Below are 53,208 nucleotides of genomic sequence, written 5' to 3'. Positions count from 1 at the left end.
GAGAAAGTTATGCGTACAATGTATTGAATAGAACTTTTTGTGCCGTCCTATACATAGCGAAATCATATGGACTGAAAAGACCTTTTTAAACTCACAGGAGACTGATAACAGGAAACATATAATGGGGTGAAGAGTTTCTCACATGTCCCCCATTCATGCTGTATGGCACAATAAAAATCGTCACAAATATGGTTGCAGATATTTAGAGAATCGTGCAGGCTGGGAATCAACAACAACTGGAGAGCCACAGTTTTCTTTGGGACAGAGGTTAAAGATGTGATAGGAAGTTGTCAGGCTGTATTTGGGGCTTTGCTGAGTCACGTTGATGTAGTGGAATTCAGCTAGTTACTGATTACAATTTGAGTGGTCAGTTTTCATTCGCCTTTCCTCCAGTTACTCCTAATGTAATGAGGATCTTTCAAGTATTAACAATAAGAAATACATAGAATCATCATGTCTAGCAAAAATGTCTAATTACAAGTATGTATTGCACACTTTATTCATAATTGCCAACTTTAAAACATTGGTCCTTTGTACATGTGTAAGGGGGGCATGGTGACACCATTGCATCACCATAGTTCCACACCTACTGTTAAAAGAAGCCAAACTTTACGGCATTGAAAGGCGGGGAATGGGCTTAGTGGTGCAATTGCCTCCTCAAATGTCCGGGAGGTTTTCGGATCATCTGGGAGTTAGGGAGGGCTCCCCAAAATTTAGAAGCCTCCTGGAAATTCCAGGAGAGTAGGCAAGTATGAATTTATTTCAATTAGTTCCACATTTAACACATTTGTCATATGACACAGAGATTATCTGCACTGCTGGTAATATGCTCACAGTCTAAACACAGATTCTTTCCTCCAAATGAGCATATTAATACTTACCCACCCACATTTCAATAATTTCACCCATATTACACATACTTGCCAACTCTCCCGGAATGTCCGGGTGGGTCTCCCGGACTCCCGGGAGTGTATGGCAGTCTCCTGCATCTGCCCACTTCCTAGTGAAGCAAAATTAGGCCCAAAATTTGACCCCCCCGGCTGTAAAATGACGCAAAGGCGTCTAAACGTCACGGAGGGCGGGTCCAAAATGACACAATTTTCCGAGCCATGCCCCACGCACACCCACCTCCCCCCGGCAGCTCCCGTCCGCCAACTAGAAGAAGTTGGCAAGTATGATATTACAAAAAGCAATTTAGCCCACATTATAATTAAAAATGATTTTGAAAGTCAACAATGAGTTCTGTTCTCTATATAAAAGAACCTATGCCTTGTATGAAACGCCATCTAATTTTATTCTAGTGATTATTCTTTTATTATAGATACATTTGGATTTTATAGACACGTATATTGGATATACAAAACCCCATGAGATAGTTTGTACTTCTTACTTACAATATATGTTCTTTCTGATGTCTATCAGTGTGGCTGTTCCACAGCCAGATTGCCCTATTTTTTTCAATCTTCCAATATTTGTTAGCAAAACTAAGGAAGCAATATTGTGTTTACAAAAGGAAATGGCAAATACAAATTTTGTTAACTTTAGTTTTGTTAACTTTAGTATTGCAGTAAAACAACTATTATGAGGATTGTAAGTTAGACCAACTATTCACAGTATGTACAACATTTTGCAATACACAATTCTACATATAGGCCAGTAAACTTAAGGATTACACAACGGCTGTGGGTGTGTTTGTAGTTCATTACATTTGATATGAAAAATGTGAATTTCACATTTTTTTATAACACTGTCAAGACACTATTCTCTCTTATGTATGTGATACTTCATTACATTATTATATTCCGTACAGGGTAATGTGACTTGCACATTTACTACTAACACTGTAAAGCCACATGTCTACACTATGGTTAGGATGGTAGAAGAGTCCGTGCAGGGAGACAGGCAGGGCACTGGAATGAAGGGAGCACCACCAGTGTTGCCTGCTGCTTGGGCCTAGCACACAGTGATGCTCGAAGTCCAGGAGGGATAGGGAGCGAGCAGACTTATTAGGCATACCTCCCAAGGACATTGAAGTGTGATGGGTCGAGATAGGCCTTCCATCATCTTTTTTTCCCCCCGAGATCTCCTCCCAATCAGGCTGAGCACCAGTCACAGACCCTAGCCCTCAGCTGAGGCACCATGATGGAGAAGATAGATCACTTCCAGGTGCCCACTGTGCACTCACCTGAAATAACACAACACCTGTTTCCTCTCATCCTGAGGAGTCGTCATCTCCTGTTCATTTGATCAGGTGTAGCATTCAGGGCTAGTGAGGTAGAAACATAAATATGGGTTTCATGGTCTGTGAGATTGGGTGCAGGAACATAAAAGTAAGATTCTGTGAAGTTGAGATGGGGTTCATGGTTAGTCAGATAAGGGTGGATATGTACATAAAGGGAAGATTCAGGGATGTAGATATGGGGTTTATAGTGAACAAGATGGTGGTGCAAGGACATAAATGGGGGATTCAGTGGTATAAAGATGGGGTTCATTGTGAGTAAGATAAGGGTGCAAGGATACAGGGATGTAGAGATTGGGAATCATGGTTAAATGGAGGTGCAGCAACATAAGGAGTATTTATGGATGAGGAATGGGATATATAATGAGACACAAAGACAGACTGACAGTCTGACAGAGTAGCAGAAGATGCTCCTCCCTCCCCTACACTCCACACAAGGCAACAAGCAATGCAGCACCTGAGGGAGGGCGTAGTAGGAGGGTCCAGAGCATGGGAGGGCTGGCAAATTTTGCCCGGGGGGCAAGCACATAGCACTGGCCCATATGTAGCGGCCTATATATATATATATATATATATATATATATATATATATATATATACTAGTAGACCATCATGCAAATAACACTACACTATTTGTATGATTATCTATTCGCACACATATACAAAAAAAATCTCTTTTTTAACAGTAACAATTAAAAAGTAATATTAAAAAACTGAACATACACTTACCTGAATACAAGTGATTGCAATTTCTTTCTTTCTTTCTCTTTTTCTTTCTTCTTGCTGTGCCTTGTTCTTCTCTTCAATAATGGCTGCAGGGGTGGGTGTCTGTCCTGTCCTGCCTAAATGGGAGCCTCCTACTGTATTGGAAGCTCCCATTGTATTGGTGGGCAAGCCACCGGTATTTAATAAAAAAAAAAAAGAATATGTATGTGTGTGTGTATATGTATATATATATTGTGGCAAGAGCCAGCTACTGCTGAAGTACACGCGAACAACTTCTTTCTTTTTATGTTGTTTTATTGTCAGGATGATAAATGTTTTGACACCGTACAGATTTCACAGCAGTTCTTGGAGACCCTAAACGCTAGCTAGACATAGACTAGCTCTCTCAAGACCAGCCAGCTTCCCCAGCGTTGATCTCACTGAACAAATGATACAAACAAGCTTTTATACCTGATACTCCTCCCCCAGCCTTAGCTTGATGGACAGGTGACACACCCACCTTCTCTTTAAAAGGAAACACCCATCACTGGCTCTGTTTGCACTAACAGACACACCCTGTCTGTTTGCTGAGAGGAAGGAGCTTTCAAATCATGTAAGTTAACCAAACTTTAAACCAGGCCTGTCCAACCTGCGGCCCTCCAGATGTTGTGAAACTACAAGTCCCAGCATGCCCTTCCAGCTATCAACTGGTTGTCTACCAGCAAAGCATGCTGGGGCTTGTAGTTTCACAACACCTGGAGGGCCGCAGGTTGGACAGGCCTGCTTTAAACTATACATAAGTCTTTACTTAATTAACCTCAATCTGGGTGCATAACTGCGCCAATGTTTTATTCTGCTTGTATGTTTTCTCTGCATCTTGTCAGATAAATGCCTCCCTTTGTTACATATCCCTCCCCCTAGCGTCTCCAAGTAGGGGGGCGTGGACTTCGCTAAGAGCGCATATTTTCGTGACAATGCATCTGCATTCTTGTGCAGAATCCCAGGTCTATGTTCTACTGAGAACTTGAAAGGTTGCAGTGCTGAGAACCAGCGGGTTACCTTGGCATTTACCTCCCGGTTGTTCTGCATCCATCTCAATGGTGCATGATCTGTTATTAAGGTGAACTCTCTGCCTAGGAGAAAATCGCGCAGAGCTTCTGTAGCCCATTTTATGGCGAGACATTCTTTCTCCACAGTGGCATATTTTTGTTCCCTTGGAAGCAACTTACGACTTAGGTACAAGACAGGATTTTCTACTCCATCCTGTGACAAGACTGCACCTAAGCCAACACCAGAAGCATCAGTTTGGAGGAAGAACCTCCGGGTAAAAACTGGAGAGGAACAAAGAGCTAACCGAAGATCAGACCAGGCGGTTTCTGCAGAGTCAGACCAGGTTAATCTATCTGGACAACTTTTTTTTAACATGTTCGTAAGTGGAGCAGCTCTAGTGGCGAAGTGGCTTACAAACCGCCTGTAGTAACCTACTAAGCCTAAAAAGGTTCTTAACTGCGACTTTTTTTCTGGTCTTGCCCAATTTTTGACTGCCTCCACTTTGTCTAGCTGGGGTTTTACATGCCCTCGACCAACAATGTACCCCAAATATTTGGCTTCTCTCATGGCTATGGCACATTTCTCTGGGTTAGCTGTTAACCCTGCGGACCTTAATGAAGCTAAGACCGCCTCAACTTTGGCTAAATGTGATCCCCAGTCTGGGGTATAAATCACTATATCGTCCAAGTAAGCGGCTGCATAAGCTGTGTGAGGTCGTAGCAATTTATTTATGGCCCTTTGGAAGGTGGCAGGTGCCCCATGCAACCCAAAGGGTAGGACTTTATATTGATAGAGACCATCAGGGGTGGAAAATGCAGTCTTTGGCTTGGCTGTGGAAGTCAGGGGAACTTGCCAATAACACTTTGTTAGATCAAGGGTTGTCAAATAGTTGCTACCAGCAAGATTTTCCACTAGTTCATCCACACGTGGCATAGGATAGGCATCAAACTGCGGCATACTGTTTAGGCGCCTAAAGTCATTGCAGAACCTAATTGTCCCATTGGGTTTCGGGACAAGCACAATGGGACTATTCCATTCACTAGTGGACTCTTCAATTATGTCTAACTGGAGCATCTTCTCGATCTCCTTTCTCACATCCACCCATCTGGCTTCTGGAATACGATACGGCTTCTACTTTATAATGAGTCCTAGTGGAGTGACAATGTCGTGCTCGATTAAGGTAGTGCACCCAGGGAGGGAAGAGAAGACATCCCTGTTCCGGCGAATCATTTCTTCAGTCTGTTGTCTCTGCTTAACAGACAATGCTGGCTCTATAGGCACTTCAGACTTTTCAATGGCAGTACTCACTACCTGAGGAGAGGTTTCCTCATCATGCCAGGGTTTAAGGAGGTTAACATGATATATTTGCTCCTCCCTTCTCCTACCTAACTGGTGGACTTTGTAATTGACCGGACCAACAGCCTCTAGAACTTCATATGGCCCCTGCCAATGGGCGAAAAGTTTGCTTTCCTGGGTAGGAACCAGGACTAGGACCTTGTCCCCAGGCTTAAAAGATCGAACAACAGCACTTTTGTCATAACTTTTCTTCTGTCGTTCCTGAGTCTCTTTTACATGTTGCTGCACAATGGGCCCTATCTTTCATCATCATCATCATCATCATCATTTATTATTTATATAGCGCCACTAATTGCGCAGCACTGTACAGAGAACTCATTCACATTAGTCCCTGCCCCATTGTAGCTTACAGTCTAAATTCCCTAATATAGACACACACTCACAGACAGCCTCTCATACATTTGGGACACAAATTGTACCAGATTTGACTCCCTGGGACCTTGCTGCTCCCACCCTTCTTTTAACATATACAGGATACCCCTGGGCTATCTCCCAAACAATAACTCAAAGGGACTAAACCCTGTTGAAGCTTGAGGTACCTCACGGATGGCAAACATCAAATAGGGAATAAGAGTGTCCCAATCTTTTTTCTCTTGAGCCACTGCTTTCCTGAGCATGTGCTTTAATGTGCGGTTAAAGCGTTCCACCAAGCCATCTGTTTGTGGATGGTACACGGAGGTATGAATCGCCGTAACCCCTAGCAACTGGCACATGTCCTTCATCAGTTTAGACATGAATGGAGTACCCTGATCTATGAGAATTTCTTTGGGTATTCCCAAGCGTGTAAACATCAATACAAGTTCTCTAGCTATGGTGCTGGACTTTATGTTTTGTAGGGGAATTGCCTCTGGATACCTGGTTGCATAGTCAAGCACCACTAGTATATATTGGTGCCCACGTGCAGATTTTTACAGTGGCCCCACAAGGTCCATGGCTATCCGTTCAAAGGGAACTTGTACTATTGGTATTGGAATGAGAGGTGCCCTGTACATGGGTTTGGGACAGGTTCTCTGACAAATGGGACAGGATCGGCAATACTTTTTCACTGCCATGTGTACACCGGGCCAGTAAAACCTAAGCAGAACTCGTTCCCGTGTTTTTTCCTCCCCTAGGTGTCCCCCACAGACATGTGTGTGTGCTGCTTTTAACACTAGGGGTACATGGACCTGAGGAACCATTAATTGTTCTACTTTTTCCCCCTGTACAATAGCAACTCTATACAGGAAATTATTTTTGACAATAAAATATGGTATACCTTCTGCAGGCTGGGAGGCTTTCGCTACCCCATTTACCTCAGTCACACTTTTAAAGTCATGTTCCAAAGTGGCATCATTAAATTAGTCCCGAGCAAAATCCTGCAGAGGAAACAAAATTGGTATTGCGGACCAGTCCGTATCCTCACTGACAGGCGGGGTGGGCTCATCTGCGACATCACCGACCAATGTTAGTTTGGACTGTCCAAGTTTCCCCGCAGGTGGATGCTTTAGTGGAACCTTGGACCGGTCTCTCTTTAAGAAGGCTTCTAAACAGGTGGTCAGGTTCCCTCCCTCAGCAGAGCTGAGAGATATTGCAGAGGCCTCTTGGAAGCATCCGGACAAGAGGTTCACTGTGCCTAGAAAATTTGGTTCATTATATCCTTTACAAGAGGAGGACATGACCAGATGGGAACAGGTGGCGAGAGTAGATGCGCCTGTGGCGAGACTGGTTCACCAGACCACGCTACCCGTACCAGGAACGGCAGCCCTACAGGATTCGACCGATCGTAAGTTGGAAACTTTTTGAAATTGGTCTTTACGGCTGCTGGTACAAACTTCAGACCGGCATTATCTTCGGCCTGGGTAGCAAGGGCTATGAAAGCCTGGGCTGGGCAGTTAGAGTCCGCATTACAGGATTCGGAACTGCTCCCCCTTGCCATGCACCTTAAGGAGGCGGCAGAAGATGATATGGAGGCTGAATTCTGGGCAGCCTCATATATATATATTCTATTTCTGCTACAGCAGTAGCAGCAAGAAGAACATTATGGTTATGAGCCTGGGATGCGGATTTGGATTTAAAAAAGATCAATAGAATCCATTCCGTATACTAGTGGGATGCTATTTGGTCCAGAGTTGGACTCCTGGATCTCACAAGCCTCGGGGGTAGAAGTGCGTCCTTGCCTGTGAATGCTCCTAGACCCAGAGTTCCAAGGTTAAGTTCTTTTAGACAGCTTTTTCGCGGTGGCGCGTCTGGCAGAGGCCAGACAGTCAGGTCAAGGGCTGCTGGAGGTAGGAGACAGTCGCTTAGAGGAAGGTCATCCTTGTCCTCCACGGCAGCAAGGTCCTCTTCCGCCAAGCTGCCGGATAGACCGACAGCATGATTACCACCCTCCTCTGATAACAGAGGGTGGGGTAGGAGTGGGAGGACGGCTGCTGGGGTCTGCCCAGCAGTGGACAGAGTCCTCAGCGGACAGGTGGGTTCAGGGGATCATGAAAAGAGGTTACATGATAGAGTTGGTGGAGCCTGCTCCACACAGGTTTTTTATAACCAGTTTACCCCGCTGTCCTCAAAAAAGACAGGCAATGCTCTCTTCTGTCGATTTTCTTCTTTTAAAGAAGGTTATTGTACAGGTTCCGGAGTACCAAAGAAGGGAGGGGTTTTACTCAAACCTATTCTTGGTACAGAAACTGGACGGTTCATTCAGACCAGTGCTGAACCTCAAGCAGCTAAATCTGTATCTGAGAGTAGATTCTTTCAGGATGGAATCCCTAAAATCTGTCATAGATGGCCTGGAGGCAGGCCAGTTCATGGCATCAATAGACATCAAGGATGCCTATCTTCATCTGCCGATCTGGGAGGGGCATTAGCCGCTTCTCAGATTCACGGTAGGCTCAGCTCACTATTAGTTCAGAGCTCTTCCATTCGGGCTTGCCACAGCCCCAAGAGTATTCACAAAGATTATGGCGATTATGGCAGCACTCCTTCACTCCAAAGGGGTGCAGATTGTACCTTATTTGGACGATCTTCTAATCAAGGCGTCAATGGTTCAGTTGTTGGAACAACATCTTCGCCTTACGGTGAGGGTGCTGGAACAGCATGGTTGGCTCCTGAATGTAACAAAGTCACAAATGATCCCTTGTCAGAGAATGACATTTTTGGGACTAATAATGGACGCTGCAGACAGCAAAGTTTTTCTTCCAGAGGACAAGATAAGGTCCTTGATGAAGTGGACAGACAGGGTTCTGTCACACAGGAGGCTGTCAGTACTCATGTGTATGAAGCCGCTAGGAAAGATGGTGGCATCTTTCGAGACGCTGCCATACGGAAGGATCCACTCCAGATGTCTTCAATGGGACATTCTGAGGAAGTGGTCGGGGTCCTTCCTCTGTTTGGATCGCCAGTGGATGAGGTTATCTCTAGAGACGAGAAAATCCCTCAGCTGGTGGTTATTAAAGGACAACCTAATAAAGGGCAGATCCTTTGCCCCGTGGGCCCGGATCTTAGTATCCACAGACGCCAGTCTGAGTGGTTGGGGGGCAGTGGTCCTTCACCTAAGGATGCAGGCTCTGTGGTCAGAGAGACAGTCGGTTCTTCCCATAAATGTGCTGGAACTTATGGCCATCCTGAAAGCACTGCAGAGGGCTCAGGGTGTGTTACAGGGAAGGCCGGTTCGCATCCAGTCCGACAATGCCATGGCAGTGTCATACATAAACAGACAAGGGGGCACCAGGAGTGCAAGAGCGATGAGGGTCACGTTTCAGATTTTTGCCTGGGCAGAAACGTGCCTGCCCTGTCAGCAGTGTTTGTCCCAGGGAAACAGAACGTACAAGCAGACTATCTAAGTCAGCACAAAGTTCTACCAGGGGAGTGGGCTCTGCATCCGGAAGTATTCCAGTTGCTGGTGGACAAATGGGGACTTCCGGATCGAGACCTGATGGCATCAAGAGTCAACAGGAAAGTCCCAGAGTTTTGCACAAGAACAAGGGACCCACTGGCTGTGGCAGTGGACGTCCTAACAATGCCTTGGGACTTCAGGTTAGGATACCTGTTCCCCCCCATATCAATGATTCCCAGGGTCCTCCGAAGGGTCAGGCAGGGAGATCGACCAGTCATTCTGGTAGCTCCAGCCTGGCCACGAAGGGTATGGTTCCCAGAGATTCTTCTGGTAGCAGTAGGTCAAGGGGTTCGGTTGCCACTAGAAGAGATCTGCTGACCCAGGGACCGTTCTTACATCAGGGTCTAGTCTGGCTAATTTAATGGCATGGCTTTTGAATCCAGTCTGGGGAGAGCCAGAGGGTTCTCTGTGAGTGTAGTAGACACTCTCCTAAGAGCCAGGAAGCCAGTTTCGGCTAGGATTTATCACCGCATCTGGCATGTGTATATAACGTGGTGTAAAAAGAAATCTTACAATTCAAAATCCTTTTGTCTGGCTAGATGTCTAGCTTTTTTGCAGGGTGGCTTGAATGCAGGTCACTGGTTGGGAACCTTAAAGGTTCAGGTGTCAGCATTGTCAGTGTATTTTCACAGACGCTGGCGGAGATTCCGGATGTTAGAACTTTCTTGCAGGGAGTGCTTCACATCCAGCCACCCTACGTGCATCCTACGGATCCTTAGGATCTTAATTTGGTCCTGAACATGTTGCAGGAGCCTCCATTCGAACCACTTTGCTCAGCGGAATTGCGGTTCTTGACTTGGAAGGCAGTTTTCCTGCTGGCTATTGCCTCAGCTAGGAGGGTCTATGAGCTGGGGGCCTTATCTTATAAAGAACCTTATTTGGTCTTTCATGAGGATAGGGCAGTTTTAAGGACTATTCCATCCTTCCTCCATAAGGTGGTGTCGGGTTTCCATATTAATCAGGAAATAGTAGCTCCGGTATTCAGAGAGGATCCTCAGATAACGGAAACAAAAGGAAGTAAATGTTTAGATGTCCTTAGGGCGTTGTGGATATATGTTAAGTATATGTTAAGAGAACTGCAAATATACGTAAGACAGATTCTCTATTTGTGTTATTGATTTCGCTAGGCGAGGATGGCCTGCGTCTAAGCAATCAATTGCTAGGCGGCTTACCCTAACAATTAGGGAGGCTTATGTCCATACTAAGCATCCTGTGCCGAAGCGTATTGTTGCCCATTCTACCCGTTCGGTTGGGGCGTCTTGGGCAGCGCAAAACGGGGCCTCAACGGACCAGCTATGCAGGGCAGCTACCTGGTCCTCGGTCCATACTTTCACAAAATTCTACCAATTTAATGTTTTTGCGTCTGAGGACGCCTCATTTGGCCGTAGTGCTCTACTTGCGGGGCGATCAGAGTGGTCCCACCCATCAGAGGGACTGCATAAGTCCCCATGGTGAACAGTGTCCCCCAGATGGATGAAAGAGAAAAGAGGATTTATACTTACGATAAATCGGTTTCTCTGATTCCATCTGGGGGACACTGCGTTCCCCCCCTCTTTTCTTTGTTTTTGTATATCTTGGTTGATTGGCCTGTCCTCCTAGGGCTTTGTTAATCAAACTGAGTTCTGTGGGGAAGGGGCGGGGGTATATGTCTGTCAGCAGCAAAAGATTAACTATTTGGGTTAAATAGTAGACTCCTCCCCACCCTACTCTACCCCATGGTTAACAGTGTGCCCCAGATGGAATCAAAGAAACCGATTTATCGTAAGTATAAATCCTCTTTTCGCTACATGTGTACCAGACCCTGGCTTTGAACCTTAACACTGAGCAGATTTCTAAACCATTAATAGAAGCCTCAGGAAACAAACCAGGGAAAATGGTAAGTACCAACATTGTTCTAATAACTTGCCACAGTGATCTATGTTAAAAAAACACATCCCATTCTTTCCTGGGAACAATGCTTTCAAATTATGTGTTCATTCTCACCTAAACTTGTAAAGATTGCACACTATGATTACATGATTTATAACCCTAATATTTCAGAATGATGTTGCTTATTGAAGAAATGTTACTTTTAAAAAATAGATATGTGTCAGAAGAATTAAAATAGAGGCTAAACTCTAGCCATAGACCAAATTCCCAGTATTTAAGAGACATTACAGTAGCCCAAGTACAATGATAATCCATACACAAATAGTTGAGGAAAAACATTAAATGTTGCAACATGGTGTATATTTGGCTCACGCCACTTCTGATGACTAAACAGAGTATGATGTTAATCATCTACCATACGGCAGACTTGTTCATCTTCTTACCTATTTCTATGGATTCAGATGAATAAATCAGCAAATACCAAATTATTAATGGTCTGCAGTAATACAGCATTATTTGATATATTGATATTAAGTGGTCTTCGGACTAGTTAATCAAATCCGTTCTAAATTTTGACAATTTGCGATAAGTCCTTGAATTTTAGACTAAAAATGTAGCTAAAATTGAGCATGGCAAACAGGTTCAATCATATTAAAGCCTATAAAATGTGACCATTTAAACTTGGACAGGCAGGAATGACAATATTTTATAAGGTCATTATTTTAACTGCAAGCTGAAAACTTTGAACCAGCTATAATTTACACACTATTGTAGTAATACTAAAAATACATTGCAATATTAGTGCAACCAAAGATTTATATAGGGGAACTAAAATGTTTCAATGTAATTTGAAACTGGTATAAATAATTTAAGAATTTCTAATATAGACTTTTAACAGTTGTGGGAAGAATTCAGAATAGAATTTGATATATCCCACACGAGCAGTAAGTAAATATTGTTGTCTTCTGTTTAATCTTGGACAGCGGATTTAAGTTTCCGCATTGTTGTACTTGCTTTGTACAGTTGTGGTTCACTGATCACCTGACAATTTTTATGTAATAGCCGTTAATGTTTTGTCACACACTAAGCCCCTCTCCCTCTCCTTGCCATGTGGTCAGTAGTTGCATAAAACCATGTCTTTGGCCTGCGCCCACCAGTCATAGCATATAGTATCCTAGTAGCTGGGCTGCACTTCACCACTTAAGTGTTCATTATTAACTTCAAACTATCATTGGTGAGAATAAACCAGACTGTCTCTGGAGAGAAAAGTTTTGGAAACAGCAAAGGCAATGTCTAGTATATCTTCAGAACTGGTGAGTAATCTTCTTCATACTGCCTACATTTTCATTTCAGGCCAGGGGGAATATTTACTAAACTGCAGGTTTGAAAAAGTGAAGAAGTTGCCTATAGCAACCAATCAGATTCTAGCTGTCTTTTTGTAGAATGTACTAAATAAATGAAAACTAGAATCTGATTGGTTACTATAAGCAGCATCTCCAATTTTTCAAACACACAGTTTAGTAAATATCCCCCCATGTATTTAAATCCATGTTGTAATTTTGTCTAGTAGATTTTTCTCTCTCACTACTCCAAATAATGATGAGTCAGATCTCTGACTTTGCTGTATCTTGGGGTGGTAGCAGATTTTTTTTCTTTAATTCTTGAAACTGTATTTATTAACCTCTAGATCTATACCCATAGTTACGCTTTGTAATGCTAATTTGCATATTTGTAACATATATATATATATATATATATATATATATATATATATATATATATATATATATATATATATATATATATAGATATATACGTAAAATTGCTTTTTTCCCAGTTAGTATTGGTATACATACTCCACAGAGTATCACATATTACTATTATTAATTATTATTAATAACAATTATTCAATGGATTCAATAAATTACATTTTGGGGCTACCCTAGTTTTTAATAGGAACTTAATCCACCATGATATATTACTCTGGATGCATTAGAGCTGTGGAACTGTGACTCATTTTATCATGCTTCTAGTGCTACACTTTCCTTTATACCATTGTTTTAGGTGCACTACCGGGGACTATTTTTGATGACCTTTGTCTTGGGCATTGGTGGCACATTTCAGTATGGTTACCACTTGTCTGTGCTGAATTCTCCCTCTCCGGTGAGTGTGACACCCACATTCCTAGATCAGTACATATTTCCACATTCTGTTCACTAGTATCCACTGTAAGTTTGTACCCCATTAGTACAGCGAACGCATTCTAAATTAATAAAATCACCCTATTCTTTAACTATACACCCATCAACACTGCAAGCAGACAATTAAAATTTATCTTTACTGGTACTGTCTGGCAATTCAACAAATACTGACCCAATATATTTTGGTTACTTCCATTTTAGTTTATCAAACTGTTCATCAATGACACGTGGGTGAAGAGGTACAAGACTACAATAGATGACGGAACACTTACCTTGATATGGTCTTTGGTGGTTTCTATATTCAGCATCGGGGGACTAATAGGCTCAACTGTATCTGGTTACCTAATTGGGAGGTTTGGGAAGTAAGTGTAAGAAGGAAAATATGTTGTTGAAATGTGATTTAAATTAATTTTTCAAATAATAATGCCAGCTCCCCACAATCTCTCACTTTTCATGTTTTTCAAATTCATATTCCCAAGTTGATGGTGACTTCTAAACGTTGTTATTCTTTTTTTGTGTTGTGCCAAAGTTTAAAAAGCTTCTTTACAGAACTAAAAGTTAATTGTTTTGTAGAGTGCAGCAAAATTGTTGTAAAACAATAATAACAAACAAAAACTACATTTGGGGATTCATTGGCCAATACTGTTGTTTGTCTGAATGTCAAGGTCAGAATTTATTTCCAGTCTGGCCACAGTGGATATGTCTAGTTATTCAGTTCTCTGGTTGTGCATCTTTTAGTGCCCAAAATTGATCAGATGGATCTCATACAGGCCCGGCGCTCCCATTAGGCAAGGTTAGGCAGTTGCCTAGGGCGCCGGGCTCTGGAGGGCGCCACAGAAATAAAATTACTTTAAAACTGCGACCGCTGACCATACCTTCCACGGCCGCCGCACAGCTCCCGATAAATCCACGGGGAGGGGGAAGGGGCTATGGATCACCACCACCGCCGCCTCTCTGCTCCGTCTCCTCCCCTCCACACACTGACTGTCGGGCGTGACATCATCATCAGTGTCAGTGAGTGGAGGGGAGGAGACGGAGCAGAGAGGAGCAGCTTTATGGAGGCAAGTTAAGGTAAGGAACGATTGGGGAGGGGGCGGCCCTGATCTCATATAAATATTTATTGGGTATTACACTTGATTTGATGGCACACTCTCTGCCATATGAGGCTAATTTGCCCATATCGCCTGGCTCTATTGTAGTGAATAGGGAAGGAAGGGGAAGGGCCCAGACCGTTATCCTTTTAAACTCACTTTAGTTTGGCTGAAATCTCAATTTCACAAGTAGTTAGGTTAGATCAGTGTTGGCTAACCTGTGACACTCCAGGGGTTGTGAAACTACAAGTCCCAACATACCCTTCCAGCAATAAGCTGCTATATATTGGCAAAGCATGCTGGGACTTGTAGTTCCACAACACCTGGAGTGTTATAGGTTAGCCAACACTGGGTTAGATAGAGTTTTAATATACTTTTATCTTTCTACAAACAGACAGCATAACGATTAATAACAATAATCGTATTTTAATTGGCAATATGTGTTATTTGCGGAATTCACAAATATAAATCTAGTAGGTGATTGTAGGTTCAGTGGACCTCTTGTGAACTTGGATGCCTCTAAGGCTGTCTCTTGAGGATTCTTTAATGATGCTATTCAACTTTATTCGAAATGGAGTAAAACATTTTGAGTACACCACTGTGTAAAATTGCATGTGCTATATAAAAGTAATAACTAAATAAATAAAAAAAAGGCTGCACAATCTCTCTGGCTTCTTGTGCTCTTTTGACAATTAGGAATTTAGTTTGGATTAGTTCCATGTTAATTAAACAACAATTTCCATATATGTTGTAGAAAATGCATCTCTCTACTATACGATCACTCTACCGCTTCTTACCTAATATTGGTGCTACAAAGGCGTCTTCTCTTGCTGTAAAATGATAATGTATCTATTACAGGAAGAAGTGTCAACTATGTATTTCAATACTGCCAATAATCAGCACACTGCTCATGAGTCTCAGCCAGACAGCTGGTTATTTCGAAATGGTTATGGCTGGACGTTTCCTTTCTGGTTTTTACACAGGTTTGTGTTAAACTACTGCAAGTTCAGATGCTTAATATAACATTTGCTGCACAATATATTGGGAATCTAGTGGCTGAAGTGCTGGTATACTGTGTTATGACATATCACCTTTTCTCCTACTGCTTTAATTGCAAAGCTATGAAATTACATTCACTTACATTTCCATACCTCCTAACTTTGCACTTTGACCATTGAATCTAGCTAATAAATTAGTTAAATGATATAATATTATACTACTATCAGAATACATTGTTTACTGTAATGAAACCAAACAGATACTTTGGCAAGCTGGTAAAAGGCTATATCCATAATCATTTAAACTGACTTCAGAAGTTGGATATGTGATGGGTTTTTTATTCAGTACAATCACAAAAAGAAAGTATGCCAGTCTGGCTGGGGACAGGAAAGACAAGACTGCATGGAGCGAATTCAATTAATTGCAATGAGCTGCCTACCAGACATAACCACAATGTCCGGTTGAGTCAATTATCGGTACCCGAACATTACAAATTTTCCTACGAAGCTCTAAGGGGAGCAAGAGAAAGTCTGTGTTGTTGCATCACCAGAGTGGCTTTTAGGACTGTTCGGAAGGCACTTCACTGTACATCCCATAAAATTGAATTCCCCCCTATAAATCCAGTTATACAGTGCTTGTGCAAAGTGAATGCATTACAGAAGAGTTTTCAGACCTGCCCAATCACATTTTGATCAGTCAGAACCAGTAAATTAGTGTGTTGGGCCAATTTGGTTAAAAAACAGTTGGTTGACCACAATAAGAGAGAGCTAGTTGGACAATCTCAGTGTGAGATACCATCTTATTTTGATGGTTGACTATCACACATTTAAGTATTACCACAGCTAAATAGTGCAGGTTTTGGTGTGGCTGCATTTTGTAAATATCTAAAGTGACATGTGTCTCCTTTTAGTGAATAACACCACTGACAACATGTGATACACAAAAAAACGGTATTAACAATCATTGTTTTGAAAAACTTCACAACCATTGACATCATCCAAGGTTTTAAATGATCTAGAACTACAGTAATAGTAATACAGTAAAACTTTATAAATACAATTTTTATGTGATCGCATGCAGTTTTGCCTGTACTATCATTTATTGTCTACTTTATGTTGCCCTTAGGTTTGGGAGTTAGTATTCATGCACAATATGTTGGAGAAATTGCACCCCAAAAACTACGTGGATTCATCAATGTCTCTGGGCCCATAGCTGTTTCTCTGGGCAAACTGTGTGGTCAAATTGTGGGACTCAGGTAACACACCATTAGGGTTATTGGTGTAACTGGTATGAAACCTGGTAATATAAACTTTTGCAAGCTGTTTTAAATGTCACATGATAACAGGAATTATTACATTTAAACTTTACATGTTTTATTACAAATATGATCTTGTTCTGGGGTAAATATGTTGTGTTCTGTCTTCTTCACAGAGAGATATTTGGTTCAGAATCTCTGTGGCCTCAGGTTATGCTCCTGAGTGGCATCATATCTTTTGTACAGCTGATTGCACTGCCCTTCTTCCCAGAATCCCCAGGCTACCTTCTTCTGGAAAAGGGTGACAAGGAAGGCTGTCTGAAAGGTAACTTGTATGCAGCAGTCACTGAATGGGCAAACTTAAAGCCTGTGATTAATTATAGATGACAGAATAGGCAGATTCCGGGGAGCAGAGATGTGCTGGTCATATAACGATTTTTTTTAAGGAATTCCATGGTCTTTAATTAACTTTGTTTGGCTGACATACAAAGTGGCCACATACACAGGCTGATAACACAATAGCTCAATACTTTATACAGGCTGATAAATAGTGGTCACATATATAGAATGATAATAAAGTCGCAACATATATAGACTGATAACATAGTGGGCACAGACATTGACTGGTAACATAATGGCCACATACTCTAATTGATTACATAGTGGCCAAATATACAGACTGATTACATAGTGGACAATTATACAGGATGATAATGTAATAGCCACATATATTGGGTAATTAAATAGTTGCCACACCTACTGTTTATTACTTAGTGCCCACATCTACTGGCTAATTACATGATCACATCTACTTGAAAGGCAAATCAATACAAATCTTCATAAAATCTTCTCATTTCAGCCACTTTCTCCCTCACTCCCAAATCTACCTTCAATTCATTCTCTCCAATAACCGAGGATCTCTGCACTCATCTCGACATCTAACCCTGTGACCTTCTGCCCTATTCCCTCTCAACCCCTCTGCGCTCTCTCTCTCTCTCTCTCTCTCTCTCTATCTTTCCTCCACTGCATGCCCACCTCTAGAACACCTCTCTTTCCAACTACCACCCTATATCTCTTGGGGGTCAATGAATATTCTGTTTTTGGTCCTCTGTTTTTCTCACTGTACACTTCTTCTCTTTGTGAACCGTCCAGTACCACCTCTGGCAGCAGTCAAATACATCTCTCCTCCCCAGACCTCTGCCATTCCTAACTATGTCGTGTGACCTACTGTTTATTTGCTATTTCCACATGAATGTTCCAAAGCTAGCAAAAGCTCATCATGTCCAGAGCAGAGTTTACCAACTTTCCTCCTATCAGAATCAGTACTTCGCCTCAAATTGCTCTTGTCTCCTAAACTCACTGCCTTGATGTAGACCTTAAATCTAACCTTTGCTTCCAATCTCTCCTTTCACCTCCACCCTAAAAATATTTCTAGAAAATGCCCTTTACTTACCCAAGATGTAGCCACAATTCTTATCTATTCTATTCTCCTCTCTCACCTCAACAGCAACCTTCTCCATCTGGCATCTATTCATGCTTCAATCTGTCTGAAATGCTACTGTGTCTCTACATCCATACTACTCCATAGATGCCATACTACTATGCAAATTCTTACAATGGCTCCACACCTTTTACAGAATCCAATTGAATTTACTCACCTACAAAGTCCATCTCAAAATACTTTCCTAAAGCCCACTTAGATCCCCTTCTGTAGTGTGCCCGATCTTTGCCTTGCTTTGTCTCTGATAAGCTACTCTCATTCTAGCCTGTAAGCCTTCTCTATTGCCTCTATTGCCCTAGCACTCTGATCAGGTTCTACCCCAGACTTTCTATCTAAAACTTTCCCGAAAGCCAACCTCTGTATTTCTGGCTAAAGTTTATACTAGATCCACACTATATCCAAGGATTATCTTCCATGCTTATTGTTCTGGACCTCTCTCTGGCTTTTGACCCAGTGGACAACCCTCTTCTACTGCGCACCCTTCACTCCATTGGCCTTTGCAACACTGTCCTCTCTTGGTTCACCTCCTATCTTTTGAACCAATCATTCTATGTCTGTACTTCCACCTCTTCCCCCCTCCCACTTCTCGCTTCCTATTGGGGTCTCTCAAGGGTCAATCCTCAGCACTCATTTGTTCTCAATTTGAACCTCCTCACTGAGACATCTGATCAATTTCTTCAGTCTACAGTATCATCTCTATGCCGATAATAACTCTACTTGCCCTTCCCCTCTTACCTGCAGTTTTTTAATTGTCTCTCTGCCGGCTCCTCCTGGAAATCACAATGCTCTCTTAAGCTAAATATAGCCAAAGCCCCTGCCTCAAGGACTTTTCCTGTGCTGTTCCCCATATCTGGAATACACTCCCTCACTTCATCAGACTCTTCCACAGTCTCCAGTGCTTTAAATGCTCCCTCAAAACTTACCTGTTCAACTTTGCTTATGTGGTCTATGTCTACCTGTAATAACTGCTAAGAAAAAATAATAGAGCCTACCATACTCACATCTACACTACTCACACTGTACACCGCCACTTCTGTCCCAATCTATATTCTGAGCTGCACTCACTCCTCTTTCTTATCTCTACCCTTTTCCCACTGCCAATGCTCTGTTTTGACTTCTGCATTTATTTTGTATAACTTGTATGTACCCTCTTGCTCGTGTATGTTCTGTTTTCACCACTGTCACCTTACAATAATAATACAGACTGATAACATAGTTGCCACATTTATAAGCTTAATATAGTGGCCACCAACTGTGTATAGGGTAATAACATATATTCACATATACAGGCTGATAACATAGTGGCCACACTTGTACACAGACACTATGGGTCTTTATTAGAGACAGCATACAGTTACAACCACAAAATTGCTTTGTATTTTGAGTTGCACATCTCTTTAGACATTTGCAACTTAAAATACTGTGTAAGTATGTGGCTGCTTGAAGTGTGTTCTAATATGGGCGCAGTAAAAATATACCAGTAACCATCATCAGCTTGATGATGACAACTGCCATTTAAAAAAGATTAAATGAATAAAAATATGTAACCCCCTGACCATAAAATAGTAACTAGCAGACGTGCTTATAACTTGGGCTGGTTACCACGAATGCTGGGAGACACAGAGCATGAGAGACATAGGCTGGTCACACTATAACAGGGACACGCACAGCGTGTGGTTCCTCTGTTATAATGTGACAGATTGGTTCTATTTCTTGGGAAACAATTATGTCAAACTTTTATCCACTTGATTTCTCTTGATTATTTCTTGTTTTCTAGCCCTGAAGCAATTGTGGGGAGACAGAGATCACCAGGATGCTATTGATGAAATGATGAGAGAGCAATCGTCACAAAAGAAGGGTAGAAGCATGAGTGTCTTGGAAGTGTTACAGGACCCCTCCAATCGCTGGCAACTCTACATCATGATCGGCATGATCCTTAGCATGCAACTTAGTGGTGCCAATGCAGTTGAGTTTTATTATGACTTAGCAATGACTGGATTACATGGTTGGCCAATCTGACCACATTAACGCTCCCTATTCATGGCTGAAGTGATGTGGGTGCTTGGCCAGAGGGGATACATTGACAGACTCATCCAATTTGACCACTTATGTGTGTTCAGTTTGGACATTGATCCTGTCACTCGATGATTGAGCCTAGTGGTAAGTTCAGCTCATGTGTGGCCAGCTTAAAACAGCAATCCCATGTAGGGATCTTTAAATAGTAAGTAAAGTATCTTTAAGCTTCAACCTTATAGTCATTGCTCTTGGCTATCCTACTACAGATCATTATTAGAAGGAGTAAGAGGATGTCACAGTGTACAGAGCAAAACACATGGTCAGGCTATTGAGGCCCCAGCAGGGCCATCTTTTCCATTGGGCACAATGGGCAGCTGCCCGGGGGCACCACGGGCAAAGGGGGCCCCATAGGCACGGCTCTTAATGAGAATAAATAATCCTGGAAAAGAAAAAAATCTGCAAAAAAAACCTTCAAGGGTCACTGAGCAAGTACATATATCTATCTCTATCTCTATATATCTATATCTATATCAAGGGGCCCCGGTGCACTGCTTTGCCCGAGGGCCCATAATGTTGTTAAGATGGCCCTGGGCCCCAGAGTAAGAAAAGGTTTCATGCAGGGAGCATATGAATATGTAATCCTGGGAGGTCCCTCAGAAGGTCAGTTTATATACTAACATGAGGATGTGAACCCCCCCCCCCCCCCAAAATCTTTATCTTTCATCTGACATATCACAGAGAAAAAAAATACCCACTCAATAGACAGATTAAATCCTCCTGCACAATTGCATATCACAAATAATAGTGTTATGATATTAGTAAGTTTCATTCCAGGGGCTAAATACATTAAGTAGTGATTCTAGCAAACCGCCAATATTCAGCGACTTTGTCGGCATAACTTAGAACGGCAATTGGTTTAAACCCGATATAGGATTATGTGGCCAATATCGGGTTTAAACCAAATATCGTCAATTTGCTAGAATCGCTGCTTAATACATTTACTCCCAGAATAAACATAATTACTGCAGGTTTTCTGTTGTGTGGTTATTTATCATTTGCACACCTTACGCCTTTTTTTGTCTAACTGGTAAATTGACTTTAAATTGGCACTAATATTTCTCAATTTTTCTATATAAGCGCAAAGGTTCTGTCCTGTGTAATAGATGTCTTCAGCTGTAATACTTTGTATTAAAATTGCATGCAGTCTCTGAGCCTGATTCATTAATTGACGTAAAAAGCAATTTTATGCTTATAATTCGCACATTTATTCTGCACATGCTCAGAACCGGGTAATACACCATAGAACATAGCTTCAATTTATCATTGAGTGAAAAGGACACTTACTACAGCCTATGATTTCAGGGAAGGAACAAGGTGGGGAAGGGACAGATGCCCCTAGCCAATGTACAGTAAGGACGTGCCAGCGTCCAATTCAAGCTCTGGGCATCTCTCAGCTACTGGTTTTGCCAGCCGTATCTCTTGCTCCAGTTACAAGTCTAGTCTGAGTACCAATTACTCTTAAAAACGGCTGTGTATGCATATTATGACATGTGTTTGCAATCAGGAACAACTGTAAAAATGTATTTTATGTACAGAAGACACTCATAACATCCTAATACATGTATTTCACGGGGAGGGAGACTAAAAAAAAACCTTTATAAAAAATAAACTTTTTTATTTTTACTGGTTTATCATTAATGTCTATGGGCCTGATTCATTAAGGATCTTAACTTAAGAAACTTCTTATTTAAGTCTCCTGGACAAAACCATGTTACAATGCAAGAGGTGCAAATTAGTATTCTGTTTTGCACATAAGTTAAATACTGGCTGTTTTTTCATGTAGCACACAAATATCAACTTTAAATTTCAGTGTACAAACAAGCTATCAAGTATTTGTGTGCTACATGAAAAAACAGTCCGTATGGCCTGTACTCCTGGGAGTCCAGGAAATCTACCCATAATTTGGGAGTCTCCCGGAAATTTTGGGAGAGTGGGCAAGTATGCCAAAGCGGATGATTCTGCAGGGTGCAAAGGCCCTCGTCTCGCCCTTCCTGTACATTGCACCATTTTCCAGCATCCTGCCCACCTCCTAGTGAAGAGGGTGGGATGAGGGCCACCATGACATGACTAGATGTCCGAGGAGGAGAAAAATTAAGGTTGCATTTTGGCCTACATCTCTTTGTGGATGTCAGTAAAATCGGGTGCACTTCTGCAAACGAAGGTTCATGATATCACAAAATAGAGTTTGTGCAGTACATATGCACTACTGTATGGTTAGAAATGAGCCATAATCAGGGTTATTTGCTAACATTGCTCCAAGGTGCAAATCTGCACAAAAACCATAACAGCCAATCAGATCTTTGCTAACTTACACTAAACAAATACAAGGTATTGATCACTAGTTGCTATACTTTTAATGTACCTGAGCATTGTTAGTAAATATCCCTTAATAAATGCTAAGAACTGCTGTGTGTTAATAATTCATACAACACATGCGATTGAATCCTTGTTTTCCTTGTTGCACTGTAACACTAAATTACTTTGTATCTCTTCCAATGACCCACCAGATTTACTTCTACTCATATGACGTGTTTCATGCTGTCGGCTTCCCTGAGGACAGGATTGCATATGTTTCCTTGGGAGTTGGGAGTTTTGAATTTGTTTCTACCATAACCTGTGTAAGTTTCTCAGTGAAAGCCATTTGAGCATCACCTATCCCTCTATCTGTCTTTGCTGCCCTGTGTGGGCAGTTTTATATATTTGGCTCCCTAGACTGCACTATACCATTCCCTGTGTATAATCGGTCTATCCAAATGTTAGATTATATAGCTTCTAAATAAACACTCTGAGGAGGCTAATGGCAGCAAAACATCGCTTTCTATAACATTGCTCAGTGTAGCTGTGCACTTTTTTATATTTATGCTCAGTAAGATCATACTAATAAATGTATTTCATGTAAAAAAAAAAATTTTTAACTGTTTTATCATTAGTGCCTATATTATTACCAGGTGACATTAATTCAATATTTTGTTTTGTCCTGTGCGTTCTTTTGCAAATTTATGATCCAAGTAGGTATTAGACATATCTTGCAGCATTTTGTGTAGTAGACACAGCAGACCTGTCCCCAATTTCAAAAACACACATGTCTTTACATCCGTGCTTTCGGGAGTATGCAAAGCCTAAATATGTGCGTATAATACTGAACGCGGGTTGCGCTCAGAAAACGTGGATGAATCAGGACCCATGTGTTTGCCCAAAAGTCATATTACAAGTAGTGTACTGTAGTAACGCAGTGAGAAAAGCCAGTAGAATATCTGGTTGTATAGGTAGAGGAGTTAGTAGCAGAGAAGACGAGGGAGGTTATGTTGTCCCTTTATAGGTTATTCGTGTGAACATTGAGTAATATTTACAGTCCTAGAGTCTCTCTCTCCAAAAGCACATTAACAAACTACAATCAAACAATTCAGAGGGCTGCAAAATGATTTATAAGCTGCACAATAAAACAATTAAATAGCTTTACATGTACATGTTAGAGGGAAAAATGTGGGAATATGAATGGGAGATATGATAGGATTCGTAAGAGTAAGACAGTATTTGTAAAACCAAAATATTGCTACAATTGGAGTAGGACTGAAATGTAACAATAAGTACTTTTTTTGCACAAAGTGTGATGGATCCATTAAATAATAAGTTTTTGATTGCAGGCTACTATTTTAACTCCTTAAGAAGACAAAGGGTAACATAGATAATGCAACACATAGTAATGTTCTTTATGTCACCTGAAAGTCTATGTTTCTGTGTTTATAGAGTCTACTTATTGATCGCTTTGGGAGAAAGGTTCTGATATTGGGAGGTTATAGCCTTATGGCTTTGACCCTAGGACTTCTAACAATGACACTCTCCATGCAGGTAACGACAGATTTGTTCATCTAATGACTAGCCAATATTCACAAAATCTGCAGAGTGGCACTACACATTTTATTGAGATATCGGTCGATTCCAAACATTTTGTTTCCTCAAAGGACAACTCCAAGAAAAATAATACATTTGCCAATAACACCGCTTCTTTCACATGGGAGTAACTAATACATTATTTAAGAGTAACCACTAAATTTCATTTTAAAGTAACTAATCCCCCATTGGTGCTAGTAGTGATTAAAACCTCTAGAGCTTTCAAAGTACACAACTTTACAATTTCATGGTGAATTCTTATTTAGCCAACATTATGAAACATTATGAAACTAAATATTGTTAAGCCTCATTTAAATAAAATTATCCCATAGTTTTTTTAATAAACAAATATTTAGTAATATGCAGGGAAAGTGAGGACATATTCACACTGCAACTCATTCTACAATAGGGATGGATACCTATGTACAATATAGTGTTGGGTGTTAGAAATCTTTTTTGTTTCTTGTGTCTAATAGGATCAATACTTCTGGATGTCCTACTGCAGTGTTGCCCTCACTTTTACATTCATATTCATTTTTGGGGCTGGGCCAAGTAAGTGCATATCCTGTCATTTATGGCTATATCACTTATGGACTTAACACATTGGTTACTTAACAGATAAGGGTAATCTAAAAGATATAGCGGACATAACACAATAAAGTTCATTTATACAAGTACAAGACTATCATGCAAATACATAGCATTTTTTGGAAGTAAAATATTTTCAACGGGATGCAAGTTGAGCACTATTTGGGGAGAAAAATGTAATAGTTGATATTAATGAAAGGTTTAGTAGTCCTGAAATAGTAGCAGGTTGGAATCTGAAGTGACGTTTTTACTCGTCCGACCATGCACATTTTCAGGTGGATCTGCAATTTAAGTGCAGAGTGATGTTCAGGGACACAGATCCGAGCATCAGAAAGTGCAGTGAAATTCACTGGGCAGAAAATAGGTGCACTTGCACAAATAAAGGGGTAGTGCAGGTCAAATTATTTTTGTGCTTCGTACATCAACCTTTTTTTTGCATAAGTCTAGTTTTGCTTTTCATACATTACTAATATTGACTCCTTTTGTCCACAGTTGGCGCCATAATATCAACGTGTGTTGAAATCTTTGCACAGGCTCCTCGTGTTCCAGCCTTTGTTCTCTTTGGAGTTTTCAGCTGGATAGGAATAGGAATTCTGGGAATGACTTTTCCATATATTGTGGTAAGTTACAGTGTTTTCTGGAAAGTTCCTAGATTACAGTGACGTGTCCTGTGGTCTATTTTCTAGTACACAGTTGTGCTTACTGGATTACATTTTGCAAGAGCTGGATGCAAAACGTGAGTAAATTACTCTTAAAAAAAGAGAATGAAAAAACAAGCATATATATGTATTTGCCTCCTCATCAGCAGTATATGCACCTGGTTCTTTACAAGTCACCATCCATCACCTGAGGGTATTTGCACCTATCCTATAGCAAGTGCAAAAAATACACCTCATAAGAACATATGCATGTTTCCGCAGGTCTGCATGAGCCGCATTTGCGTTACCGCATTTGTGTACTAGGCTTACGTTTCCACGTCCCTTCCCTCCTCCATCCCACCTCTCTAGGTGCAGACGGGAGTAAGTGCCAGAATCATGCAAGTCTGTATAGGAGCATATGTGTGCTTCCACTTTTTCGGTATGTGCAAAGCTATTTTAAGCAAGATACGCTCCGCATTTATGTGACATACATTACACACTGCATACGTCACACTCTGCATCAGTTCTTGCTAGTCTCCCGAGTCTCCATTCACAAAATAGTAAGTTCCCTAGATTTCATGATGATTTTCAGTCTAAACAACAAAATTACCTAATAACTCAGGCCCTCAACCCCTATTGGGCCAAATAATCAATGTCTGAGGTTGTGTGGGCCGCAAGAAAAAGAAAAAGCCTCATATGTAATTTTGTAAGGTTTAATATTAAGAAAAAACAAAAAAAAAGTTTCATGTTTTCTTCACACTGCTTGACACTGTGCCCTCTATGCTGCTTTTGCTCCCCTTCACCTGTCTTCCCTGTATCACACTGTGCCCTCCATTATGCTGCTTTGCTCCCCTTCATCTGTCTCCCTTGTATCACACTGTGCCCTCTATGCTGCTTTTGCTCCCCTTCACCTGTCTTCCCTGTATCACACTGTGCCCTCCATTATGCTGCTTTGCTCCCCTTCACCTGTCTCCCCTGTATCACACTATGCCCTCTATGCTGCTTTGCTCCCCTTCATCTGTCTCCCTTGTATCACACTGTGCCCTCTATGCTGCTTTTGCTCCCCTTCACCTGTCTTCCCTGTATCACACTGTGCCCTCCATTATGCTGCTTTGCTCCCCTTCACCTGTCTCCCCTGTATCACACTGTGCCCTCTATGCTGCTTTGCTCCCCTTCATCTGTCTCCCCTGTATCACACTGTGCCCTCTATGCTGCTTTGCTCCCCTTCATCTGTCTCCCCTGTATCACACTGTGCCCTCTATGCTGCTTTTGCTCCCCTTCACCTGTCTCCCCTGTATCACACTGTGCCCTCCATCATGCTGCTTTGCTCCCCTTCATGTCTTCCGTTTCACACTGTGCCCTCCATCATGCTGCTTTGCTTCCCTTCATCTGTCTCCCCTGTAACACACTGTGCCCTCCATCATGCTGCTTTTGCTCCTCTTCACTTACCTTTCTATTGTCTTCTTTCTTCTCTTCTGTTTTCTTCTCATGGCTCCTCTCTGTACGGTCCTCACTGCAAATGTCGGGTGTGATGACATCACGCCCAACATTCAGTTCAAAGAAAGGAGGGCAGGAGGAGTCTTACAAGCACACTGACCTCCCTTGTATGTCCACCTTGCGATCCTATATTTGGTTCATTACACTATTGGATTACCCATCACTTGCACGATAAGGTAGAGAAGTTCACCAAATTTAGCTTCCCTGGCTCTACCTGTAAAATCCAAACTCACCCACACTCCCCCGCACCTTTGTTGTATTTCCTTATGTCTCTGCTCTATAGTGGATTATTCAATACCTAAGTATCAGAGGACCCACTCCTGAGACCACACTCACTGTCTCTATCGGACATATTTTGTTCCCTACCAGCAATAACTGACCCCCCTTTTTTTTCCCTTTATTCCCCCATCTCCTTTTCACTCTTAAAACTACTGTTCCAATGCCTGAACAATCATTGAATTATTGTTGATGGGGGGTTTTCGGAATGCCTATACTCGTCTGTTTTATTTGCACTGTCAGTTTGTCTGAATATTCAATTTATTGTTCATTGCTTGTGTTTCTATTTCAAGTTTTCAAAATAAAAAGTAAAAAAAAACATTACTTTGTTACCAGATTAGGGAACTCTATTTATCCAGTACTTGTGATAAATTATAGGGATGAGCGCGCTCGGATTTCTGAAATCCGAGCCCACCCGAACGTTGCGGATCCGAGTCGGATCCGAGACAGATCCGGGTATTGGCGCCAAATTCAAAAGTGAAACTGAGGCTCTGACTCATAATCCCGTTGTCGGATCTCGCGATACTCGGATCCTATAAATTCCCCGCTAGTCGCCGCCATCTTCACTCGGGCATTGATCAGGGTAGAGGGAGGGTGTGTTAGGTGGTCCTCTGTGCTGTTTAGTTCTGTGCTGTTTAGTTCTGTGCTGTTTAGTGCTGTGCTGTGCTGTGCTGTTTAGTGCTGTGCTGTGCTGTGCTGTGCTGTGCTGTGCTGTGCTGTGCTGTGTTCTGCAGTATCAGTCCAGTGGTGCTGTGTGCTGTGCTCTGTCCTTCTGAGGTCAGTGGTGCTGCTGGGTCCTGTGCTGTGTCCTGTTCAGTCCAGTGGTGCTGTGTCCTGTGCTCTATGCTTCTAAGGGCATAGTTATTTCCCCAATATTCCCCTGTGTTTAAAAAAATAAAAAAAAGTTTTTTTATAAAATACCAAAAACTACTTTAATATTTTTTAATTACCACAAAATTTTCACAACCAATCCTGCAGTATAAGCCCATTGGTACTGCAATATTACCAAGTTCACACATTCAGCAGTAAAAGTCCAGTGGTACTGCAATATTACAAAGTTTACACATTCTGCAGTATCAGTCCAGTGGTGCTGTGTCCTGTGCTCTGTCCTGCTGAGTTCCGTAGTGCTGCTGGGTCCTGTGCCGTGTCCTGTTCAGTCCAGTGGTGCTGTGTCCTGTGCTCTGTGCTTCTAAGGGCATAGTTATTTCCCCATTATTCCCAAGTTTGTAAAAAATAAAAAAAAGTAAAAAAAAATAAAAAATTTTAAAAAAAAAAATATATATAATAATTATAACCAAATTTGCAAAACCAATCCAGCATTATAAGTCCATTGGTACTGCAATATTACCAAGTTCACACATTCAGCAGTAAAAGTCCAGTGGTACTGCAATATTACAAAGTTTACACATTCTGCAGTATCAGTCCAGTGGTGCTGTGTCCTGTGCTCTGTCCTGCTGAGTTCCGTAGTGCTGCTGGGTCCTGTGCCGTGTCCTGTTCAGTCCAGTGGTGCTGTGTCCTGTGCTCTGTGCTTCTAAGGGCATAGTTATTTCCCCATTATTCCCAAGTTTGTAAAAAATAAAAAAAAAGTAAAAAAAAATAAAAAATTTAAAAAAAAAAAAAATATATAATAATTATAACCAAATTTGCAAAACCAATCCAGCATTATAAGTCCATTGGTACTGCAATATTACCAAGTTCACACATTCAGCAGTAAAAGTCCAGTGGTACTGCAATATTACAAAGTTTACACATTCTGCAGTATCAGTCCAGTGGTGCTGTGTCCTGTGCTCTGTCCTGCTGAGTTCCGTAGTGCTGCTGGGTCCTGTGCCGTGTCCTGTTCAGTCCAGTGGTGCTGTGTCCTGTGCTCTGTGCTTCTAAGGGCATAGTTATTTCCCCATTATTCCCAAGTTTGTAAAAAATAAAAAAAAAGTAAAAAAAAATAAAAAATTAAAAAAAAATAAAAATATATAATAATTATAACCAAATTTGCAAAACCAATCCAGCATTATAAGTCCATTGGTACTGCAATATTACCAAGTTCACACATTCTGCAGTATCTTGTGCTACATATAATGGAGACCAAAAATTTGGAGGATAAAGTAGGGAAAGATCAAGACCCACTTCCTCCTAATGCTGAAGCTGCTGCCACTAGTCATGACATAGACGATGAAATGCCATCAACGTCGTCTTCCAAGCCCGATGCCCAATCTCGTAGTACCGGGCATGTAAAATCCAAAAAGCCCAAGTTAAGAAAAAGTAGCAAAAAGAGAAACTTAAAATCATCTGAGGAGAAACGTAAAGTTGCCAATATGCCATTTACGACACGGAGTGGCAAGGAACGGCTTAGGCCCTGGCCCGTGTTCATGACTAGTGGTTCAGCTTCACCCACGGATCTTAGCCCTCCTCCTCCTCCCCCCCCCTACAAAAAATTGAAGAGAGTTATGCTGTCAGCAACAAAACAGCAAACAACTCTGCCTTCTAAAGAGAAATTATCACAAATCCCCAAGGCGAGTCCAAGGGTGTTGGTGGTTGTCAAGCCTGACCTTCCCATCACTGTACGGGAAGAGGTGGCTCGGGAGGAGGCTATTGATGATGTAGCTGGCGCTGTGGAGGAACTTGATGATGAGGATGGTGATGTGGTTATTGTAAATGAGGCACCAGGGGGGGAAACAGCTGATGTCCATGGGATGAAAAAGCCCATCGTCATGCCTGGTCAGAAGACCAAAAAATGCACCTCTTCGGTCTGGAGTTATTTTTATCCAAATCCAGACAACCAATGTATGGCAATATGTAGCTTATGTAAAGCTCAAATAAGCAGGGGTAAGGATCTTGCCCACCTAGGAACATCCTCCCTTATACGTCACCTGAATAACCTTCATAGTTCAGTGGTTAGTTCAGGAACTGGGGCTAGGACCCTCATCGGTACAGGGACACCTAAATCCCGTGGTCCAGTTGGATACACACCAGCAACACCCTCCTCGTCAACTTCCTCCACAATCTCCATCAGATTCAGTCCTGCAGCCCAAGTCACCAGCCAGACTGAGTCCTCCTCAATACGGGATTCATCCGAGGAATCCTGCAGCGGTACGCCTACTACTGCCACTGCTGCTGTTGCTGCTGTTAGTCGGTCATCTTCCCAGAGGGGAAGTCGTAAGACCGCTAAGTCTTTCACCAAACAATTGACCGTCCAACAGTCGTTTGCCATGACCACCAAATACGATAGTAGTCACCCTATTGCAAAGCGTATAACTGCGGCTGTAACTGCAATGTTGGTGTTAGACGTGCGCCCGGTGTCCGCCATCAGTGGAGTGGGATTTAGAGGGTTGATGGAGGTATTGTGTCCCCGGTACCAAATCCCCTCGAGATTCCACTTCACTAGGCAGGCGATACCAAAAATGTACAGAGAAGTACGATCAAGTGTCCTCAGTGCTCTTAAAAATGCGGTTGTACCCACTGTCCACTTAACCACGGACATGTGGACAAGTGGTTCTGGGCAAACGAAGGACTATATGACTGTGACAGCCCACTGGGTAGATGCATCCCCTTCCGCAGCAACAGCAACAGCTGCATCAGTAGCAGCATCTACAAAATGGCTGCTCATGCAAAGGCAGGCAACATTGTGCATTACAGGCTTTAATAAGAGGCACAACGCTGACAACATATTAGAGAAAATGAGGGAAATTATCTCCCAGTGGCTTACCCCACTTAGACTCTCATGGGGATTTGTGGTGTCAGACAATGCCAGTAACATTGTGCGGGCATTAAATATGGGCAATTTCCAGCACGTCCCATGTTTTGCCCACACCATTAATTTGGTGGTGCAGCATTACCTCAAGAGTGACAGGGGTGTGCAGGAGATGCTTGCGGTGGCCCGCAAAATTGCTGGACACTTTCGGCATTCAGCCAGTGCCTACCGCAGACTAGAGGCACATCAAAAAAGCTTGAACCTGCCCTGCCATCACCTCAAACAAGAGGTTGTGACGCGCTGGAACTCCACCCTCTATATGCTGCAGAGGATGGAGGAGCAGCAAAAGGCCATTCAGGCCTACACAGCCACCTACGACATAGGCAAAGGAGTGGGGATGCGCCTGAGTCAAGCGCAGTGGAGACTGATTTCCGTGTTGTGCAAGGTTCTGCAGCCATTTGAACTTGCCACACGAGAAGTCAGTTCCGACACTGCCAGCTTGAGTCAGGTCATTCCCCTGATCAGGCTGTTGCAGAAGCAGCTGGAGAAAGTGAGGGAGGAGCTGGTAAGCCATTGCGATTACAGCAAGCATGTAGCTCTTGTGGATGTAGCCCTTCGTACGCTTTGCCAGGATCCGAGGGTGGTCACTCTTTTAAAGTCAGAGGAATACATTCTGGCCACCGTGCTCGATCCTCGGTTTAAAGCGTATGTTGTGTCTCTGTTTCCGGCGGACACAAATCTACAGCGGTGCAAAGACCTGCTGGTCAGGAGATTGTCCTCTGAAGAGGACCGTGACATGCCAACAGCTCCACCCTCATTTTCTTACACATCTATGGCTGCGAGGAAAAAGCTCAGTTTTCCCAAAAGAGGCACTGGCGGGGATGCTGATAACATCTGGTCCGGACTGAAGGACCTGCCAACCATTGCAGACATGTCTACTCTCGCTGCATTGGATGCTGTGACAATAGAAAAAATTGTGGATGATTACTTTGCTGACACCATCCAAGTAGACATGTCAGACAGTCCATATTGTTACTGGCAGGAAAAAAAGGCAGTTTGGAAGCCCCTGTACAAACTGGCTCTATTTTACCTGAGTTGTCCCCCCTCCAGTGTGTACTCCGAAAGAGTTTTTAGTGCAGCGGGGAACCTGGTCAGTGAGCGGCGAAGGAGGTTGCTTCCTCACAACGTTGAAAAAATGATGTTTATAAAAATGAATAATCAATTCCTCAATGAAGTACAGCACTGCCCTCCAGATACTACAGAGGGACCTGTGGTTGTGGAGTCCAGCGGGGACGAATTGATAATGTGTGATGAGGAGGAAGTACACACTGTAGGGGGAGAGGAATCAGAGGTTGAGGATGAGGACGACATCTTGCCTCAGTAGAGCCTGTTTAGTCTGTACAGGGAGAGATGAATAGCTTTTTTGGTGTGGGGGCCCAAACAAACCAATCATTTCAGTCAAAGTTGTTTGGTAGGCCCTGTCGCTGAAATGATTGGTTTGTTAAAGTGTGCATGTCCTATTTCAACAACAGACCTCTCAACTGCAGCTCATCCCTCCTCTGCGGGGATAATGTCTCCTGTGCTCTGACACGTCACTCTGTGTACTCTCAGCCTCAGGATCTGACACTACAGCTACCATGCCTCTTGTAGCAGCCCTCACTCCAGGGCCTCTTCCATGTGCAGTGTCCCCCTCTCTCTTGGGTTCACTATAGTGGCATGGAGTTCTCCCCCTCATCCAGGGCACACATTCCTTGCCCTGGCTCAGTCACCACGCTCAGACTTCCAGGCAATGCTGGGGGAGCCTGGGAGCTTCCACCCCAGGTCCCCAGCTACAACTCTCCTCTCCTGTGTCTTCTCTCTCTTTCTGACACTTTAAAGATCGTGCCTTTAAATGAAAAAGTCAGTCTTCATTGCACGACTATGTGCAAGTGCAACAGGGACATTTTTTTGGGTTTACAAAGTCAAACAATAACACTACGACCCTGTCTGTCTGGGGTCTGTCAATGACGAATTGTCTGGAGCATGTTTTGAGGAGGTATTGTGGCCCCGGTATCAAATTGGGTACCGGGGCCACCCCACTATGCAGTCCAGATACTTGTTTGGTGGAATTCCGACACGTGGAGGGTTTTTTAATTATATTGTGGCCTCGGTACCAAATTGTGTACCGGGGCCACCACACTACGCAGTCAAGATACTTGTTTGGTGGAATTCAGACCAGTTGAGGGTTTTATTATTATATTGTGTGGACCACTCTATCTATACCACACTACAACTCTATACCACTCTATTTCCTACTTTAATTCTATTTAATTCTATTTCCTACTTTAATTCTATTACTAATTAATTACCATAAAGAGGAACAAAAAAAACCAATTTTACCAAAAGTATAATATGACTTAGACTTACAAACACTACACTTGAAAGATCGTGCCTTTAAATGAAAAAGTCAGTCTTCATTGCACGACTATGTGCAAGTGCAACAGGGACATTTTTTTGGGTTTACAAAGTCAAACAATAACACTACGACCCTGTCTGTCTGGGGTCTGTCAATGACGAATTGTCTGGAGCATGTTTTGAGGAGGTATTGTGGCCCCGGTATCAAATTGGGTACCGGGGCCACCCCACTATGCAGTCCAGATACTTGTTTGGTGGAATTCCGACACGTGGAGGGTTTTTTAATTATATTGTGGCCTCGGTACCAAATTGTGTACCGGGGCCCCACACTACGCAGTCAAGATACTTGTTTGGTGGAATTCAGACCAGTTGAGGGTTTTATTATTATATTGTGTGGACCACTCTATCTATACCACACTACAACTCTATACCACTCTATTTCCTACTTTAATTCTATTTAATTCTATTTCCTACTTTAATTCTATTACTAATTAATTAACATAAAGAGGAACAAAAAAAACCAATTTTACCAAAAGTATAATATGACTTAGACTTACAAACACTACACTTGAAAGATCGTGCCTTTAAATGAAAAAGTAAGTCTTCATTGCACGACTATGTGCAACAGGGACAGTTTTTTTCTTTACAAAGTCAACTAATAACACTTGGACCCTGTCTGTCTTTAACATACTTGATGGGATCTCAATGACGAATTGTCTGTAGCATGTTTGGAGGAGGTATTGTGGCCCCGGTATCAAGTTGGGTACCGGGGCCACCCCACTACGCAGTCCAGATACTTGTTTGGTGGAATTCTGACACGTGGAGGGTGTATTTATTTTATTGTGGCCCCGGTATCAAATTGGGTACCGGGGCCACCCCACTACGCAGTCCAGATACTTGTTTGGTGGAATTCTGACACGTGGAGGGTGTATTTATTTTATTGTGGCCCCGGTATCAAGTTGGGTACCGGGGCCACCCCACTACGCAGTCCAGATACTTGTTTGGTGGAATTCTGACACGTGGAGGGTTTTTTAATTATATTGTGGCCTCGGTACCAAATTGTGTACCGGGGCCACCACACTACGCAGTCAAGATAGATAGATGCGTATCATAGATAAAGTACATTCAGTGGTGTGGGGCAAATTGAAAAATATTCAAAATGCACTGACATTATCAAAAACAAGAGGTTGTCACACGCTAAAACTCCAACATGTATATGATGGAGAGGATGGAGGAGCAGCCGTATGTGTAGTGTAATGCAGACCTGTTGAAGGTTTTTTATATATTTTATTGTGGTGCCCAGTGCCCACTCCTCTACGCAGTCCAGGTACATTTATTGGTGCGATTCATAAAAGTTCAGGGTTTTTAAGATATTGTGGTGACCCACTCCTCTACGCAGTCCAGGTACATTTATTGGTGCGATTCATAAAAGTTCAGGGTTTTTAATATATTGTGGTGACCCACTCCTCTACGCAGTCCAGGTACATTTATTGGTGCGATTCATAAAAGTTCAGGGTTTTTAATATATTGTGGTGACCCACTCCTCTACGCAGTCCAGGTACATTTATTGGTGCGATTCATAAAAGTTCAGGGTTTTTAATATATTGTGGTGACCCACTCCTCTACGCAGTCCAGGTACATTTATTGGTGCGAATCAAACAAGTTGATGGTTTTCTTATTATATATATTGTGGTGACCCACTCCTCTACGCAGTCCAGGTACATTTATTGGTGCGATTCATAAAAGTTCAGGGTTTTTAAGATATTGTGGTGACCCACTCCTCTACGCAGTCCAGGTACAATTATTGGTGCGATTCATAAAAGTTCAGGGTTTTTAATATATTGTGGTGACCCACTCCTCTACGCAGTCCAGGTACATTTATTGGTGCGAATCAAACAAGTTGATGGTTTTCTTATTATATATATTGTGGTGACCCACTCCTCTACGCAGTCCAGGTACATTTATTGGTGCGATTCATAAAAGTTCAGGGTTTTTAATATATATTGTGGTGACCCACTCCTCTACGCAGTCCAGGTACAATTATTGGTGCGAATCATAAAAGTTCAGGGTTTTTAAGATATTGTGGTGACCCACTCCTCTACGCAGTCCAGAAAGATACCTTTTTGCAACGTTTTGGACTAATAACTATATTGTGAGGTGTTCAGAATACACTGTAAATTAGTGGAAATGCTTGTTATTGAATGTTATTGAGGTTAATAATAGCCTAGGAGTGAAAATAAGCCCAAAAACTTGATTTTTAAACTTTTTATGTTTTTTTCAAAAAAAATCCGAATCCAATACCTTAAATCCGAACCGAGACCTTTCGTCAAGTGTTTTGCGAGACAAATCCGAACCTCAAAAATAACGAAAATCCGGATCCAAAACACAAAACACGAGACCTCAAAAGTCGCCGGTGCACATCCCTAATAAATTATATTAATAAAAGCATTTGTAAAAACATTCTCCTGACTCTGCATTTAGCTGTGGAAAATGGTGCTTTTCTCCAGTGGAATTTGGTTTTAGGCTTTCTGTGTGGAATCATTTCTGTTCTGCTCGGACTTCTCCCCAACCATAACACAGAGCAGAATGAATTAACATCATTTGTAGTCCCAGCTCTATTCATAGAACATTCATCGTAATGCGGGATGTGCAAATACAGTGTGGGATGTTGTCCTGTAGTATAGCAAAGTAAAAGCAGAGCTCACAGAACATCGCACCTCTGTTAAAAGAGAAGTTCCATAGTAAATGATGTGTTCTATATTTTGCCGCGACTTTGTTCATTTCTAGGTTCATAAACATATCTAAAACAGTATTTGAAGTAGTTTCTAAAGCTGTCATATTCCGTTGTCATTTTCACTTAAGCAGTCTGCTCTCTTGCATTCTGTTGTCTATATTTTATCAGTAAACAAGAATATACCAAGACATATAAGAAATATATTCTTGTTGAATTTGATTATAATAATGTTCTCGTTCTCACTTTCCCTGCCTCTCCCTTTTTCTTATTTCTGTTTTGCTCTTTTCCTATTTCTCAATTCATTCCCTCTCTTTTTGACTCTATCACCCTTACCATTAATATCTTGGTTTATATCTTCTAGGAGAGTCTCCAGCATTACTGCTTCCTTCTGTTCATACTGGTTATCATCATTTCGGGAATTTCAATATACTTTTACCTTCCTGAAACTAAGGGTAAAACCATCACAGAAATCTCACAGGACTTCAACAAGCTGAACTTCAGGAGGCAACACTTAGAGAGGAAAGCTTCAATCCCTGAGGGTGTACTGTGTACCAGACTGTGAGCACCTAGACCAGCAACCTTCCAGACATGTGCCCTGAGCGATACAGCATCACATAGAGCTGTACAGGAGGAATCTGAGCTGAATGCAAATGTTACTGCCAGTCAGAATAGTGAGCTTCTGGCAAACAGTACTTCTGGGTGTGTGACTGATCTTCACATTGCGATATTTGGGGAAGACCATAATATATCTAAGCACTTAACTCTGATATAAAGATCAGCAGACCACAGTCCCTGAGCAACAAATTGTTTACATACAGAGCAGAACAGTGTGCCAATGCATTCATGGACAGCAAACATCTCCTATTACTGTAAGAGATTTAAATATCCAGAAACCATATTGTATTATGTATATACCATTTACCAGCCTGTAAAAATCCAGATATCCATATGTTTATGGTAGATTGAAGGGAATGAGAAAGGTGCTATTCAAGGACATAGCTAGAAATGCCTGGACCCCACAGCCATGGCCACCCATAAGAATTATGAGTCACATGACAAACTTTGATCCTAAGCCCAACTCTCCTTGAGAGAAAAACGTTTTAACTTCCAAAACTTCAAGTAAAGATGCTGTGGTATGTACACTATGAGCCACATGCCAATTTAGATCAAAGGGTTAAGGTGGTCAGTAATAGAGGTTCCCATGGCTCTGTCCAACAGACTCTGTAGATGAAATGTGCCCCCCTGGGTGTTTTCTGTCTAGTCACTTTAAAATTACTCTGGGCAGAGAGAGAACTTTTATAGTAAACACTACACCTGTCTTACTGTGGTGGTTTTCTAACAGGTGGGTGGTAAGCTTTGAGCAGGTTAGTCCCAGTTATTGCAGGCCAAAAGATCAGCTGTAGACTGTATATAGTACTGTAACTTTTTACTGTTCTGTAAAAAAATCAAATTGGTAGGAACTATATTTAGTAGCAGAACTGTATATCTGTGGTAGGATGGTCCAATGATCTTCTCTGGTAGCCACATGGCCCACAGCACTCTGGTAGCCACATGGCCCACACCTCACATGACCGCCACCATGACAACTCAGTCATGACGAACTGGGCTTCAAGCCTTCAGGAGTAACGTGATTGAGTGGCGGCTGTGTGTTTGAATTCTTCCAGGCGCCAAAAGATTACATTTACAGTAACAGCTGCAGGGCCCTATTACACCTCCCACATCATGATGGGCTCCCTAACATGTGTTCCCTTATATGTGCAGCCCTGCCCACAGAAAAATTGTGATATCTACGATTCATCATAATGTCACACCCATCATGTCTGCTCCATCCGCAGTCAGTATCCAACAAAACAGCAGGGGGGCCCTTAGGAGGGTTTTGCATTTTTCCAAAACCAAGCATTTGGAAACCCCCCTCTAGAAATCCGGTGTTTGCCCCTGGATAGAGTACTAATCACATTGGTAGCACTCTATTGCGTTAGTCTGGTTTATATATACAGATCTTTTATCTACATCATATTTCAAACTATATAACTACCTGGATAAATTTATTATGAAGCCATATTAAGTTTGTACCTTATGGCACATTGTAGCTCTGGCACAGGGCCTCCTATTCTGCTGGGCCCCAGAGCAGTTGCTTTGTCTTCTCAGGCTATATTTATGCCACTGCCATTCTAGTTGCCGCCTGAGGCAACAGATTGGCCAAGCACACATCGGACTAGTTTATCACTTACACTGTACCCTTTCTAGGAAACTAAAGAATATAGAGCACAGCTGTTTTTTAGAGCTTTTATTATCCTTAACATAGACAATGCATTATAGTGTGCATCAGCACAAAGTGTGGTAATGTGTGTTAATATTTTAGTTGATAAAAATATTTGAGATTAGTTGATAGCAATTAGTTGATAAAAAAAATTGTAATACATTTCTAGGTAATTGTCTGAAGAAGTAACTTACATGCCCCAATATTAATTCTGCCCTAGTAATAAATGATATCATACATTATGATGTATTGTATGTTTAAATATTCTACATTTATCTACTGCAAAGGGAGGTTTATCACTAGTGTATAAATGTATTGTGCATATCTAGACACCGGTAATTGTGAAGGAATTGCATTGTCACATGTGCCACAAGGGACTGTCAGCATTGATACCAGGGAAGTTCATCCTGGGCATTACACAGAGAGCCACAGTACACACTGTCAAATTGTGATAAAAAAATAAGATACTAATAACGAGCAACACAGCACAATGTGAGTGTGAATCTAATGATTGCCAGTCCAAGCAGTGTAGCAGTCAGCATATTATAATAACTAGCTGACATATTTATTTCCTATTTTTGAATTGTTCAACATTCCCTCCTGTATTAATCTCACTGGAAAAAAGGGGTGCTTGTCATAAAATCAAACAGAAAAATAAAAAACAAGCAGCTTTTGTATAGTTCACTACGATGGGGTTGATATAGAACTGATCACAAGTGTCTTTGTGCGTTGTAATAATGCATTTCACACAAAATGAATTGCACTGTGCGTGCACAGAATTTGCACCAATATTTTTAGCTGTACATATTTTGTGGTACCCTGTGCTTCAAGAGACGGGTCAGGAGCAAGTGACGGATCAGGTGGGTCAGGAGCAAGTAAAATACAGGGGGGCATCTTTTATGTCCAAGTCTAAGTCAGCCCCTTAACTTGATATATGAGTAATGCAATCCAGTCTTACAACAAACTGCAGATAGATTTCACCTTAAGTGACCCCACTGTCTCTGTATGAAACTAGATAATGAGACCAGACAGATAGTTTACTCTTGTTAGTTTTAGTGTTATTGCTGACTTCAACAGCGTCAAGTAGAAATATAGAGATATGGCAAGTTGTTTAGTGTACTGTATCTGTCATGTCAAAAGTAACATATTCTGTATTCTTATGGTGTATTGCTGCTTATCCAGAGGCTGCTAATATACATTTATAGACCGATAATATGACAAGAAGACAGCGATATTAAAACCAATATATATGTAAAATAAACACTAAACACGCTTAAGTTATTTAACAACTTAGAAATAGACATATTTTATATGTATATTAATAATAATGTTTTTTTGTAAAGATGTGTTTGTAGCACCTATCTACTATATAAATGCCTAGTGGCGTGTGTGGGGGAAAAAAAAAACCAAGCTGCAGCACCACCTGCTGGGCAGAGTTATACACTGACCTATATATTTCTTGAAGGAGAAGTGACAGTTGGGAGTGGTTGGTGATTGCCGGGGGTGACAGTGGGGAGTTTTTAACACCTTAAGTAGTTTGATTTGACTAGAATGCATGAGTATCATGCACGGGTTAACTGACCTACTAAATTCTTAGTGTGTGTGGAAAAATGATGGAGAAAAATGATGAGGTGGTGACATGTGGACAAAACCACGTTAAAAAAGGGCGCTTGCGTCGGGAAGTAACGCTCTTCCCCTGAGGAGGCCTGGGCTAGGCCCAAATGCATGACAAGAACCTTTTTAACACCTTAAGTAGCTTGATTTGACTAGACTGCATGAGTATCATGCACGGGTTAACTTGTTTTATAAATATACAGAGATGAGTCTGACTGATGTTAAACACCACTCTAGGTGCAGGATTGGCGCAGGGTTAACACGTCAATGGAGATACTATGAGAATGCTTATAATACAATTTCTAGTAAAAAAAATGTAGATTATTAAATGTAAAAATGATGGCAGCAAATGGTGAAAGTGAACATGTAACTTAAAATAATAATTTACACTGATTAAAAAAAACCTTGATTTCACCAATGATGTTTAAAAATGTAATTTAATTTCCAAGTGCCTGTTAAAGTCAATGGTGTTCGCAGCTTGTGCACTACAAATAGAAACTCTTCTGAAATTAGTGTATGCATGGAAGTGAGTGGGAAAAGCAGCAGCAGCAGTACTTGTCTTTTCCCACATCATTAGTCTTTAATGAGTCTCTACTGATGTGGAATCAAAGCCAGGAGACCTTTTCTTTATTTGATTTGATCCCACAGATGAAGATAAGGAATCTCCCTCTTCTTCTCCTCTTACTCTTCTACCTGCCTTCTTGACCCTATGCCCTCACAATTCAATTGACGTCTCCAGTGCTCTTCCTATCCTTACCAACAATCCCTCACACTCCACTAGTTGTTTTCAGTCATTATTCATGCATTGTATTACTCTTATTATAAAAAGAAAATAATTCTGGCCCAAACTCTCCTTCAGATTACCACTCCAAGGGCTAGATTTACTAAGCTGCGGGTTTGAAAAAGTGGGGATGTTGCCTATAGCAACCAATCAGATTCTAGCTATCATTTGGTAGAAGGTACTAAATAAATGAAAGCTAGAATCTGATTGGTTGCTATAGGCAACATCCCCACTTTTTCAAACCCGCAGCTTAGTAAATCTAGCCCCAAGGGTGTTTACCGTTTCCATACACCCATCCTTCCCCCAGCTGCTTGAAAGGCGTGTCTAAACTCAATTCACATGTTTCCTTTTCCTTACACAACTTATTGGATCCTTTACAATAAGGGTTTTGTTCCCAACACTCCCCATACACTGCACTGATTAAGGTGGTCAATGATTTGATCATTGATAACTCTAACAAACACTAGTTGCTTTTAATTCCTCTAGACCTCTCTGCTGCATTTGGCAATGCTGACCACTCACTTCTTATACATATGCTGCATTACCTTGAGGACACCGTTCTTTTCAATCCACTCCTTTATTGTGTTCTCAGCTGGAGTATCACATAGCTCAGTTCTATGTCATTTGCTTTTCTCTATTTACACCACTTCCCTTGGAAAACTAATAATCTCAATTAGGTAGGAATATCACCTCATTGTAGGTGACACACAAATGTATCTATCCTCTCGTTACTAAATGTCTTTGTTGGATGTCATCTCACCACCTCCAACTCAATCTTTGAAAAGCTGAGCTAATAATCTTTCCACCAGAAGCTACCTATCTGACATATCGATTTCTGTTGACAATGCAAAAATCAACCTTAAACCTCAAGCTCACAGTCTAAGGGATATATTTACAAGACTGCGGGTTTGAAAAAGTGGAGATGTTGCCTATAGCAACCAATCAGATTCTAGCTATCATTTATTTAGTGCATTCTACAAAATGAAAGCTAGAATCTGATTGGTTGCTATAGGCAACATCTCCACTTCTTCAAACCTTGCTTGACTCAGAACTATCCTTTGCTCCCCACATCCAATCTATATCGAAATCCTGTAAACCATCTAAGAAACATCTCCAGAATATGCATACAACTCACACAAGACACAACAAAATCTTTAATTCATGCATTCATAATCTTCCACATTGACTACTACAATTCCCATCTTATTATTCCCATCCATACAATCTATTTGTATTATATTTTTAGAAATCTTATAAAGCAACCTTCTATCGTTACTATGTTCTGCCAGTCCCTGGTTGCCTGAGTTTTACACATCCAAAATAAACATACAAAGCCATTAATAAAACGGCAACAACATACAATTCTTCACTTGTCGCACAATATCTCATTCCACTCTGCCCAAGATCTTCACCTTTCATCCACACTCTTTACCTGCTCCCTTTTCCAGCTACACTTTGGCTGCACTCACTCTATGGAATTCCCTCACTCATACAGCACAACTTTCCTCTACCCTTAAAGCTTCAAACATTTCCTGAAACCTCACCTCTTCAGGCAAGCTCACCAAATTCCCCAATCACTTTCTTAACCTGTCTAGGATATTCTATCAGATTACCACCCTGATGCAAAATTCAAAACTTACATTTATTATCCTTCTATACTCAAAACAAACCTGTGACTCCCAAACCAAAATTGCGCTGTGAATGGATTATATAGATGCACTAAGCACTTTTTACTATTGCATCTGGCTTGAACAATATGCAATCTGTGGCACTTAATATCTTGTATCAAACTCAAATTTTACTATTGAATATTAGCTTGTGAGCAGGTCCGTCTTATTTCACTGTTTATTAATACAATGTTCCCTCATTGGTTATATACAATATAAATTGTCATACATGAATTCAACAGAAAATAACAATCAGTCATTAGATATACTACATAATCGTCACACATCCCCCTAAACCTAGGGCACAGAGAAATGTGACCTGTTACTGTCTCTCCTGCCCATTCACCACTTCTGCCCCTTGGCGCGAGAGGCCATCTGCAGTTCCATGTTCTGCGCCCTTCTGGTGCTGAATGGTGAAGTTATATTGCTGCAAAATTAAACTCCACCTTAAAAGCTTTCCATTATCCCCAGAAGCTCTATTCAGACACGTAGGCCTGTACTATAAACCTCCGTTTAAAATCCTGTAGCACAGGGAACTGGGCAGAGCAGATTTCAGAGCTGTAAATGCATTTTCACAATTCTCTGTCCAGTTAACCACCTGTGGTAATTTCTTTTTTGTTAAGTCAGTCAGAGGTTTGGCTAGGGTGCTATAATGGGGCACGAACTTTCAATAATACCCAGCTGTACCTAAGAAATACATGACCTGTTTTTTCGTGGTAGGGGTCGGCCACGCCATGATAGCCATTTACCTTGCCTGGCTCTGGGCAGAGGGTACCTCCCCCTACACGATGCCCCAAGTACTGCACTTCACGCATGCCAAGCTGGCACTTCTTTGGCTTGATTGTCAGACCTGCCTCAGTAATTTGGCCTAACACACTATTTTGATGGATCAGGTGCTCCTCCCAGGTCTGGCTGAACCGCAATATCATCCAGGTAGGCAACTGCATGTCCCTCCTGGCCCTCTAGCAGGTCATTGACCAAGTACTGGAAGGACGCAGGAGCATTTTTTATTCCAAAGGGCATGACCAAAAACTCAAACATCCCAAATGGGGTGATAAATGCGCAGCACTCATGTGCCTCTGGTGGCAATGGGACCTACCAGTACCCTCTACTGAAATCCATGATAGTGATGTAGCGTGCCTGGGCAAGCTGATCTAGTAGTTCATCTATCCTAGGCATAGGATAAGCATCAAACACTGTGGCGTCTTTCAACCTCCTATAGGCTACACAGAACTGGGTGCCACCACATTTTGTTGGGACCAGTACCACTGAGGCAGCCCAAGAACTGTGAGACTTTTGAATTACCCCTAGCTCAAACATCTCGTCTATTTCCATTTTCATTGCTTCTAGCACTTCAAGGGAAGTATGATATGCTGTCTTTCTGAGAAGGGTCTGGTTGTCCGTGTTTACATGATATGTAACCAAGAGTGTAACCAAGAGTTTTTTTCAGGTTTGCCTGTAAAATGGGACTGATAGGGCCGTAGCTTGTCAGCTAGCTGCTCTAGCTGAGAGTCAGACAGCTCTTCACTGCAGAGGGCGTCTGCTAGGGACCCTGCCTCTTTAGCAGCAGTTGCTAAATCTATAAAGGTGTCAGATTCCTGATCGCTCTCAGGCAAGCTACACACAGCTAATACACAAGCTTCCCTATCAAGATAAGCTTAGAGCATGTTGATGTGATATGCATTCTGCCTCTTTTGGCCCTCATCTTTTGCCAGTACATAGTTGACATCATTAATGGGGAACCTTGTGCCCCACCTCAAATATGCGTTATCCTGCATTGCGGTCATACCACAGCTTCTGTTTTGCCTACACAGCTTTCAGGTTGCTCTGTGCCACCCCCATTAAGGACTGCAATTTTTCCCTGAACTCCATCTAATGGGGCTCGCACCCGGCGCCCGTACAGGAGTTCAAAGGGTGAGAAGCCTGTGGATTCCTGCGGTACCTTGCAATATACAAAGAGGAAGTGTGGCATGAACCTCTCCCAGTCTTTTCCCTGTGACTTCGCAAAAGTCCTAAGCATTTGTTTTAGGGTGCCATTAAGGCGTTCGCACAGCCCATTGGCCTGCGGGTAATACGGGGAAGTAATTCACCGTCATCTTTTTACAAAGACTCTACATGAGGTTGGATATGAACTGGGTATCTTGATCAGTTAAGATTTCTTTTGGGAACCCCACCTGGGAGAAAATAGTTATAAGGGCATCTAGTACTTTGTCTGAGCGAATGGAGGAAAGAGCTACTGCTTCTGGGCACCTAGTAGCATAATCCACTACAGTCAGAATGTACTCTTTTCCTGAGCTACTGGGAATGGCTAGAGGGCCCACAATATCCATAGCAACCCGTTCAAGGGTTCTGATATGATGGGCAGGGGAATGAGAGGGGCCTTCCCCACATCATCAGACTTCCCAACAACATGGCTCACTTGACATGAGCGACAGTACTTGGCTATGTCAGTAAACATGCCAAAAATTATGTACCAAATAAGCTTTAGTTCTGGCAACACCCAAATGTTCTGCTACGGGAATCTCATGGGCTACTTTCAGCAACCCTTTCCTATAGGTTTGAGGTACAACTAGTTGCCTGCCAGCAATTACATCTGGATGCATACTTGTGACAATTTTCTCTCTGTACAAAAGGCCATTTTCCCCAAAAATTCTATCTTCCTTACTTTCTGGACAGGCCTGACTGACACCCCCCCCCCCCCCTTACTGTCAATAAACTGGGATCAGTGTTTTGTTCTGTTTTAAAGTGTCACTTCTGAGCTTGTCAGTGTTGCACACAGCATGAGGTCGTTCGTTCAAATCACTGCCTGCAGCTTCTACAGTGAGGGAGGAAGGTGGAGGGGGATTAGCTTCTAGTGAACATCGCTCCATACTTTCAGGGGTTAATGCACAGCTCCTTTGTGCTGCTCTCCAGGTCAGTACTGCTAAGACATTGGATACATTTTCACACTTTGGGTCACCTTCAGAACTGGGCACATGTAAATCGATCTGACTACCTAAAACATTAGCAGACATGGTATCACATTTAGGCACACACATTTTGCCCCTTACAGCAGGGGTCTATTAGTGGACACTGTAACTGTTAGACATACAGTCTCTGTTACCTTGATTATACAATGGAATTGCTTGACTCAATTAGCTATTTGACTGGATACACTAAGCAAAGGGTTACAATATAGCATCAAGGAATAACACTTCACACTTGCGTGAAACAACACGACATTTGACACATTGTATCTGCAACATTACACAATCTGAGTCTGTGATACATTTTGACTCAATAACATTTATATTGCTACATATAAATATATTTCCCAATGCTATTTCAGCCAGTGTATTACTGTGGAAGCACATTGCATATCATCTAGAAGTTCTAACCCATTACCTCTCAGATTACCTGTTGACTTAGCTAATTAACATGGGCTGGCAGCTAGCTATGTCAAGTCACTCAGACATTATTCTGACTACAAATCAGGTCTACGCCACACCTCATAACAATGAGAATTCAATGAATTTAGAGTTGAGCTCGAATATGCTCTCTTCCATCTCTTATCTGTCCATACATATTAAATTTGCGCCTCCCGCAGCACAATATGGTTTTGTCAACGTGCAATATTGCACCTTCTATGTGAATGAGGATCATAGTGTCTATTTTGCACATTTAACCACATACAGAAAATAGTCAGTGAAAGGTGGCTTAGTCTTTAAGATACAATACAAATGTTTCATAGATATGTCAATGGTCACATGATAGTGGGAGATGTACAGTAACAAAGTATTCCTCAACATTGTATTCCACTGTTGACATCTATACAGAACCAATGTAATTGTATGGTCAGCAGAAAAAAGAAATCACAGTTAATATAATGTTAATAAATTTGATGCTGGTTTACCTTTGGATTAGAAACATCAACTGACCATTAACCATTAATTATTTTTTTGGCTGCTCAAACAACTTCCAGATGCTATGTGATTAATTAATTTCCATCTAATGCATGACCTTAAACAAGGAAATTATTTGACTCTCTGCCTGCAATCAAAGCAGAATCACTTATTCAGTAATGGACATGACACCAAGCAGTGGACAGAATATGACCACAGCATTTTATGTTGCAGATTACGCTTCTTTACTCTGTCAATAGGCACACACTGGGGAGTTCTTTGTGGAATCACTTTTATATTAAACTATGTAGTTATGTCAGCATACAGACAGAACACATTTTGCATGTAAAACCAATATGAGAACAAAAAAAAGAATATTCTTTGTACAACAGAGTACGTTGCTATAACACAGAGTGACAACATGTCATGATTTGTCTCAGGCTGCAGTTCAGTATCCCCTCTCTAGGGGCTGCACTGCCTTTGTCTGATCCTGCCTGCAAGGGGTTACATTTTCATCATTACTCCTGGGTCCCATTCACCTGTGTTTGGCCTTTAAGAGACTGCCTTTCCCGGCAATCTGAGCCACTTCATCAAGAGTCTTGCTGGCAGTGTTGTCTGGGGCATGAAGGGCCCACCGGGAAAAACAATGACTGGGGTCCACCTAATACCATATAGTGCCGCAAAGGGGGTGCTGTTGCACTTAAGACGGAAGGCTATCATTTTAGAAAATTTTAGACAAATACACAGACAAAATTGTGCACTACTGTTAGTTGCACACAGTTCTGCCTTCATGAGCAGTACAGTGTGAAATGGGACATACCTCCTAACTGTCCTTGTAATCAGACCAAATCCTGAATAAGCGTGACAGTGACCCAATTTCGGGACTGCCCCACCAGATTCAGGACAGTTGGCAGACTGTCCTGGTCTCTCCTACCTATTCTTGTCACTTTCACCACCTGTGGCTGCTGGTGTCTTAGATCAGTTGCTGCTTGTCCGGATCCTTGGAATGTTGGGGGCCCTATTGCAAAAAAAATTGGTACATGAAATTTAGAAAACTCCAACCATCCCTAGAATTAAATCAACAGCACTCACATTTAATAATTAGGCCTCTATCCAGCCCCAACATTAAATTAATAGTATTCCCATTTAATAAATAAACCTATTACTCTCCCTCCAAACAGTCCCAGCAATAAATTAACAGCATTTACGTTTAGTATAACCACTTCTTACGACCATCCCCGGCATTAAATAATTCATATTCACATTTAATAAATATCCCTCCTCCCCAAACTCAGCACCAATAGCACCAAAGCACCCAAGCATTAAATTAAAGGTCCTGTCACCCCATCTTAATTTAATAGGCTGCACTATTAAATTAAATAGCCCACCAATAAATTAAATTGCCCCACTATCACCAGCAAATAAAATAGCACCCATTAAATAATTAGCCCCACCTAAATACCACTATTAAATTAATAGCCTACCTCCCACCGATGTACTTAATAGTACAACCCCACTCCTTTCCCACACATTATATTAAAAAAACACTCCCTCACACAATATAGCAGCCCACCCCCCTTTCAGTCACACAGTATAGCGGGCCCCACTCCCATTTCATTCACACAGTACAGCAGGCCAGACCCCCCCCACCCATGTCGCTCACACAGTATAGCAGGCCTTCCCTCCCTCCCCTGTCACTCACACAGTATAGCAGACCCCCCCTCCCTCCCCTGTCACTCACACAGTATAGCAAGCCACCACTCCCTCCCCTGTCACCATAGTTGGACTGGCCCACCGGGGGACCAGGCTATCCCCCGCTAGGTCCCGACCCTGATCGCTCCCCTCTTCGTTGGTGGGGGGAGCGGAAAACTTAAAAAAAAAAAGAATAAAGAAGACAGAAGACAGAAGAGAAGAAAAAAGCCGATAGAAAAGGTAAGTGAAGGAACGGAAGCAAGGGGGGAGCACGGCAGAGTGAAGGGGGAGCATGGCAGAGAGTGCAAAGGGGGAGCATGGCAGAGTGTGAAAAGGGGGAGCACAGACAGCATTGCAGCGTGTGAAAGGGGGGCCAAAGCAGCATGGCACAAGGTGATGAAGGGGGGCCAGGGGAAGGGGGAGGCAAAAGCAGCATGGAGGGCGCAGTGTGATCATAAGGAGGCACAGCATGGTGATGAAGGGGTACAGTAGTGTGTGTGTGATGGCACCATGGACTTGTGGCAATGTAATGTGTGTGTGGTAGGTGGTGGCTAAATAATGGGTGCTATTTTGTTTGTAAGATGAAGGTGGGGAAATTTTATTTTTTAGTGGGGACTATTAATTTAAGATGGGGTGGTTTGGGGGCTATTAATTGAATGTGGAGCTGAGTTTGAGGAGCATGAGGTCTATTTATTAAATGTGAATATTAATTATTTAATGGTAGTGACGGTTGCAGGAAATAGGTATATTTATGCAATCGCAGATGAGATTAATTTATTGCAGGGGCTCTCTGGAGGGAGGGAAATAGGTTTATTTAATGGGAATACTATTACTTTATTGTTAGTGTAGGAGGAAGGCCTAAGTATTAATTGTGGGTCCTATTGATTTAACGCCGGGGCTGGATGGAATTTTCTAAATGCACCCATTATTTTTTCCAAATAGGGCCCCCAACATTCCAGGATCCAGACAAGCCGAAACTAAAGAAACCAGCAGCCACAGGTGGTAAAAGTGACAAGAACAGGTAGGACAGTCTGTCAAATGTTCTGAGTCTAGTGCAGACTTGGCTAACCTGTGGCACTCCAGGCGTTGTGAAACTACAAGTCCCAGCATACCCTTCTAGCAATAAGCTGCTACATATTGGCAAAGCATGCTGGGGCTTGTAGTTACACAACACCTGGAGTTCCACAGGTTAGCCAAGCCTGGTCTAGTGGGACAATCCCTATTTTTGGTGACTGTTCTGCCCAATCTAAGGGGCAGGTCAAGACTGTGTACTCTTTATATAGACACTGCATTCTTTATATAGTACACTATGGTGTTAGCTGTCCTTCGTGGGCTGACCACTCCCCGTCTAGTGTCTGGTCTCGCCTCTATGATGGCTGGCCACACCTCCTCTGGTGGGCCCCTAGCGTTGCAGTCCCCCGGTGGGCCCTTCAAGCCCCAGTCCGACACTGCCTGTCACTCACACAGTATAGCAGGCCCCCCCTCCCCTGTCACTCAGATAAATAGCTGGGACCCCCTCCCTTGTCACTAGCACAAATAGCAGGGACCCCCCTGTCACTAGCAAAAATAGCAGTCCCCCCTCCCCTGTCACTCACATAAATAGCAGGGCCGCCCCTCCCCTGTCACTAGCACAAATAGTATCCCCCTCCCCTGTCACTCACATAAATAGAAGGCCCCCTTCCCTGTCACTCACACAAATAGCAGGGCCCCCTTTCATTCACACTTACCTTTTTCTGCAGCGCTGGAGACTCCTCTCTGCGTCGCTCCATGGAGACTCCTCTCTGCCTCGCTCCGCACTCACATGCTTGCTTTGTGATCAAAACCGAAACAGGAAGTAGTGTGCGTTGCACGCTACTTCCTGTTTCCTGTACAATGAAAGTGGCTGGTCCCTGTGGAGGGGCCAGCCACCTACTGCTACACTGCCCCCCCCTCCCGCGCGGCACTTGGCCTCAAGCCCCCACACTCACCAATCAATCAAGGACACAGGAATCATTTTTTTAGCTCCACCCCACCACAGAAGAGGGCGGAGCTATCGGACATCAGGGCCTACCCGTGTATTCCCTGTATTCCCTGGCTCCCCGGCAGCCCAGTCCAACGCTGCTTGCTGGTCTCTGTGTAACTCCTCTGTTTTGATACTAACTGGCTTCCTGATCATCTCATGTAACTGGTGTCCAGCTCCATGCTACCTGTGCCTGCAGACTATCGCTACCACCTGGTATCCAGCTCCAATCTTCCCAGCCTACCTGGACCACTGTGCTACCTGTGCCTGCAGACTATCGCTACTAAGTGGTATCCAGCTTCAAGCTTCCCACCTTACCAAGGCCTCCGTACTACTTGTGCCTGCAGGCTATCTTTACTCTCTGGTATCCTGCTCATAAACTTTCCAGCATAACCCAGACATTTGGACTCTTTGTGCTTGCAGAGCATCTCACCTGCATGGAAAGCCAAAGTGTTCAGCTTTCTAACCAAGACTGCATACTCTGACAGTCTAGTACTTGTGTTATCTGCCCTTTCATTTGCTACATCCCAGTTTTACCTGTATGTTCCATGCTTAAATAAACCATCTCTTTCATTTATATTTCAACTCTGTGGTGTTCATACTAGAAATCCTGACACAACATAATAACACATTTATGAACAGCTCCACCTACAGTCCCTCCAGTGTAATCACTCCAGCAACATTAATTCAGAGTAGGTTGCAGTACCTTAACACCCCTTCAACAGATGAGACGTAATCCACTAGACCCATCTTTCTAGATAGTCTATAATGTCTTTCTCCAGCTAAGGGCTTGGTGAAAATATCCGCGATCATGTCCTCTGTAAGATCATTTTCATCTACAAAATAGCTCTGTATGTGTTGTATTGTTAAGGTACTTTTTCTGACACCTCTGGCTCCCTCCACTCCCAGTTTATATTCTGTCATTTCTGTAAGGGGGTTCAATTCCACACTGCGTGTCTGCACCTCCCTTTCAGATACATGCACTAGTCTCTCTTCCCTTTTGCTCCTCACCTTCCACCGCTCTTCTCCAAGAGCTTCCACTCTATCCGGGCACAGCTTGCCAGTGTATTCTCTTGTCAGCTACTCTTCCTGCTAGGTCAGGTATTTCTTCCCAGGACGTGGGTTCACGTACATTACCTTTATAGGAGAGGCACACAGGTGCTTTACCTTTTTCTCTGGTTGAGCACCTTACTTCATCTGCCGTGCACTCCTGAGTCTCTTCAGCTTTGCAGTTCTTTAATGCTGTCTGGGTGTGTTAATCTCACTTGTTATGTTGCAGTGTAAAAACTTTTCTTCCATTCTGGGTAATGCATATCTTATCTTTGAATTTGATAGTAAGCCCTTTAGCCACCATATACCTTACAGATAATATCCTTCTAACCTGGGAACATATAATACATCTTTTACTGATATTGGTTAATTATTGCCGTTTGCATTGGAGCATATTAGTAGACAGTGCCCTACAGGGCCATCTTAACAACATTATGGGCCCCCGGGCAAAGCAGTGCACCGGGGCCTTTAGAAATAGATATCGATATAGATATATAGATGTATACAGATATATATATAGAGATAGATAGATGTAATTGCTCAGTGACCCTTGAAGGTTTTTTTTGCAGGTTTTTTCTTTTGCAGGATTATTTATTCTCATTAAGAGCCGTGCCTATGGGGCCCCCTTGCCCGTGGGGCCCCCGGGCAGCTGCCCATCGTGCCCAATGGAAAAGATGGCCCTGGTGCCCTATACCTTCCACAGTGATATTTGTTCCATCCGCGAGATAGATGGCTTCTTTATGATTCATATCAAGTTCAGAAAAGAAAGCTGTCACTTGTCATGAGACTTGTCGCTGCTGAATCTATATACCAACTATTGGTCAGATGAGTTGCTGTCACTTTAACGTTTCCATTCCAAATGTTTGTGCATATGTCTGTGTGTGTAATTTTAAGTTCCTGCTTGGACCCTTTCAAAAATTGTTTCTGCTGTTCCGCTTTCCATATTCAGCCGTTTTTCTTTAAACGTCCAATTTTCTTACATATAAAACATGCTCTTTTTCTTTATTATGTGATTGGCTATCTGTGACTTTAAATGCTTTTTCTGTGTCAATTTCCATTTATTCTGTGAAATTTTTCTTGCCTGATATTCATCAATGAGACTGGTTTTCACAAAATGTAGTGTCTGTTCTTCTGGTCCCTGGGGCTGGATTTCCAGTGCTTGTGGCTGGATTTTTGGTGCTTGTAGCTGGGAGAGGGGTTAAAAAATGAGGGGGGGCACAGAGGGGTTAAAAAATGGGGAGGCAGCATGACATAGGGGTTAAAAAATGAGGGGGGGCACAGAGGGGTTAAAAACGGGGGGACAGCATGACAGAGGGGTTAAAAAATGAGGGGGGCACAGAGGGGTTAAAAAATGGGGAGGCAGCATGACAGAGGGGTTAAAAAATGGGGGGCACAGAGGGGTTAAAAACGGGGGGGCAGCATGACAGAGGGGTTAAAAAATGAGGGGGGACACAGAGGGGTTAAAAAACAGGCAGCATGAAAGAGGGATTAAAAAAATGACGGGGGGCACAGAGGGGTTAAAAACAGTGGGGCAGCATGACAGAGGGGTTAAAAAACGAGGGGGGCACAGAGGGGTTAAAAACGAGGGGGGCAACATGACAGAGGGGTTAAAAAATGAGGGGGGCACAGAGGGGTTAAAAATAGGGGGAGACAGCATGACAGGGGTTAAAAAATGAGGGGGGGCACAGAGGGGTAAAAAAACGGAGAGGCAGCATGACAGAGGAGTTAAAAAATGAGGGGGGGCACAGAGGGGTTAAAAATGGGGGGGGGGCAGCATGACAGAGGGGTTGAAAAATGAGGGGGCCACAGAGGGGTTAAAAAACGGGGCAGCATGGCACAGTGGGGTTAAAAAAATGGGTCAGCATGGCACAGTGGGGTTAAAAAATGGTGGCCAGCATCGCACAGTGGGGTTAAAAAGGGGGGAAAGCATGGCACAGTGGGATTGAAAAAGGGGGGGAGCAACATAGTATAGTGTGATGAAGAGGAGCCAGGTGAAGGGGGCAAAAGCAGCATGGAGGGCGCAGTGTGATCATAAGGCATGGCGATGATGAAGGGGCACATTATTGTAATATTGGAGCTGGAGGAAGGCCTAATTATTAATCGTGGATGGTATTGATTTAACGCCAGGGTTGTTTGGAATTATCTAAATGTAGTTATTTTTTTCCAAATAGGGCCCCAGCATTCCAGGATCCAGACAAGCCGCAACTAAAGAAATATGCAGCCACAGGTGGTGAAAGTGAGAAGAACAGGTAGGAGAGAGCAGGACAGTATGTGAAATGTTGTGATTCTAGTAGGGACAATGTCAATTTTTGGTGAGTGTTGTGCCCAATGTAAGGTGCAGGCCAAGA

General features: G+C 42.4%; 1 protein-coding gene across 1 annotated transcript; it reads left to right on the top strand.

The window, feature by feature from the left end:
• Positions 1-13,011: 13,011 nt before the first annotated feature.
• LOC142160782 (solute carrier family 2, facilitated glucose transporter member 9-like) lies at positions 13,012-39,373 on the top strand. The gene is made up of 11 exons (XM_075215768.1): positions 13,012-13,253; positions 13,493-13,653; positions 15,241-15,365; positions 16,507-16,636; positions 16,813-16,961; positions 19,915-20,102; positions 22,721-22,831; positions 23,961-24,062; positions 24,581-24,656; positions 25,185-25,312; positions 36,278-39,373. Exons 1-11 carry the CDS (start codon positions 13,179-13,181, stop codon positions 36,476-36,478), a joined length of 1,446 nt encoding a protein of 481 aa, XP_075071869.1. The 5' UTR covers positions 13,012-13,178; the 3' UTR covers positions 36,479-39,373.
• The last annotated feature ends 13,835 nt before the right edge of the window (positions 39,374-53,208 follow it).

This window comes from Mixophyes fleayi, chromosome 1 (genome assembly GCF_038048845.1).
Source record: "Mixophyes fleayi isolate aMixFle1 chromosome 1, aMixFle1.hap1, whole genome shotgun sequence".
Taxonomy (NCBI): Eukaryota; Metazoa; Chordata; class Amphibia; order Anura; family Limnodynastidae; genus Mixophyes; species Mixophyes fleayi.
The sequence above is the reverse complement of the archived record's forward strand: the minus strand, read 5'-3'. Positions and strand labels throughout refer to the sequence as shown.

Excerpts from the sequence above, each read along its gene's own strand:
- LOC142160782 (XM_075215768.1), top strand. The coding sequence starts at position 13,179 with ATGACCTTTGTCTTGGGCATTGGTGGCACATTTCAGTATGGTTACCAC. Across the intron at positions 16,637-16,812 it reads GGTCAAATTGTGGGACTCAG|AGAGATATTTGGTTCAGAAT; the intron begins GTAACACACCAT and ends TCTTCTTCACAG. Across the intron at positions 25,313-36,277 it reads TGACTTTTCCATATATTGTG|GAGAGTCTCCAGCATTACTG; the intron begins GTAAGTTACAGT and ends TATATCTTCTAG.